Source organism: Lynx rufus, unplaced genomic scaffold (genome assembly GCF_022079265.1).
Source record: "Lynx rufus isolate CCGP_SWC_20201006 ecotype Redwood Valley unplaced genomic scaffold, mLynRuf1.p SCAF_10, whole genome shotgun sequence".
NCBI lineage: Eukaryota > Metazoa > Chordata > Mammalia > Carnivora > Felidae > Lynx > Lynx rufus.
In genome coordinates, this window is record NW_025814824.1 from 55,999,939 (window position 1) to 56,070,065 (window position 70,127).

The 70,127-nt window shown below is 42.2% G+C and overlaps 1 protein-coding gene and 1 non-coding gene across 2 annotated transcripts; one reads left to right on the forward strand and one right to left on the reverse strand.

Annotated features, from left to right (window-relative positions):
- Positions 1-7,162: 7,162 nt before the first annotated feature.
- DCAF12 (DDB1 and CUL4 associated factor 12) lies at positions 7,163-45,640 on the reverse strand. Its single transcript, XM_047065583.1, has 9 exons — positions 45,093-45,640; positions 43,751-44,005; positions 21,002-21,208; positions 19,852-19,912; positions 14,710-14,903; positions 13,673-13,738; positions 12,371-12,533; positions 9,879-10,057; positions 7,163-9,335 (listed from the first exon to the last, which is right to left on the reverse strand). Exons 1-9 carry the CDS (start codon positions 45,168-45,170, stop codon positions 9,177-9,179), a joined length of 1,362 nt encoding a protein of 453 aa, XP_046921539.1. The 5' UTR covers positions 45,171-45,640; the 3' UTR covers positions 7,163-9,176.
- Positions 45,641-63,924: 18,284 nt separating this feature from the next.
- Positions 63,925-64,029, forward strand: LOC124505618 (U6 spliceosomal RNA). Its single transcript, XR_006960694.1, has one exon. It is a non-coding gene; the product is annotated as a U6 spliceosomal RNA (small nuclear RNA).
- The last annotated feature ends 6,098 nt before the right edge of the window (positions 64,030-70,127 follow it).

The following is a 70,127-nucleotide window of genomic DNA, read 5'->3' on the forward strand; positions in this document are numbered from 1 at the left end:
ATTAAAAAAAAAAGGAACATATAGATTTACTTGCATATATCATTAAAATTTTTTTATGATGGAAAATTTCTAACATTACAAAATTAGAGACACTAGTATAAGGAGCCCCCATATACTCATCTACCAGCTTCAACAATTATAAACATATTGCTGTAAAAAAATGTAACCTTCTGAATTATTATTTTTTTAAATGCCATTCACTCCCATAAGCTTTATACTGTAGTTTCTCACACACAGCAAATGGGAACAGATGTGAGAATGTACAAGATAAACAGTCAGACCTACTGATAGTAGGGAAGAGTGACAGATAATAGCCAGCCACCCAATAACCTGACATGCTTACATGTTTATTTATTTTTGAGATAGAGGGTGCACTAGAGCACAAACAGGGGAAGGACAGAGAAATAGGGGGACAGAGGATCTGAAGCAGGCTCTGCACTGACAGCAGAGAGCCCAACATGGGGCTCAAACCCATGAACTGTGAGATCATGAACTGAGCCGAAGTCTGACGCTTAACTGACTGACCCACCCAGGCACCCTTAACCTTCTGAATTATTTAAAACAAATTCTTCTTTTTTTGAATAGATTTATTTTATTTTTTTACAGAGGTAGAGAGCACAAATGGGGGAGAGGCAGAGAGAGATAATCCCAAGTAGATTCCAAACTGTCAGTGTGGAACCTGATGCAGGGCTCGAACCCACAAACTGTGAGATCATGACCGGATCCAAAACCAAGACTCAGAAGCTTAACCAACTGAGCCACCCAGGCACCCGAGAGAGAGAGAGAGAGAGAGAGAGAGAGAGAGAGAGAGAGAGAGAGAGAGAGAGAGAGAGAGAGAGAGAGGGAGAGGGAGAGGGAGAGGGAGAGGGAGAGGGAGAGGGAGAGGGAGAGGGAGAATCTTAAGAAGGCTCCACTCTCAGCAGAGACCAATGCAGATCATGACCTGATCATGAGTGGAATACTTAACCAACTGAATCACCCCAGGCACCCCTGAAACAAATTCTTGACCTCATGTTATTTCATCCATAAATATCTCTAAGTGCTAAGGATTTTTAAAAAACATAACCATGGGGCAACCTGGCTGGCTTAGTAGGAGGAGCATTCAACTCTTGATCCTGATGTCATGAGTTTAAGCACCACGTTAGGTGTAGAGATTACTTTAAAAAAATAAAATATTTACAAAATAAATTAAAACATAACCACAATATCATTATTATACCTAGAAAAATTAACAATCATTATTTAAAAAAATTTTTTAAAGTAATATCTATACCCAACATGGGGCTCGAACTCACAAACCTGAGATCAAGAGTCACATGCTCTACCTATGAGCCAGCCAGATTGCCAACAACCATTATTATTACCTAATATCTAGTCAGTGTTAATTTTCTTTTTACCGTAGCATTGTTTTGCATTGTTTTGAATCAGGATGTAAACACCATGTATGCATTACATTTGCTTGATATATATGACTCAAGTCTCCCTTAATCTGTTACAGTTGTCCTTCTTGCTACTTGTTTCTTGGGAAAAAAACAGGTCATTTCCTCTACATCCTGAATTTGATTGTTTGCATCCCCATTATACCATTAATATATTCCTCCAGTCACTGTATTTTCTGAGAGCTGATAGATAGATCTGTGCTTGTTCAGATCAAGTTTGATTTTCTGGCAAGAACACTTCTTAGGTAATGCTGTTAACTTCCTATTGCAGGAGCACCTGGCTGGCTCAGTTGGTGGAGCAGGTGCCTTTTTTTTTTTTTTAATGTTTGTCTATTTTTTGAGAGAGAGAGAGAGAGAGTGTGTGAGCCCATGCGCAAGTGGGGGAGGGGCAGGAGAGAGGGAGACAGAGGATCCTAAGTCAGTTCTGTGCTGACAGCAGATGGCCTGACAAAGGGCTCGAACTCCAGAAATGCGAGATCATGACCTGAGCTGAAATGAGACACTCAATTGACTGAGCCACCCAGGCACCCTGAGCATGTGACTCTTGATCTCAGGGTTGTAGGTTGAAGCCTGATATTGGGTGTAGAGACTACTTAAAAAATAAAATCTTAAAAACAAAAACAAAACAGGGGCACCTCCGTGGCCCAATCAGTTAAGCATCCATCTTTGGCTCAGGTCATGATCTTGTGGTTCATGAGTTCGATCCCTGCATCAGGTTCTGTGCTGACAGCTCAGAGCCTGGAGCCTGCTTCAGATTCTGTGTCTCCCTCTCTCTCTGACCCTCCCTCACTCATACTCTGTTTCTCTCTCTCTCAAAAATAAATTAAAAAGAAAAAACATTAAAAAACCTACAAAAAGCGAAACTTCCTATTGCAACCCATCAGGAGGCACATAATATCTGGTGGTCTCTCTTTTTGTGATGAGACTGACCTGCAAATATTTTAAGTTCATTTATTTATTTTGAGAGAGAGAAAGCACAAGTAGGGGAGGGGCAGAGAAAGAGGGAGAGAGAGAGAATCCCAAGCAGAGTCCACACTGTTAGTGCAGAGCCTGACATGGGGTTTGAACCCATGAACCACAAAATCATGACCTGAGCCGAAGTCAGATGCTACCAGCTGAGCCACCCAGGTACCCCGACTTGGAAATATTTTAAATTTTCATTTAGCATTTCCTTACTAATACTTAGGATACTTCCAAGTTTTTTTTTTTTTTTTTTAAATAATCAATGCTATGACAAACCATCCTTATACATCTATCTTTGCATGTTTGCCTAGAACATTTCCTAAAATTCTCAAAAGTGAAACTGCTGGGTCAATGGATATAATCAATTTTTCAACACAATAAATTCATTTGGATAGGTTAAGGTTTCCTAATAAAGTCCACAGCCACCAGATAGATTAACTAGTAGCCTAAAAACAATATAGTCAATGGTAACTTTACCTAATGACTCATGCATTCTCTATCCTTGACTCATGCATCCTTGATCTTTCCTCACACCCTGGCTAGTAACTCAGGTCTGCACAGGCAGGCACAAGGCAGATTCTATAGTAGAGCAAGTTTATCACAGGCTTTAGCTAGATCTCCTATTATCTCCTGCTGTCAAGGAGGACTGCAGATAGCTGTACGTGTTATTGGCCAATACATTCAGGATAGGAAGGCATCCTAAGACAATCTGCACTGTGAAAAGATGACCTTGAATAAAAGTTAAAATGTTCAGGGGCATCTGGGTGGCTCAGTCGGTTAAGCATCTGACTTTAGCTGAGGTCATGATCCCAGTTTGTGGGTTTGAGCCCCACGTTGGGCTCTGTGCTGACAGCTCAGAGCCTGGAGCCTGCTTCAGATTCTTTGTCTCCCACTCTCTCTGCTCCTCCCCTGCTTACACTCTATTTCTCTCTCTCTCTCTCTCTCAAAAATAAAAATAAACATTAAAAAATTTTTTAAAAAATATTCATTTTGAGATAGGTAGGAAAAAGCAACCAGAGGTGAGCAGTTTGGGGATTACTGCCTTGGTCCTGGAATGGACAGAGTCAGGCAGAATCAACTCAAGTGTGGTTCTGGGTTTTAATTTTTGCTTTTGCACGTCTCAGCACTATTATGTGAATACCATTCATCTTTGTATTATCACAAAAAATTTTTTTTCTTACGTATCATGTGATTTTATAAAAATTGGTATCTGAAAATTCCTCAGAATATTCCTGTATTAGTTTGCTAGGGCTGCCAAAACAAATTCCCACAAATTTGGTGGTGTTAAAACAACAGAAATCCATTCCCTTACAGTTTTGGAGGCCAGAAGTCCAAAATCAGGGTGTCAGCATGGCCATGCTCCTTCCCAAGGCTCTAGGAGAGAATCTTTCCTTGCCTCTTCCAGCTTCTGGTGGCTCCTGGAATTCCGTTGCTTAAAGATACATCACTCCAATCTGTCTCTCTTCATGTTGTCTTGTGTGTCCCTGTATGTCCTTTTCTCTCTTACATAGGAAACTCCTCACTGCAGGGCCTACCCTAACCTGGTATGATCTCATCTTGATCCTTACCTTATTTTTATCTGAAAAGACCCTATTTCCAAATAAGGTCACATTCTGAAGCTCCGGATAGATTTCAATTTTGGGGAGACACTATCCAACCCACAATTCTCAATGTTTTATCAGAAGCCATTAGGAAAATAAGACACGTAATGAAATTTTACAAGCCCTGCTATAATATTTACCTGTTTTGGGTGGCGCAGTCGGTTAAGCGTCCGACTTCAGCCAGGTCACGATCTCGCGGTCCGTGAGTTCGAGCCCCGCGTCGGGCTCTGGGCTGATGGCTCAGAGCCTGGAGCCTGTTTCCGATTCTGTGTCTCCCTCTCTCTCTGCCCCTCCCCCGTTCATGCTCTGTCTCTCTCTGTCCCAAAAATAAATAAACATTGAAAAAAAAAATTAAAAAAAAAAATATTTACCTGTTTTGAAGACAAACTGCTTGAGGGGAGGGATTGCTTCCTATTTTTTACACTTCCTGCACTAGAGTAGTTGTGGATGTTAAGGACCCAGGAAATCATCTAATGTCTAATCTGAACTCATTGTAGAAGGTGAAAAAACTAAAGAGGGGAAAAGACTTGTTCAAAGTCACGGTCACAAGCAGCTGCAGTAGAACTAAAACAGAACCCATACCCTCCCCTTTTGGTCCACTTACACTGAGTGGTTGGTCAGAACTTGGGAGTAGCATATCCCCCTTCAAGGAATAGCAACAGTATCTCTAATCAGTGATAGAAAACTCCTCTTTCCCAGGGGGGAAGAAAGATTGTTTGGTAGAAATTGAAGCATGGAGGTTGGGACAATAATTTTGTGTTTTTAGCAAAAGAGCCTAGAGGAGCAGAGAGGGTGGTGGTGGTAAAAATGAAGGATGTTTCTCACATAAGCAATACATTACAGGGCCCAAACCGCCACACCTCAGGCCATGGTACCCAGCACAGTGTTCTCTGCAATGGGCAATGGCCTTGACCCCGGAGTCTTATTATTTCCAGTCCTCTGTTCAAGCTGCCACCAGTTAAGAAAAGAGTAGCTACAAGTGAGGGAAGCTGTTCATTTGTTTTCTTCTTGTCCATAGCAGTAGGGATGTTAATTATAGCTCTGAATGGTGCTTAACAAGAAATGCAGTAAACATGTGACACTGAGCTCAGTTAATGAGTATTATTATCCTTTTAAAATTCTGACTTCAGCAATTACACACTAATCAAGAGGAGTGTTTAGATGTGAGGCTCAACCCAATAGGAATTTGAGAGGACAGCTCAGAGCCCTGTCTTGGAGCGCTGAAACAGAAGAGCTTACAACCCCATCTTGAGCAGTTCAGTTCACACCTCTCTCTGGTGGTAGTATAGAAACAAATTTCTCACATTTGTTTCTCTGGATTATTTTTTGGAGGAGCTGAAGGAAGGGCAGAAAAAACAAGTTAAGAAACTCAAACTTTGTTTTGTCTTTATCGGTGGTTCCAGACTTAGCCCATATTTCTACCCTTTCAAAGCATCCACTCATCTCAGCACACTAGCATGAATGAGATGTGGCTAAAACCAAGTAACGTTGAATGACAGCCACCCCCAACCTCACCCATTGTTGGCTCCCAGACATCGGCCAATTGAAAAGGAAAGAAAAAAACACTTGGGTCATTGGCTGACTTTTACAATTGACCCCAATGCTAAGCTAAGGGTCTTGACATCCTGACTTGCTATTTCTGGGTACCTGCTCTAGGAACTGTCTGGATGGCAGTTGGATCAGAGAGGCTAGACTGGGAGTCTTCAGCTTAATTAGAAACACAGAAGGCCAGGGATGCCTGGCTGCCTCAGTTGGAAGACCTGATATTAATCTTGGGGTCGTGAGTTTGAGCCCCATGTGGGGTGATTACTTTTTTTAAAAAAGCAGAACAAAAAGAGCACCTGGGTGGTTCAGGCAGTTGGGCCTGACCTTTGGTTTCAGATCAGGTCATGACCTCATGGTTCCTGGGTTCAAGCCCCATGTTGGACCTGTGCTGGTGGCATGGAGCCAGCTTGGGATTCTCTCTCTGTCCCTCTCTGTCTGCCCCTCTCCTGCTCTCACAGGGGCTCTCAAAATAAATGGGCGAACTTTAAAAAATAAAAATAAAACACTACTAAAGGCCTGATTAATACTAGTCAACTCTTGGAGTTGCGGGGTAGGGAACTCAACATAAATTAGGTTCCAAAGCCTTCTGTAAAAGGACCCAAGGATGATGGGAGCAGCAAGTAGACCAGGGGAACGAGGCATGTGGCCTGAGGGAGAACAAAGAAGTTCTTTCATGGCAAGGGAATCGGGACTGGCAGGAAAGGGAGGGACCCTATAAAGTCCACAAAGCTTTTCTGTGAGATACATACTTTGCTGGAAAGTCTAGCTGGAAAACAGGAGCAGGGCCAAGATTCCATGGAGGCCTGAAGCCTAGGCCAGGTCCCCCCTCAGATCCCATCACCTTTCTCTGAGCATGTTCCATGCACCCAAGTTCCACAGTAACCAAAACCTGAGGTTGGGAAAAAGCATGTCTTTGTTTACATTTGCATTTCCCAGAAATAATTTGACCAAGGAACATTTTGCAAACACCCATCACTGTCTCATGGATTGGAAATTCTAAAAACTTCATTTTGGAAAAGGTTTTTCTCCTTTAGGAAGCCCTCTTAATTGCCTCAACTAATTCACCTCTCCCTTCCTGTTTTGTGGCCTTTGATCACATAGGTAGATGCCTGTATGAATTTTATTCTGTAGTCAGTCTCCAAGGTAGGTGCAAAGGGCAGCTGTATCTAGCTTGTCTAGAGAGGAACAAGTGCCTTGAGACAGAGGAATATACTGCTTTGCCTGCCTCTGTGGCCCAGCCCCAATGAATCTTCCAGGATTGGTGATGAGGAGGGTGGTACAATTCAGCAGTCTGCCTTTCTCTCAGGTACACCCCCAAACCAGATCTGGGAAGAGCATCACTCACCTTGGTCACTGTGTCCTCTTGCCTGGGCATATTCATCCTCAACTGGACCCGGACCCCAGAATAAATGATCTTTGGCCAGGGCTGGGGACCAGGAGCAAGTAGGTCTAAGTGTTCGTGTGATTGTACTTGACTTGCCCTTAACTTTGAGGGAACTCTTGTGTTCCCCTTCTGTTCCAAGCAATCCTAGCCCCCCAAGGTAAACTTTCAACCAGTCATTTGGGGCTTTTACCCCGCTGCTTCTTGGCTATACATATTTACTCAAACCACTCTGCAACTGGAATAATATTTATTTTTTTACTTGGCAAAAAGTCAAGTGCTACATTTTTAAAAACAAAATCTCAAACAATCAAACGTATTACCCATCACAGAAGAGGGTCTGGCAACAGTACAAAACATCCTACTTAAGATCTTTTTTTTTTTTTTTAATATACAAGTTGGTTTAAAATGATAGAAGTTCTGTGAGAACTAAGAAATCTACAGCCTGTAGTTTAAGAATAGAAAAAAAATTAAGACAATTAAAAGATCTATAGTATCCAGCATTTTACTTAATTCCCTGTTTATAGCACCTATTTCTCTAGGTTAGAAGATGAGAATTCTAGAACCTGTGGTATGTGCCTTGTATAACCAAGATAGGGTGGACTTGCTGTCTCCTCCCCCACCAGCCCCCATTACCAAGGAGAAGGCACTCTTTTTTTCCATCTCCCCACTTACACCCAGAGCAGAGGGGGATAACTGGGAGAGCAATTTAGAAATGAGAGTGCAGGAATAAATAAGACTTTTCCTTTCCCCCAGGATGGGCTGTTGACAGAAGCAGAGTATGTGCTTAGAATGGAGGAGGAATTTGTGGGTGGGAACAGCTGCTATCTGCAACATGATGCGTAAAAAGCAAGGAATAACTGGACATCACGGTCAGTCAGTTGCCTGCAAGTTTCAAAACCTCAGACTAAACACAGTTCAAGGGAGGAACAAATTACTAATCACATCAATGCTTTTACATGCACAATGTTGCTGGCTCTAGGCCACCACCACCACTGTGGGGCTAAGCCAACAGAGTGGGAGAGGTGGCTTCAACCCCAGCCCCACTGTAATAAGAAAATGAACATTCCACACATGAAGCACTCGCTACACACAGATAAACCCCCTGCTTACCCCCACCCTCCTGGACTGAACCCAATTTAGAAAAGCAAAGCAAAACCCACAAGATTAGAAGAAAGGCAAAGGAGAAGTTTCTCCACAAAGCCAAGGGGACTGAGTATGTGAATCTTAGCAAATGTAAGGCCCCCTGCTCCAGGCCCCTGAGATACCATATCAGGTCTTGTTTGAGGGAAGGAAAAGGAAGACTGGGATAGGGATTCTCTTTACCAAGTTCTACCAATGCTTCTGCAGCCTCGAGAACTGCATCTGGAAACCCTGATGTTTTAGGGGAGTGGCCACTGGCTCAGTAGATGGGACGATGACATGGAAATGACACAGAGAAGTGTTCTCACCTGGGGAACACAAGGTTGGGAAGACAGGTAGGGGACGGATCACCCTGGAGTCCTGGCATGAAAGTCACCAGGAAGCCTGCCATCTAACTCAAAGGGTTTTCCTGGTGGTGACTGTTTTTCTTTCTGTTTTTACTTCCTATAATCAGTGCTGTTAGACTTTAAAAAAACAAGATAAAGACTAGTCCCAAAGCTGACTCTGTGAATAAAGTTGTTTCTTTTATAAATATTTTAATTACAAGTAATTCTTACTCCAGGTAATTTCAGTGACACACGGTATTTGCAGGCACACAAGTTCTCTTTCTCTCTCTCTCTCTCGCTCTCTCACACACACACACACACACACACACACACACACACACACACACACACAAAGACAGCCCCCAAACTTTCACAGAAAGTCTGACAGCAACCACATAATTATAAAGGAACCCTACCTCTCAAGAGTGAAGTAAGGGTGAGAATGACTATGCCAGCCTCTGCCAGAAGCCAGAGAGGGGAAAGTGTGTGTCACTTAAAGAAAAAATACAAATAAGAATTAACAACGTTTGGTTGAGAAGCCAGAAAGAAAAAAGACAGAAGAAACTCTGATTACCAAAAGCGAAAAAAGGAAAAAACAACAAAAAACACTTCAGATTTCTGTACAGAGCTTCCTGTCAAGTGCCTAAACCATAGGCAAACTCTTGTGTTCCCACTAAAATGAGGGCCTCAAACAATTGGAAGAAAATCAAAAGAAACAAGGAAACTAAGGATGGAAGTTAGTGTAAATCTCTACATTTTGGGAAAGAGTTAGTTGTCATTAACTCCAGAGCCCAGCATAGTTTCCATGGAGCCCTGAAGGGAGGGGACCTCCTGCCACAAAGAGTTTCGTTCCAGACGAGTCGTAGCAGTGGGTGTAAACAGCATTGGGGAAGAAATCAATGTCCGAAAAGTAATTCCTCCACGTTTCATCATGATTCTATGGGAAGAAAAAGAGATTGTTAGCACCTCTAGGCCATAGGGCAGAAAAGGGGATAGGAAGGGACAGGAATTCCTTCTGGTCTCCTTAAGAGGAGAGGGTCTTGCATCTAACCTGATGTCAGGAGACTGGTGCTCATGGGAACTGGAGCCTCATTTTTCCAAATGAACATTAGGGAAAAGTGAACAGGCTGAAGAACTGCTATACAAACCTAAGGTCTTCTCAGGACAGTTGGGACCAAACTCTTCAATAATAATTCAGTAGCGGCTACGGTGGGGGGGTTCCTTCCTTCTGCTCTATTATCACCTGGGGGTAATCCTAAATCAATTAGTGTGTCTTACTGGGCCTCAGTTTTCCCATTAACATGTAGACGCAGAAGCAAAATCAAGGGAAAGTGCCTTTCTCTGCTCTAAGGAGTACCTCTTACCAGTGAAAAAGTATGTGACTAGCTGGTGTTATCAGTGGGGGTGGGAGCAGATGGGTAGACTGAAGACAATTTTTCTGTCACTGTTCAGTAACCATGTCAGGCACGGTCTTACTCACCAGCCAGCCCTTGCCAGTGGTTAGTTTCAAATTCTCCCCTGCTAGTCTGGGCTTAGACCCATAACAAGCTGACAGCCTCTCTTCCAGGAATCTCTGAGCTCGGATGTCATAGAACAGCAGGGAACCCTGCCCTGTGCCCACAGTGATGATATGTTCATAAAAGCTCACTGACCGGATCCCTGAGAGAGAAAAAAGGAAAGGGCAATGAGTAGGGAGAATATGCACTTGATGGTCTGACTACCTGAATTTCTCCAGCACTGAGTTCACACGGCACCCACATACCAGACAGTGCCTTTCCCATGGCAGGTATATCTCATGCAAAAGCCTTAGAATGCTGATGCCACACTGCCAATCCATGCACTAACAGGGGCCTTCCCATAAACCTTAGGGAAGTGCCAGAGACCAAATGATGCCTAAGATCTTTTAGCCTAAGACCTTAACTGTGCCCTGAACCTTCCTGCCTCCCCTAGACTTACTGTGGAGTCATCTTTCATAACTCTAAACGGTTATATGTAAACTCATAACTTCTTCACTGTGTTTCAAACCTGTACTGAAACAGGGTAACCTGCATATTTATATATCATTATATTAATAAGGACTTCTTCCTATCTGACCTAAAACCCCTATCTGACACTGCAAGAGGTCTTTATCTGGTACTGTGTCTGTGGATCAAAGAAGTGCATGGGGTACGAAGATGTCTCTTGGCACATAGGAAGTGCTTGATAATATTTGTGGAATCAGTATTTTCTTATTAGTTATGAAAGCTACTCCTGTAACAGTAACCAAAATATCTTATTAAAGCTTTATTTTTTTAAGACTCATTTTTTAAAATTTTTTCAACATTTTTTTTTTAACATTTATTTATTTATGAGACAGAGAGACAGAGCATGAACGGGGGAGGGTCAGAGAGAGAGGGAGACACAGAATCCGAAACAGGCTCCAGGCTCTGAGCTGTCAGCACAGAGCCCGATGCGGGGCTCAAACCCATGGACCGCGAGATCATGACCTGAGCCAAAGTCGGATGCTTAACCGACAGGCGCCCCTCATTTTTTTTAATTTTTAAAAAATGTTTGTTTATTTATTTATTTTGAGAGAGAGAGAAAGAGCAGAGAAGGGGCAGAGAGAGAGAGAGAGAGAGAGATGGACAGAGAGAATCCCAAGCAGGCTCCACATTCAGAGTGAAGCCCGACATGAGTCTCATGACCTAAGCCAAAATCAAGAGTCGGTCACTTAACCAACTGAGCCACCCAGGTACCCCTAAAACTTTAAACACAATTTTTAACTAATCTCTACACCCAACATGGGGCTTGAACCCACAACACCAAGATCAAGAGTCACATGCTCCACCCACCAAGCCAGGCACCCCTCTTAAAGCTTTTCATTGCAGACATCATTCCAGCCAACCCTAATCACTCTTCCCCTTAAAACTCTCATTACACACATTATTCTCTCTGCACTGAAACATGAGCATCTTAACTAAAATTGAAAACAAACCCCAAACAAAAGCCACTTTTGCAATATCTGAATGAAAATAAACACTTCTTGAAAGAAAGAGGCTAAACTGTAATTCTTATTGTGCCTTTTAGGACTCCCAGGATAATGTAGCTACATTTTTGCATGAGAAGGGGAACAAAGTGAGATGAAGAAAATACACTCTGTTAACTTGAATAATCTGTATTCTAGTCCCTGGCTGTTCTTCCACCAATCCAGAAGATACTGAGCATGGAATTTAAATGCTCTGAGTCTCAGTCACCTCATCTATAAAACAGAGTTTATTAACACTAACCTTACCTTTTCCTACCTGCTTTTTACAGGGTTCTAGGTAAGATGAAATAACATGTCAGATAAAGATATACTGAAATCTTAAAGTACAGCACAAACATAATCTTTTTATTCCTTGATAAAGAAAGAGTGCTCTCAGAGAAAATATGCTATAAAAGATGGGAGGCTGAAGCTACAACTCACCCAGTGATCAGAACTAAACTATTTTCTTCAGCTTTACTGAGGTATAACTGACAAACAATACACTGTACATATTTAAAATCACAATCTGAAGTTTTAACATATGTATATACCCATGACACTATCACCACAATCAAAATAACTAATATATACATCACCCTCAAATGTTTCCTCATGCCCTCTGTAAACTCCTCACTGTACATCATCCCTTGGCATAAAATGATTTTTACAGTTCAGATGGGGCACCAGCAAAAAACTACCACAGGGCAGAAAGTCAAGATCTATGAAGAAATAAGAAAACCACCAATATCCTGACTGTTGGTTTCTACTGAGGCTTCTGTGGCCACAAATTTGTCTGTGGTGTTTGAAGCTCTGTTGCCATCTGTGAGTATTTAAGCTCCCTCCATGTGTTACCAAACACCAGGTTCCATAAAGATCACGACTGTTATTTGGAAATCAACACAGAAACTGAAAGTCAAAACCCATCTGCAATGCAGCTATAAGCCTCAGGGGCATACCAGGACTCTTACCACTGCCTCGCTCCCTGGAGCAAACAGACTTGACGTTGTATGATGGCTGCCGTGGATCCAAGAAGGAGACATGAGCTTGGGAGCCCACTGCATACACCGACCATTCACTACCATAGGCCAGGCACACATTCTCACGGCAATATGGCAGTTTGGTGGAGAGGAGCTGAAACAGAGAGAGGAAATAATGCACCCATGGCAATACCAGAGAGTGTACTATAGGGCACTGTTTTTAGATGCCCACCTGTGTGGGTTTCCTTCATACACAAGCCACACAAAGTCAGAGACAAAAAGACAAGCCCTGATTAAGGAAATAATGCCCTGTTCCACCCCTAAGTAAATAAGAGAAAGAGAGAGTGACTGTTAATAAGAAATAAGATCTAATACTGAAGAGGACTGATTAGGGGAAAAAAGGTTAAGCTGGAATTAAATAATCAGAAGCAGAAAAGCCTAGACCTACAGGTTATTTCCAGGGGTAACCCCAGGGCACTAAAGCCAAGGTCACATTGTGTTCTCTGCCAGCACCCTCTCTGCCACCACCCTCCTCACTACTCTTCAGATAAAGGGGCTAATTTCTGGCTATCCTCAGCCTAGGTTCCCAATTGTATGAGAGTTGTACACTACAGAAAGCACACTCATGGTTGAGCATGGCTCAACCCTAGGGAACACCAGTCAGCCTTAACCCTTAAGTCAGTCCTCAGCAGGTGCCAACTGCATGTAAGGCACCAAGCAAGGTCAGCGGAGCTCAAAGTCTGCTTCACATGAAGGAGTCAGTAATTCCTGAAGCTCTGCTTCTTCTTGAGGACGAGTCTATCACAGAAGTAATAGGCAGCAAAGGCCTCTGGGACAAGAAGAGGGCAAATAACCCACAGACAGATTTGACTTTATGCAAAAGTTGCTTGTAAAGATTGTAAATCTTCTCATTACCTATTATTTCAAAGATGGTTTATATTAGTTTAATTAATTTTCAGTTGCCAGTGATTCCTAACTTTTAGGTTCTCCTGCCCTTATGACATGCCAAATGGCCAATAATCCATAACTAAATACTTAAATGCCTTGTGGATTGGAGGACTGCTAGTTAAAGGAGTCTTTCAGTAAGTTCTTGCAATGTGAAAGAATCACCACCTCTGATCTCTTTAAAAGACTTAAAAGAGGCACATCAGACTCAGAATTCCATGCACTGTGCAATAACATGGCCAGACCCTTGGAAAACTGATGCTTTAGACAGAATGAAAAGGCTTAGGGAGAGTATTTTAACCAAAAGGTAAATTTTTAGGTAAAACCACTAAGTCATGTTCATCACACCTTAGACAGTGTATTTTCAGCCTTCCAGAGATGAAAGTAACCATCCAGAGACACTGCTCCCAATTCCTACAAGAGCAATGAAAAAAATAGGTTATATTTCAATCTGTAGCAACTAATATACAATAGTAAGCAGGGGAAGACCCTGAAGGTTGGGGTCCTCCCATTGTTCATTCTTATCCCATGAGGATTCCAGCAGGGGGGGCCAGGGATTGTTAATTGTTAGTCCATCATCTCACTCTATGGCATGCAGCTGGATAGAATATTAAATCAAGGCTGCTTCTTGGGAGAACTCAAGAAGCCAGCCAGGTTCTAGCAGTAATATAAATACCTATGGTTCAGAAAGTTCCTACTATGTAATCATTCCCATGACATCTCGTTGGATAGTTCTAGCAGAGCACACACATGAAGGACAGTTTCATAAATCTCAGTGTGAAAGCTTCTATGATTGGAGGATCTAAATCTACCTCTAAGCCATAACTATGGACAGGAGATAGGAGGCCAAGGGAACTATCTTTCAAATGTGGCCTGATTCAGATTTGGGGAGCTTTTCTCCTCTTCTGGCTCTGAGTCTCCACCTTAACATTCAATACTGCCAGTTTCAGATCTGACTCAATGATTAGGTAAGACCTGCTGGGAGTGTTGATAAGAGGCAGTGAAGAATGAAAAGAACCTGAATACCAAAGACAAAAAAGTGATCATTTTCAGAGGCACATATGAAAATCACACCCAAAATAGAGCACTTGCAAAGGCATGTGCAAATGAGAGACAGTCAAATCAGAGTGGCCCTGGGGAAACTCTGAGAGGCTGACCTACAAATATGGACCATCCAGAGAAATACTGCAAAGCTCAGTGCAAGGGATGGGTTTTATAATCTCAGAATTTCTCACCAGCATCCCTCAGCCTTTAATTCTCCATAGGCTCAGAACTAAGCTATGTTACAAGGACTGACTTGGAAAGAGAAGGGAAGTGAATCTTACAAGATTTAAGCCAAGAAGCTGAAGCAAGAGGAATAGGCTTCCTCTTTGGCAAGGTCATACCTTATTCTTGTTGTTGAAGGCCAGAGCCCGGACCTTGCAGTTGTCAGGATTTGTGTCCTCCTTGGGAATGTCCTTTAAGGCCTTGTGAGTGATGTGAGCATACACAGGGACCCGTGACACATTGTGTCTTGCATCACTTTTGGTCAACACATCATCTGTCACCTCCCAGAGTCCCATAGAGCCATCACGTGAGCCTACAGAGCAAGGAAACCACAGATGTCAGACATACTCAAATCTCTATGGGACAGTCCTACAGAAACCAAGATGGGCTTTCTTAGTCTAGCTCTCTGGGCATCATCCTCATATGTGCTGAAGCTTGGTCAGGTGGCCCAGCACAAAACAGAACAGCATACATTTTAATAGTTACATCAAAAGGATGATTCAACTAAGGTATAGGAGTTATAATATAACCTTTAACCATTGGTGAGATTTTTCAAGAGAATTATAGTTGGAGAAAGCTCAGTAATTTTCCAAGCCAAATGCTTAGGTCACTTGGGCATGCACAGGTGATGTCTGCTGGGCAGTAGAGTTTGGGAACCTCCACCTTAGAGCAATAGTACTTAATGTCTTCTGAGTCTTGTATGCCTCTGAGAGACTTAGGAATGTTAAAAACCCCTTTCTCTAGAAAACTACACAAAATACCACATTGTACATTCAATTTTAGGGAGGTTCATGAACCTCTTGAAGGCTTTCCATGGACCTATAGGGACCATAATTCCCATATTAAGAATGTTTGGGGGCACCTGGGCAGCTCAATGGGTTAAGCATCCCACTTTGGCTCCGGTCATGATCTCACAGTTTGTGGGCTTGAGCCCCACATTGAGCCCTGTGCTTGACAGCTCAGAACCTGGAACCTGCTTCAGATTCTGTGTCTCCCTCTCACTCTGCCCCTCCCCACCCTCTCAAAAATAAACTTAAAAACAAAACACAAAAAACAAAAACCTTTAAAAAAAGAATGCAAGTTCGAGGCACCTGGCTGTCTCAGTCAGTAGAGCATGCTACTAACTCTTGACTCATGTTGGGTGTGGAGATGACTTAAAAAAAAAAAAAAAAAAAAAAAAAAGATGAGCATTCTGCAGAAAATGAATACTTAAAAACATAGTTTTCCTTAGCAAACAATAATGAAGCACTTAAAAAACTAAAAACACTTTTCTTTGAACTGAGCCCTGAGTACATTGCTGGTGGCAAGCTTAAATGGGACCATCTTTCTGGAGGACAACTGAGCATCTGCAGCAAAAACCAGGAAGTGTGTGTTCCCATCTAGGAATAATGCACTATCATAAGACACATACAAAAAGATGTTTATTCAGAACAATCTGTATGTCCTATAAGAATAAGGCTGTGTTATAGTCATAAAATAGAAAATAAAAAACCATTAAAAAAAATCCTGTTTTGGGGTGCCTGGGTGGCTCAGTCGGTTAAGCGTTCGACTTCGGCTCAGGTCATGTGATCTCGAGGTCTAGGAGTTCGAGCCCCGCGTCAGGCTCTGTGCTGACAGCTCAGAGCCTGGAGCCTGCTTCAGATTCTGTGTCTCCCTCTCCCTCTGCCCCTCCCCTGCTCTCTCTCTCTCTCTCTCAAAGAAATATTAAAAAAAAAAATCCCGTCTTAGGGGTGCCTGGGTGGTTCAGTTGTTGAGCGTCCACTCTTGATTTTGGCTCAGTTCATGATTTACAGTTTATGAGCTCAAGCCCCAAACTGAGTTCTACACTTATAGTGCAGAGCCTGCTTGGGATTCTCTCTCTGCTTCTCTGCTGCCTGCATGCACACGAGCACATTCACTCTTTCTCAAAATAAATAAATTTCAAAAAAAAATCATGTTTTAAAATTCCTTTCCAGTAAAATTATTTGCCAACTCTCCTTTAGACTAGAAGATATCCTTCCCATACTGCAAATCTCACGAATGTTTCACAGTAAAAATTATCCAACATGAGAGAAATACCATCCAATTTGTGTGCATCTTTTCTTTTAAAGATTTTATTTTCAAGAAATCTCTACACCCAACACAGGGCTCAAAGCTACAACCCCGACATCAAGAGTCACATGCTTTACAGACTGAGCCAGCCAGGTGCCACCAATTTGTTTGCATCATAACGCTTATGGACAGGGATTCAAAGCAGAGGTTTTATTACATATGAAATGTAGAAAAGGCCAGAGAGAGAAGGACACATCTGAAGAACTATGCATGGTTTATAATGCAAATTAAAAAATAAATCTGTACAAGTTTTGGGGTGCCTGAGTGGCTCAGTCGGTTAAGTGTCTGACTTCAGCTCAGGTCATCATCTCTCAGTTTGTGAGTTCGAGCCCTGTGTCAGGCTCTGTGCTAACAGCTCAGAGCCTGGGGCCTGCTTCAGATTCTGTGTCTCCCTCTCTCTCTGCCCTTCCCATGCTCATGCTCTGTCTCTTAATAATAAATAAACATTAAAAAAAAAAACTATACAAGTTTTATTATGAAAAATTTAAGCATACTGAAATGTTGACAGAATTTTACAATGAACTGTATTCTATCAACATTTTATTATACTTGGCAGGTACATCTATCCATATATTCATCATTCATCCATTTTAACCAACTAAAAATATGTACTGAAAAATGACTATTATTTTAATATTATATTTCAAAATATTAATAGTAGTTATCTCTGGGTAGAAATATTGAGGGTAGTTCTTATTTCCTTTTTTGTTTATCTATATTTTAAAAATTTCTTATGATTAACACCTATTACTTTTAAAATAAAGAAAAATTATTTAAAGAACTAGTTGGGCAGCATCATGAAGATTGGATTAGAGAAGACAAGTACAGAAGCAGAGAGAAAATATGAAAGGATATTAGGGGTAATTCAAGATATAGATGATGAGCACTCTAGCATAGAAAACAAATTGTAGGGGCGCCTGGGTGGCTCAGTCAGTTAAGCGGCCGACTTCGGCTCAGGTCATGATCTCACGGTCCGTGAGTTCGAGGCCCACATCGGGCTCTGTGCTGACAGCTCAGAGCCTGGAGCCTATTTCAGATTCTGTGTCTCCCTCTCTCTGACCCTCCCCTGTTCATGCTCTGTCTCTCCCTGTCTCAAAAATAAATAAAACGTTAAAAAAAAAAAAAAAGAAATTGTATATAAGAGGGTTTTTTTTTTAATTATTTAAGTATAGGTGACATACAATGTTTATAAGACATACTTTAAAAAGCAGTATAAACATGGCTTGGTAATCTAAGGAGACTGAAGACCCTAAGAGGAGTTTTAGTTTTCTGGCTGTGCACCTTTGTGTGGAAGGTGGGAGCATTCACAAATATATGTCCTTGGAGAGGAGGGGATCTTGGAAGAAAGATGATGAGTATGAATGTGATGAGTCTGAGGTGGAATGTTCAGGGGTTGATATTCATCATCAAGCTGAACGTTAACAAGTATTGGGCATTTTTAATACAGCATCAACTATGTATTACTTCATTTAATCCTACCAATGACCTTTTTATAAAAATGTTTATTTTAGAGAGAGAGAGACAAAGAGAGTGTCAGTGGGGGAAGTGCAGAGAGAGACAGGGAGACAGAATCCCAAGCAGGGTTCAAGTTGCCCATGTAGAGCCTGACACAGGGCTTGAACCCACAACCATGAGATCACAACCTGAGCCAAAATCAAGAGTCAGGTGCTTAACCAACTGAGCTACCGAGGTGCCCTCAGAGCCCATGTTCTTAAAACCTGCTATACTGTTCAGAAAATGTAGACTTGGGAGTTAGCAGCTTGAAAACATAGGATGTTGGCAGGGTATCTCAAGGAGAGATGAGAGGCTCCCAAAGCAAAGCCAAGTCCTGGCTCCCAACAACATTTAGTGCAGGTTACTGTCATACAGGCAATCCCTGTTATAAAGATGACAGGACTCGGCCTCTGCCTTCAAACAGCTCTCATTCCCCAGGGAGGCAAATGACAGGGAATTCAAAAGCTTCTGAACCACTCCTGGGTAATTCTGACCTGTAACTATGTTTCTTCATTAGATTTATCTTCCTTCTTGGCTGCTTTCTATTGCCTTGCGAAGAATTGAAAGAGGAAATATTTATGTTCCCTGAGCTTTGTTAGTAGCAGTTCTAAGCATGGGCTTTGAAATCAGACCTGGATTCAGATCCTGAGTCCATCTGTCACTATTCATGTGGCCTTTGGCAAGTTATAATAAACTCTCAGAATATAAAGTTTCTCATTTGTGAAATGAGGCTAATAATGCAAACCTTTTAGTATTATTCTGAGAATTATAAGAAATAACAGATATGAGGTACTTAATTTAGCAACCATTATGATTATTTTTATTTGGGAACTAGAACTGGGGATTGGATTTTTACACATGGGTACCCAGCAAAACTGTAGCACTCTCAGCCTACTTTGTAGGCTGCTGTGGGTATCCAGAAAGCATTTGTGTATCTCTTTATTATCTTCTCTACACTAATTTCCCTGTGTTTTTTTCTGACTTCTACCCCTGGGAAAGAAATTCCCCCAAATCTTTTTTTTTTTTAATTTTTTTTTTTAATGTTTATTTATTTTTGAGACAGAGAAAGACACAGCGTGAACGGGGGAGGGTCAGAGAGAGGTAGACATAGAATCTGAAGCAGGCTCCAGGCTCCGAGCTGTCAGCACAGAGCCCAAAGCGGGGCTCAAACTCACAGAGTGTGAGATCATGACCTGAGCCGAAGTCGGATGCCTAACCGACTGAGCCACCCAGGCGCCCCAAGAAATTCCCCCAATTCTATACAACTTTTATCAATAAGAAGCACTTTATGTAATTGTACAGAAAATAACTGCTCCTAATACTTCACATCAACTTTTCCAAAAACTTTCACAACCATTGTCACAATGAAGTACCCCAGAAATGTTGAGGCTAACATGCCATCACACATACTTTTGGGGAACAAAGCAGAATATGAATAATAAATGAAGAATGCCAGCAAAACTCCACTTTCCAGATCAGGAATACACAGGGGAAATGACTTATTCAAGGACACATGATAAGTAAGAGAAAGAGCCAATATTGGAAATAAGATCTCCTGGCCCCTGGCTGATGGTCTGTTTACTGGGCTATTTCCAATCGCACTACTACCCCTTTTCAATTTCTAGCCTCCCTCCCTCCCTGCCACACAAAAACTCCATACAAAAGGGTAATTTTACCAGATACTGCCATAGTATCACTGATCCATGCAATGGAAAAGATCCAATCCTTGTGTCCATCCTTGGAGAGGAAGAAGTGACAGACAGGTACAGAGAGAGAGGGGAAAAAAATAAATTAGTAAAATAAGGATTACAATGTATACTCTTGAAAAGCATACAGTCTGACTGAAAATATCTTTGTAAAACTGATAAAGTGATCTCTGATGATCTTAACCCATAGGGCAGGATCCCACAATTTTTAACTTCTGTCTTGAGGAGCTCAAAGCTGGAATAAAACCGTCATTCCCATAAGCAATGAACATGTCTGGTGGACACACCGCTCTGGCCTGCCACCTCTGGATGTCTTATTTGGGGCTCCTACACATAATCACCTACCTTTTCTCTCCCTAATTTCATCCTACCACTCTCCTCTTGTACCTTCCTGGTACAAGAGCTATAACTGACCTCTTTGCTGTTCCTTCTGTCTGGAACTCTCTTCCTCCAGACATCAACATGACTTGTACTCTCATTTCCTTTATGTCTCCCTGCTAAATGTCATTCTTATCAATGAGGACTTCTCTGACCATCCTCTGAAATAGCATTCTCCAACTCTCTCTATCCCCTTAATCTGCCTTTACACTTCTCCATGGCACTTATCACACTCCGACATACTGCTGGTAAATATTTATTGGTTTATATATTGGTTTATATGTCTCCCTCCACTAGAAGACAGGCTTCACGAGGTGTGGGGCTTTATCTGTTTTGTTCATTGCATGTTCCCAGTGTCCAAAACAATGGTTGGACATAGAAAGCTCAATAAACAGTTGTTGCTGAATGAATGACTTAATAAACTTTGTTCTCTGACTATGGGCAGTGGGAGATATGTAGACATTGTGGATTCAGACACAAATCCACTGGTGCTGGACCCTGAGGTGTGTTGCTCACTGCTTTATTGAACAACACTCTCAATATACCAGATACTCTCTATGGGGAATTCAGTCCCCATTCAGATATTTCTACCCTCTCACCCCACCCCCATGCCCCTGGAGTTAGCAGAAATCTAGGGGAAACTATTCCTTCCCAGGGGGCATGGGGGAGGAGGGTCCATGTTACCTAGCTGGCTCTGTTTAAAAACAGGCTACCTCTAACTACAATTACTGGGGAAACTTACATCACCCACACACACAGGATCTAGCGTAGGCAGCCGGTAAATGGCAAGACTGTTGGGGTTGTCTCCTCCAGTGGCTAACAGAGTTCTGGAGGGATTCAGCTCAATGGCATGGATACCACAGCCCTGCTGGGTCACACCTCCAGGGTCCCGGTCCTTCAGAATGGGAATCTTGGTGATCTGGCTTGTCTGCACATCCACTACAAATAGCTACAAGAAAAGGGATAAAGAAGGTGACACAGTTTCTCTTTAATATGGATAACCCTGGGTACAAACATCCATTCATTCAATTATCCATCAAACTTTAATTAATCTCTACTACATGTTAGACCCTAGAAATTGTTAAAGGCATAGTCAGGGTTATTAGTCAAATGAAATATGAAAATAAGGAAATATAACAGAGAAAGGTATAATATACTGCATGAACACAGATTAACAAGCAGTAAACTCTGTCTGGGATTCAAAGACAGCTTCAGGGGTGCCTGGATTGGCTCAGTCAGTTAAGCATCTGGCTCTTGATTTCACCGTTCCTGAGATCAAGCCCCAGTCCCAAGCTTGCGATTCTTTTCTCTTTTCCTCCTCTTTCCCTCTCTCTTTGCTCCGCTCCCGCTCCCCCACTCTCAAAATAAATAAATAAATAAATAAATAAATAAATAAATAAATAAATAAACTTAAAAAAAAAAAAAAAGGGCAGCTTCAAAGAGGACATTCATTAAACTATGGACCTAAAGAACCCAACTAAAGGTTTTCTACCATTCTGGACTTATTTTATATATCTAATTCTTATCTACCCATGCAGAGAAACTTGTAAACAATTCCCAGAACCCATCATCATAACCACTATTAACTGTGTTATAAATGTTAGGTTTGCTGGAGTGACCTGAGACATATGACAAGGTAAGAGTTATTAATTATCTCACTGCTTTTCTCTAAGCACGTACACCATTCACATGCCCCATGCCTTTGTTCATGCTGCGGCTTCTGCCTGAAATGCTCTTCTCCACCTCTTTTCCAAACTAACCTCTTGCCACTCTGCAAGATTTAACTCAGAGAAATGTTTTACAGAAAAGATCAGTCTCAGAGAAAGAACAATCCCAAGTCTTTTAATAAACTCTTTATAGAATTAAATGATTCACTCTTTCACTCAGTTGTTCAGGACCACCTAAAATACCAAGTACTGTTCTAGGAGCTAGCAATGTGTCTATGCACGAGAGAGAAATAATCTCTAATGTCATACACCTTAGTGTAGGAAGTCAGCTTAAAATCCTCTCAGCAGCTCTTGTGATGAAGCCAAATCATGTCAAATCTTTGTATAAAGTAACCTACTGCTTGTGCCAGAAGAAGGTCTAGGAAAGGAGAAACTAGATAGGCCTTAAATTTAAATATAAGGGAAGGAGTACCTGGAATAAGAGTGCCAGGGAGAGAGGTGCCTGGATGGCTTGGTACTTAAGCGTCCAACTTTTTTTTTTTTTTTTTAATTTAAAACCCAGGTGAGCAAACACCACGATAATGCCCTCAGCAGTAGAGAAAAAGGGAAATCCTGGCTGGTGAGTATGCCAGATGTTGTGCTGGGGGCTTCCAGTTACTTAAAAGTCCCCCTGGGGGACATCTGGCCATGTCCAGGGACATCTGTGGTTGCCACACCTGGGGTCGGTGGGGCTGGGGAGGCTGCTGAGGCCCCACAGTGCTCGGGACACACCGATGTGGGCAGTGCTGAGGGGCAGAGACTGCTGTAAAGATGAGCAGACCAGAACTCTCTGATGGTCCCATTTTACAGATGAGGAATCTGAGTGTTAGCTCCCAGCTACTGAGAGGCAGGTGGCGCCTCTTTGCAAGAATCAACAGTAGCAGAGCAAATAAGGCAGCCTTTAACCTTCTGGTACTCCACCTTCTGACCTCACCTCACAAATAAGAAGTGAATGTGAAATCTGACAGAATCAGGACTGCATGTACTACACGATGTCCCCACTTGCTTCCTTCCAACAATTCATAGGGATGTCTTTCCAAGTCAGTGAAGGGGAATGCAGTCAGGTGAGGTCATGTTCTAATCAACACCCATATCTAAGGGACCTGGACCTACTGCCCACGTCACTCTTCGCTTGCTCACTCAAGTGTTTACTAACCACTACTGCCCACTGCATGGACAGCACTGTGAGGCACACACATGTGCTAACATCTTTCATGTCTGCTCTTGGTCCAGGATGCATTTATGCTGGTGTAAGGCAGGGATGCAGGAAGTCTGATTAAGAGCTCTCTCCACTGGAGTGCCTGGGTGGCTCAGTCAGTTAAGCTAAGCGTCCAACTCTTGATTTTGACTAAGGTCATGATCTTACAGTTCGTGGGATCAAGCCCGGGGTCAGGCTTTGTGCTGACAGTGCAGAGCCTGCTTGGGATTTTCTCTCTCTCTCCCTCTGCCCTTCTCCCATGCACATGCTCTTTCTCAAAATAAACAAACATTAAAAAAAAAAAAAAAGAGTGCCAGAGACTGAGGAAAAATTTTAAAAAGAAAGTGGGGTGGGGAGGCACAACCTCCCCTGAATCTGTAATATAAGCCCTGAGAACTACTTAAGGCAGATTCCCGGCCTAACAGGCACCATTGCTGATGTACTCCATAGGCATTTTATTTTTTTTAAAATTTTTTTTTTCAACGTTTATTTATTTTTGGGACAGAGAGAGACAGAGCATGAACGGGGGAGGGGCAGAGAGAGAGGGAGACACAGAATCGGAAACAGGCTCCAGGCTCTGAGCCATCAGCCCAGAGCCCGACGCGGGGCTCGAACTCACGGACCGCGAGATCGTGACCTGGCTGAAGTCGGACGCTTAACCGACTGCGCCACCCAGGCGCCCCACCATAGGCATTTTAAACTCAATAATGTCCAGGGGTGCCTGGGTGGTTCAGTTTCTTAAGTGCTGGGTGTGGAGCCTGCTTAAGATTCTCTCTCTTCCTCTCCCTCTGCCAGTCCCCTGCCTGCCTGTGCATGCTCGCTCTCTCTCTCTCTCTCAAAATAAATAAATAAACAAATAAATAAAAATATGTGCAAAACAAATTACCTTCCTTCTCAACTCCTCCCACATTCCCATCATCCAATCTAGACCTGCCAAATCTACATCTTAAATATTCTCACAGTTGGCTCCTACCTTTCCATCCTTTTTCTCATCACCTGTCTGGACATTGGCAACTGGTCTTTGTACCTTCAGGCAAGGCCAAAATCAAAACTATTCTCCACACTTAATTTTTTTTTTAATATTTATTCATTTATGAAAGACAGAAAGCACAAGCAGGGTGGGGGCAGAGAGAGAGGGAGACACAGAATCTGAAGCAGGCTCCAGGCTCTGATCTGTCAGCACAGAGCCCGACGCGGGGCTCAAACTCACAAGCTGTGAGATCATAACCTGAGCCGAAGTCAGACGCTTAACTGACTGAGCCACCCAGGCGCCCCTATTCTCCACACTTTAATACGTCATCTTGACAAAAATGGCAATCCTCCCGTATCAGTTAAAAATTTCCATTGGTGGGCGCCTGGGTGGCTCAGTCGGTTAAGCGTCCGACTTCGGTTCAGGTCATGATCTCAAAGTTCGTGAGTTCGAGACCCACATCAGGCTCTATGCTGACAGCTTAGAGCCTGGAGCCCGCTTTGAATTCTGCGTTTCCCTCTCTCTCTGTCTGTCCTCCACTCACGCTCTGTCTCTCTCTCAAAAATAAACATTAAAAAAAAAAAGAAAAGAAAAAAATATCTATTCATTCCTCTTTATCTAAATCTAAACTCCTTATCACAGCATCAAGACTCCTCAATCTGGCCCCAACCTCTCTCTCTAGCTTTACAACCTGCCATGGACCTCATGCTCTAGAAATAATGGCTTATTACTTATTATTCACCCAAAAATCTTCAATGAAATATAATTATTTTGTTTCATGCTCGTGCTGTTCACAAAGCCACAACTACTTCCCCCTCTTTTCTATATGTGGCCAGCACGTACTTATCTTTCACGATTCAGTTCAGTATGTCCTCTCTGAATATTCCCTAAATATCCAGGCTGGATAAGTTTTTCTCTTGCAGGTTTCCCAGATACCCCTCTACCCACAACACTAATTTAAAATCTTTGTCTCTCTCCCCCAATTACAACGCCCTCCCAATTCAAAGAGTAGGAGATTTATCTTATTTAGTTCTGTAATCCTACCCCAACAGTGCAAAGCTATATAGTAAGCACTTGTAGAAGACACCTTTCAGGAAGTGTGACCAACAATGTTAAGGGGACCACATATCCCTGCATTCAGAGTGGGGCCCTATTAAGGTGCGTTTGATGTAAGTCCAGATCTCCAGATCAGAGAATTGTCCAGAGGTGGCCTCCTGGCTCAGGGAGAACCAATCCAGAGGCTAGATTGGACTGATCAGATTCTCTCAGGAATGTGAAACTGGTTTGGAGGCATTAGACCAGACTGTCTGGGTGACCAATTTCTACCAAAGCCAGTCCCAGAGAGAAAGGAACAGAAGAGAGACAGCACGGACATCCTTAATTCCTAACAGCTTTCCAATTTTTAGTTCTGTTTCCTTCTGAGATCTAGAGATACTTCCTACTCTTGGGGTTTGCATATTAGCCCTTCCAATAAACATCAGCGGGGGAGCGCCTGGGTGGCTCAGTTGGCTAAGTGTCTGACTTCGACTCAGGTTATGATTTCACAGTCTGTGAGTTCGAGCCCGACGTCGGGCTCTCTGCTGTCAGTGTGCAGAGCCAGAGAGCCTGCTTCGGATCTTCTGTCCCCGTCTCTCTGCCCTTCCCCTGTTCTCTCTCAAAAATAAATAAAACATTTAAGAAAAATTAAAACAACAACAACCATGAGTGGGTTTCTTACTCTTTTAGAGCAAACGATCTCTAACCAACACAGTCCCTCTCAAATGTTTAATGAAGCAAAATTAACTGCCCACTTATACCTCTGTGTTTTTGTTTTGTGGGACAATGCATCCATAACATGCTACCTTTGAGACCAATGATTCCCTAATTGATTATCACAATAACCTGGGGAGTTTTCTTTTTTAGAAACACTATAAAAGAAAAACAATTCCCAGGCCCTACCCTAAAATGCCTCCAATTTCCAACTCTGGGGCCTGTAAAACTGACTTCTTTTCAAGGATCTCCAGGTGAATCTAATGATTGCCCAGGTTTAATAATCACTGATCTAGATGCTTGCTATTCAAAGGAGCTTGTTGGAACCCAAGAATCTCAAGCCCTGCCCTAGACATATTTAATAAGAATCTGGAATTTCCCAAGATCTCTAGGTATACTGATGCTTGAGAAGCACTGATGTAGAGAATCTGTTCTGTATACTAAGAGTAATGAATTTGATAAGATACAAGAGTAAACTGACCTGCAATCTGGAAAGATCCAAGTTTCTCTTATGGAATCTGAGGGCAGGCTAAAGATTATTTTAGTCACTGTGTCAGCCCATTCTTTTATCCGTGTGTGTGTGTGGCCATTCCTGTCTTAATACAGAGGTCCATTTCTGCCATCCAGAAAAGATGTGGAGAAAAGGTTTCAACTATTCATGTCCAAGAAAGTCTTAAGTCCAATGACTCCAGTTTTGAGAAATCTAGATTTGAATTTCAAATTTGTTACCTATTAGCTGTGTGATCTTAGGCAAGTCATTTAACCTTTCTATATTTTGTTTCTCATCTATAAAAATAGAGTAAGATCTACCTCTAGGGTTGCTAAAAGATCTAATAAAACATAAAGCATCTAGCACAGGGCTTGGCACATAATTGGTGCTTAACAAGTAACAATTAATAGTGATATACTTTTCTAAAAAATATACACTATTTTTTTTAATGTTTATTTATTTTTGAGAGAGAGAATATGAGCCGGGGAGGAGCAGAGAAGATCTGAAACAGGCTCCGTGCTGACAGCAGAGAGCCCAATGTGGGGCTTGAACTCGTGAACTGTGAGATCACGGCCTGAGCTGAAGTCAGACACTTAACCAACTGAGTCACCCAGGTGCCCCAGCAATACACTATTCTAATGTTTGTTTAGTTCTGTACGGTGTAGTTTCATCTACACTTGATGAAAAACATCTGATACAGGGGAAATGAAAAAGTTAATAGCTAAGTCTCTACAGGACCCAGGAAACCAGGAGTTTACCCCCAACCTCACTCTTGCAGAGGAATGACAAAGCACCATGTGAAGGACAGAAACTTTTTGCTTTTTCAAAGGAAGGGAAAGGGATGTGAGTGAGCTGCCACAGAGTATTTCCCCAAGCTCTCTGACAAGGGGCCAAGGCTTCATGCAGTTCCTGTAACAAATCCCAGAATGGGGCTGCTCCACATTAACCTACTGGGATCCCTGCCAGGAACTAGCAGCATGGCAAGGTAAGTTTGAATCTAAATGGCTCCCTGCAGCTTACATTCTAGAACAGAGGGGAAAAAAATGAAAGCAAAGGACTTACAATCAGGAAGCTTATAAAATTAGAGAGTATATCTCTGAATGCATGTATAATACACATAGATACACACAAATGTGCATACACAGAAAGATGAAGGTAGCTTAATAAAATGAAGGGGCTCACAAAATTTCTAAAATTCCGAAGTGTTTTAGCTGGAGCCTAATGGATAAAGGAAAACAAATCCACATAGATTACACAGATATCAAGATAAATTATACTGAGTCAGACAGAAAAAGCCAACTGGGCAGCCTAAGTCTGCTGAAAGTTGGGTAAATGGAAGACAACCAAAATCAAAGAATCCATTCCTATTCCAAACCAAGAAAATGAGTAGGAGCAAAGGAGAGAGCCAAGACCAAGAAGATCAACAGAAAATGGTCAGACAATATGTATAAAAAATTTCAACACACGTAAAGCCTATAATTTCAATTTTAAGAACTTATGCTAAGGAAATAATGATTGGTGAATAGTTTTAACTAAAATGTATTAATTTTGGGACACCGGGCTGGCTCAGTTGGTGGAACATGTAACTCTTGATCTTGGGGTTGAGAGTTCAAGCCCTATACGGGGTATAGAAATTACTTAAAAAATAAAATCTTTTTTTTTTTTAAGTATTTTTTTTTTAATTCATTTATTTTGAGAGAGAAAGAAAGAGCATGTGTGCAAATGCAAGCAGGGGCGGGGCAGAAAGAGGAGAGAGAGAGAGAGAGAGAGAGAGAGAATATCCCAGTCAGGCTCTGCACTGTCAGTGCGGAGTCCAACACAGCGCTCAAACCCACAAACCACAAGATCGTGACCTGAACCGAAACTAAGAGTCGGACGATCAACAGAGCCACCCAGGTGCTCCTAAAATAAAATCTTTTAAAAATAAATAAATAAAATAAATTTTTAAATAGTGAGACACCACAGGGGATTGGGTATAGCCACACAGTGGACTATTATACAGCTTTTAAGAATGGGCCTGGCTCAGTCAGTAGAGTATGTGATTACTGACCTTGGGTTCATGAGTTCAAGCCCCTTGCTGGGGTTAGAGTTTACTTAAAAAAAAGAAAAAAAAAAAAGACAGAGTAGAGAATATTTATTAACATGGAAAGCTGTTCATGCTATGGTATAAAATAAATAAGCTTAAAAAAAATCTTATTTTTAAGTAATCTCTATACCCAACGTGGGGCTCAAACTTACAACCCTGAGATGAAGGTGCATGCTCTACTGAGTGGCCCAGCCAGGCACCTAAATGAATAAGCTTTTAAAAACATAATTCCATGGGGCGCCTGGGTGGCGCAGTCGGTTAAGCGTCCGACTTCAGCCAGGTCACGATCTTGCGGTGCGTGAGTTCGAGCCCCGCATCAGGCTCTGGGCTGATGGCTCAGAGCCTGGAGCCTGTTTCCGATTCTGTGTCTCCCTCTCTCTCTGCCCCTCCCCCGTTCATGCTCTGTCTCTCTCTGTCCCAAAAATAAATAAACGTTGAAAAAAAAAATTTAAAAACATAATTCCTGGGGCACCTGAGTGGCTCAGTTGGCTCAGACTTTTTTTTTTTAATTTTTTTTTTTAACCTTTATTGATTTTTGAGACAGAAAGAGAGAGAGCATGAATGGGGGAGGTTCAGAGAGAGATGGAGACACAGAATCTGAAACAGGCTCCAGGCTCTGAGCTGTCAGCACAGAGCTCAACGTGGGGCTCGAATTCACGGACTGCGAGATCATGACCTGAGCCGAAGTCAGACGCTCAAACGACTGAGCCACCCAGGTGCCCCTAAGCTCAGACTCTTGATATAGGCTCAGATGATGATCTCGTGGACCTGGGATTGAGCCCCATGATCCTTGGGATTTGTTCTCTTCTTTTCTCTCAAAATAAATAAAAACATGGGGCACCTGGGTGGCTCGTTGATTAAACGTCAGAATTCGGCTCAGGTCATGATCTCACAGTTTGTGGTTTTGAGCCCCACGTCGGGCTCTGTGCTGACAGCTCAGAGCCTGGAGCCTGCTTTAGATTCTGGGTCTCCCTCTCTCTGCCCCTCCTCACTCACACTCTGTCTGTCTCTGGCTCTCAAAAATAAATAAAACATTAACATAAATAAACAAACAAACAAATAAATAAAAACATAGTCCCAGTTAACTTAATTTTTTTCTCAACGAACACATATGACTTGCACAATATAAGAAAAGGATCAAGATAATGAGTTGTATTCAAGACTCCAACGATGACCAGGAAAATCAGGCATTCTGTCTAGCCCACCTGTAAAAGCCAGTTCCCTGCCCACCTGCATACTGCTGCACAGGAGGTTGGGGATACAGCTGAGCTCAATATGCTGCTTGAACAATATCAAGACTCCATAGCTACAAATATTTCAGACTGTTCAGGACCTAGAAGAGTTGTGACACCAGAAAGGCCAGGTCATTGTTTTAATTCCAAATATATTAAAGGAGAGATCGTGTGGTTATTTAAAGTAAAAGGACTGGGGAGGCTGGGTGGCTCAGTCGGTTAAGCTTTTGATCCTTGGTTTCAGCTCAGGTCATGATCTCATGGTATGTGAGTACGAGCCCCACACTGGGCTTGACACTAACAGTGTGGGCCTGCTTGGAATTCTCTCTCTCTGCTCTTCTCCTACTCGTGCTCTCTCCCAAAATAAGTAAAAGTTATAAATAAATAAATAAATAAATAAATAAATAAATAAATAAATAAATAAATACAAAAATAATGCATCCTAAATTTATAAAACATAGAAAAGCAGGTATTAGGAAATAAAAACCACCACAATCCTATCACTCACTCTCTGTATCTTCTTTCAGGCCCTTTACTACACACTCAGTCACATGCCTACGTATATTTCTTCATTTGTAAAATGTGATGTCACATATTATTTTATATAGTTTTATTTAATACAGCAGTAACAGCTTTCCAAATTAGTTGATATAGTTCTACATATTTCTTAATGCCTATAAGGTAGTTCACCGTATGTGTATACTAGCATTTACTGAATGTATTTCCTATTATTATTTTTTAAAGATTTCTTTTAAGTAATCATGCTCTTCCAACTGAGCTAGCAGGCACCCTGCATCTCCTATTATTAAACATTTATGCTGTGTTCAAATTTTCAGTAGTATAAAACACTGCAATGAACATCCTTGTATCTAAATCCAGGCTCCTATGCTATGCCAAGACCTCTTACTCTCTGAATTGTGACTATAAACTGTTCCTTCAAAAGGTGGCTATGGGCTGACTTGCTAAAATTAGCAATGATACTTCCTATGGGATCCTGAATTCTGGTATTTTCCCACTAGAATCATGATTTTTGTGGAAGGAGGACATACTAGGATTTATAATTATCCTAGAATTAAGTGACATAATTCTTTGCAAATTTTATATCTAACAAGTTCAATAAACTGATTTTTTTAAAGAGTCATTTATTGGAAGTGTATTTATTTTTAAGTAATCTCTACACCTAATGCGGGGCTCAAACTCACAACCCTGAAATCAACTCTATTCTCAGCTTCTTCTTCCCCTACAGCATTTCTAATTAGTTATAAAGCCATCTATTCAGAATTAACAGGGAGCCTTATCTCTAAACCACTGGAAAGTAGAGAGATTATAGTTACATATTAATTACTTATCTGGTATATTAAAAAATTATAAGCTTTCAATAATAACAGTGTTAAAACAATGATATGACTGCAAAATCCTATTTCTCTCACTTTTACTTTCTGAGCATTATAGTACCAAGTCTTAAGGACAATATGGTTGTGTATTTGCCCACTCAGAAGGAAGATTTCTCTCTAGATGTTATTTTGAGTTTGAAAAAAAATCCTTATGTGACTCAGAAAGGAAACTCCTTTTGCTATATATCCTACCACTGTATTTTACTTCCTCTCCCCAGAAAAGATATATAATACATAACTATGCTGAATTTTTGTCAGTAAACAAGACAAGCAATGAACAAGGCCACTTCCACCATTGTTTTAGACTAAGAAAAAAGAAGATTCATCTAGCTGAAGTAACATTTAAAAAAATAAGTTTATTAACAATATTTTATCAACAATAACGAAGTAAAAAAATGCAAGAAAGATCACTCAGAATCCTCTCTTTTTATTTTTATCAAGTAATCTCTATGCCAACATGGGGCTCAAGCTCATGACACTGAGATCAAGAATTGCACACTCCACCAACTGAGCCAGCCAGGTGCCCCCTCTCTTTTCAAATCTGTTTTTTCATTTGTCAATGCATAATTGTGTACAGCTATAATAAGCACAGATAGAATTCTGTATCTCATTACATTTAACATATCAAATGCTTTGCATGTTATTAGTCTTCATAATTATGTTAATTTCTGCATAATATCATGCAGATGTGATTTACCATAAATTATTCAAGTATTCTCTTTTTGTTAATATTTAGATAAAATAGCTTGCAATGATTATATCATTAAAAAAGACTTCTCTTCCTATGGATAAATTCCCTAGTCTGAAAATATTAGGTCAAAGGGTATGATATTTTTAGGCTCTTCATTCAATAATTAATATGTACCAGACTTTTGAAATATAATGCCAAATTGCTGTCAAAAAAGGGTTTCAGTGGCAATGTATATATGTACCTGTTTCACCACATCCTTATCAGAACTAGGTATTAATTTGTACACAGAAAAATATTTTGCTTTTATCTGTATTCCTTCTATAATGAAATTAAATATAATTTCCTAATTGTACTTCCTTACATAAATTATTATATAAATATAATAAATACAATAGGGATTATTTATTTATCTATTTATTTTTAGATGATACTTTCTTTCAAGATTTTATTTTCAAGTAATCTCTACACCCAACATGGGCTCGAACCCACAACCCTGAGATCAAGAGTGGCATGCTCCACTGACTGAGCCAGCCAGGTGGCCCTAGATGAATTATTGTAAAATGTCTAAGCTACTTGGGATGTAACTACCATACAGAAAGAAACCATTTACAGGGTACAGAAATGCTATTTACTTTAAGCACACCCAAACCTGGCCAAAAATAAACCTAAAGTCTAGGACCAACAAATCACTACTGCCACTTCTTCTTCACTGCCACCATTAATTACATCAACAATTTACTAAACACATGTTTTAGGCACTGTGCTGAATAACATTTTATTTAATTCTGTTCCTGACCCTGCTAGGCAGGTACTACTTTCTCCATTTATTTTAAAGGTGAGAGAAGAAAGGCTTAAGAGAAGGTATTTGAGCTTGTCCATAGGCACAAAGTTAATAAGAAACAGAGCCCACACTCAACCCACAAATCTTTGAATCTAAATATGCAATACAAAATGACATCATCAAATTTGTTGGTATAAATGTGGATATTCTGGCTCAGTCAAAAGAGCTGGAGACTCTTGATCTTGGGGTTGAGTTTGAGCCCCAAGTTGGGTATAGAGATTACTTAAAAATAAAATCTTAAAAAAAAAAACAAAAAACAAACAAATGTGGATATTCTGACATATGTTTACATATTAATCTGCTAGAAAAGAGACCAAAAACTTGGAAACTAATGTCCTAAGCTAAGATCTGACTTGAAAAAATAATGGGCAAATATCTTGCTTTATCTGTAATTGAGATTAGGAACAGGCAAATCAGAAAAATAATAATTGAAAAAGAAAAGAAAAATAACCATTTGTCAAGGGCTTCCTCAAAGTGCAGAAATAACATCTAATTATACCCTACTGGTGCTGAACAGATACTAACCAAAATGCCTACAAGGACATTCTTCCAGATCCATCAACTATAATGTCCCACTTACGCCCTGAACATAGTTTAGAATATACAGGGAGGATTCAAACAACTGATCTAGATTTAATAAGGTAGCAAAAAAATTATTGCTACATAGCATAAAGTCTAATCCAGTGATTCATGTAACAATTGCCTGAGAGCTTGTCTAAAATGCCAATTCCTCAGGTACCTGGCTGGCTCAGTTGGTAGAGCATATGACTCTTGATCTCGGGGTTATGAGTTCAAGCCCCATGCTGGGTATAGAGATTACTTAAAAAAAAAAATAGGGGCACCTGGTTGGCTCAGTCAGAAGAGTATGCAACTCTTGAATTCGGGGTCATGAGTTTGAGCCTCACACTGAGTGTGGAGAGTACTGAGAAAAAATAAATGAACTTGAAAATAAATAAATAGATGTAAATAAATTTAAAAAAAATACTAATAAAATGTCAATTCCTAGGTTTCATTGAGGGAAATCCTGAATCCATACTGGAGCAGGGACAAGGAAACTGCATTTTTAGCACACACCTCAAGTGACTGTGATGCAGCTGGTTTCTGGGTCATGCCTGAGAAACAAAGGCCTAAGTATCAGAAATCAAATATGCATCAATTTAAAACAAGTAAACTGGGGGCGCCTGGGTGGCTCAGTTAAGGGTCTGACTTCAGCTCAGGTCATGATCTCACAGTCCGTGAGTTCGAGCCCTGCCTCAAGCTCTGTGCTGCAGCTCAGAGCCTGGAGCCTGCTTTGGATTCTGTGTCTCCCTCTCTCTCTGCCCCGCCCACTCATGCTCTGTCTCTCTCTGTCTCAAAAATAAATAAAAACATTAAAAAAAAATTTTTAAACAAGTAAACTGACAAAGGAAGTCATGCTTAGCTCATGGAACTTTTTTATTCCTTTGGTGATATGACAGCCGTTCAAGTGATTGGCCTTGGGGGTGGGGAGGACAAGCTTTGGAAGGGTTCAAGGAAAGTAGGAACCAACTGAAATAACTAGACTGTCCTATTATTATTATTTTAGTTTATTTATTTTGCGAGAGGAGAGAGAGAGAATCTCAAGCAGGCTCTGCCCTACCAGCGCAGAGTCCGATATGGGTCTTAAACTCACAAACCGTGAAATCATGACCCAAGCCAAAGTTGGACACTTAACCAACTAAGCCACCTGGGCACCTCTAGACTGTTTTATTATTAACTTTCCTCTGGTAGTTGGCCTATCAGGCACCTCCCAGCATACCTCTGCTCTCAGCAATTCAAGTTTCCTCATCCTCCAAGGCTATAGAGCTATAGGAACCGGCTCTAAATATATCAGGGATCATACTGCATGTGACTCACTGTCTAGATGAGAAAGGTGATTAACAAGATTATTCATTATTAAAGGCTAGCATGAGGGGCGTTGGGGTGGCTCAGTCAGTTGAACAACTGACTTTGGCTCAGGTCATGATCTCACAGTTGAGTTCAAGCCCCGTGTCTGGCTCTGTGCCAAAAGCTCAGAGCCTGGATCTTGGTTCAGATTCTGTGTCTCCCTCTCTCTCTGACCCTCCTCCACTGGCACTCTGTTTCTCTCCCTCAAAAATAAATAAATGTTTAGAAAAAGAAAAAAAAAAGGCTAGCATGAACCAAAGGAAAAAAAAATCATTCAAGGGAGATTCAGTTAGCCAACCCTCCAGCGAATGTGTCACAGTCTCTTTCCCCACAGTTTCTGCCCTGCATCAGCCAAATGGGTTTATTAGGGACCCTCAACATTTCTTGTACTTTCTTGATTTGGCTACAGAACACACACCTCTGCTTCCTCCCCATTAGTTGAAGCCCCTTCCTCCTTTGGGAAATCCTCCCTGAACACCCTGTAAATTACTTCCTCTTTGGAGCACTGGGGGTGCAGGGTAGAGAGGGTTGGGAGCACTGCTGGAATATACAGAGTAGAAACCAGGAATGTGAAATATTCTGTAAAAATGAGATAAAGTCTCAGACAACAAAGAAACCACCAAAAACACCATCAACATTCTTGTTGAGAAAAACTGCCCTAAAATTCTTGAACCCCTCCACAGGACTGCTGGTCGGGCCCTAACATTCTTGACCATTAATTTTCTCACAAACAGAAGGTGATCCACAGTCTGCAATGCACTACACAAAACAGGATTCCTGAGTCCCACACCTATGTTAATCCAAGAAAGGCCTTCCCAGACATGAAGACAAGTCAGAAAAGGGCAGGAAAAAAACAACTCTAGCACCTTCACATGTAAGGGGCATAAACATATTTCTACTGTTCCTCTTCCTAAAGCCTCCTAACATCAATTAACTCTATATGAAACCTTAGAATTTGAGGCATTTCCACAAGGATTTCCCATGTAGAAACACTTCCACACATGTGCCCCAGCAGATGAACTTGCCAACATAACAATTCTATCATTTCCACATCTAAAGTCTTCCTCTAGGGGCGCCTGGGTGGCTCAGTGGGTTAAGCGTCTGACTTCAGCTCAGGTCATGATCTTGGGGTTCATGAGTTCGAGCCCCATGTCAGGCTCTGTGCTGACAGCTCAGAGGCTGGAGCTGCCTCAGATTCTCTGTCTCTGTCTCTCTCTCTCTGCCCCTCCCTGTTCATGTTCTGCCTCTCTCTGTCAAAAAACAAATAATAAAACATAAATAATAAAATCTTCCTCTAAGAGTCAAATATTCTGAAAATAACATAAAGACTAATTCTGGAATAAATCTGAACATTTCTTAGTAGGCAGAGAATAACCATGTCATTTTAAAAATGGCTAATTTACAGATTACTATCCTATGAAACAAAACTGGAGGATACAGATAAGAATGCTGTACACCTGGTTGGGCCCAAGAAATTCTGCAAGTGTTTATAAGTACCTTCTAGGGGTAACTGGCTGGCTCATTCAGTTGTAGGTTTGAGCCCCATGTTGGGTGTAAAAATTACTTTAAAATAAAATCTTTAAAAAAGTAAAAAATTAAGATAAAAGTATCTTCTAAAAGGGTATAATCCTTTTGGGGAAATACAATAGTAAAATGAAGGAGCATGAATTAAAGATCTGGTCAAAGCAAAACTCCCACACTTCACCATATTTTGTTTTCCTGTGTCTCAAATTGGATCTCATATTCTGCTTTTATTTCAGGAATCTGCATATGTAAACTCAGTGAAAACATTACAGCTATTTTCTCAACCCTGGTGCTTACCAGTCCTCCCCATCCCCAAAATTAGGCTCCTCAAAGTTCTTCTTCCTCCCATCTGACAGCAAATCGCAGCCTAAACTCATTTTGTCTGCTTCATTATGATCCACCAAGTCGATCTGGGAAGTCAGCAGTATACCCTTGACCATTACTTTGGGAAATGGTGAGAAAAAGAAAGCAGCCCTGATATGTAGGGAGTGAGCCTGGTACTATCAGCTAGGCCTTGGTGTCTGGGTGAAAATAATTTCACAGGAAATTTTCCTGTGAAAGTCCCATTTCCTTAAGCCTTCCCACAAATCAGTCTTCTAAGTCCCTTCTAACACCCTCTTACTGAGAGGCTCCTTGGTTCCCTTTGGTGTAGGTTCTCTGTAACTGCAATAAGCAATTTTATCTACTATGCTAAGTCCCTGATAGTCTTAAATACCTCAAACTCTGCATACATTCTCACTCTATTACTATCCTCCTCTTCAAACCATCCCCTCTCAAAATACCCCCTTTTTTTCTTTTAAAAAAAATTTTATTTAAGTAATGTCTGCACCCAATGTGGGGCTTGAACTCACGACCCCAAGATCAAGATTTGCGTGCTCTTCTGACTGAGCCAACCAGGTGCTCCAAAATATCCCCCTTCTTGAATTTTTTTGGTACTCTCCTAGTTCTCCTCTGACCTCCCTGGTCTCCTTGTAGCAGTTCCTGCTCCATAAATGTAGACATTCTCCAAGGTTCTATCTTTAGCCACCCTTTCAATATCAGTGGCTCTTACCCATTTTTGGCTCATAGTACTCCCTTTGAAAATCTCATGAAAACTATGGCCTTGTCTTCACACCACCTTCCCCACATCATGCCCAGAAAATACACATATAATGAAATTTTCGCAATTTTCGGCAAGGTTTATGGAAGTTGAGAGTGCCGTTTTGGGGCACCTGGGTGGCTCAGTCGGTTAAGCATCCGACTCTTGATTTTTGGCTCAGGTCATGATTTCCCAGTGGTGAGATCAAGGCCCCCTCATTCAGCAGCCCCAACTCCTGAGCATGGGGCCTACTTGGGATTCTCTCTCCTTCTCTGCCCCTCCCCTGTTTGCATGCACTCTCTTTCTCAAAATAAACAGACATTAAAAAAAAAAAGTGTCTTCTTTACCCTCTCTCCCATGGTAGTATGCAAATTTTTTTTAAGTTTATTTATTTTGAGAGACAGAGTGGGCGAGTGTAGAAGGGGGAGAGGCAGGGAGGGAGGGAGGAGGGGAAGGAGAGAGAATCCCAAATAGGTTCTGCGCCATCAGCACGGAGCCTGATGTGGGGCTTGAACCCACAAACTGTGAGATGATGACCTGAAGTCAGACACTTAACCAACTGAGCCACCCAGGCGCCCCAGTAGTGCACGAATTTCAATAATCCCTTATATATAGATGACTATTCCCCAAATCACTAACTTCAATCTTTACCCCTCTATTATTACTTTTTTAAGGTTTTGTTTTTTTTTTTAAATGTTTATTTATTTTTGAGAGAGAGAGTACGGGAAGGGGCAGAGAAAGGCAGACAAAGAATCCGAAGCAGGCTCTGCACTGACAGAAGTGCCTGATATGGGACTCGAACTCACGAACCATGAAATCATGACCTGAGCCAAAGTCAGTCATATAACCAAATGAGCCACCCAGGTACTCCCCTTTACCCCTCTTTTAAATTTCAGCTAAGTGAAAATATAAAACTAAACTCATTTTTTCTTCAAATCTGTTCAGTACTTCTCCTGCCATCCTTCTAGTTACCCAGGTTCAAGACATCAGTATCAATTTTGACTTAATCCTCTGGATTATATCTGAGCATGTCACCATCTACAGATGGTACCATTAAGATCTTTTATTTTTTAAAGTAGGTTCTATGCCCAAACGTGGGGCTCAAATTCACAACCCCAGGATCAAGATTGGCAGCTCAGAGCCTGGAGCCTATTTCAGATTCTGCTTTTCTCTCTGTCTTTCCCCAGCTCACGCTCTCTCTCTCTCTCAAAAATAAACAAACATAGGGGCGCCTGGGTGGCTCAGTCAGTTAAGCGGCCGACTTCGGCTCAGGTCATGATCTCGCGGTCCGTGAGTTCGAGCCCCGAGTCAGGCTCTGTGCTGACAGCTCAGAGCCTGGAGCCTGTTTCGGATTCTGTGTCTCCTTCTCTCTCTGACCCTCCCACATTCATGCTCTGTCTCTCTCTGTCTCAGAAATAAACATTAAAAAAAAAAATTTTTTTTTTAAATAAACATTAAAAAACAATTAATAAATCCTGGCTCCGCTGATCAAGCCACCCATTCGCCCTCTTTTAAAAAAAAAAAAATTTTTTTTAACGTTTATTCATTTTTGAGAGACAGAGAGAGACAGAGCATGAGCGGGGAAGGGGCAGAGAGAGAGGGAGACACAGAATCTGAAGCAGGCTCCAGGCTCTGAGCTGTCAGCACAGAGCCCGACGCGAGGCTCAAACTCATGAACTGCGAGATCATGACCCGAGCTGAAGTCGGACGCTCAACCGACTGAGCCACCCAGGCGCCCCTCACCCTCTTAGGATGTATTCTATCTGTCTCCTCCTCACTCTCTCCCTGCCACTGTCCTGCTTTTGGCCCTCATTACCTCTCATTTATAGTATAGCACTAGCATCCTGTAACTACTTTCCCTTAAAGTAGTACTCCAACCATGTCACTCCCTGTTTCAAATCCTTGGGTCTTGTCTCTCCACTCCCCAACAAATAAAATCTTAACTTGACACTTCATGGCTTCCATAATTTGATCCTAATGAACCTTTCCAACCTTAATCTCATAATTCTCTTTCAGACACCTAAAGCTCTTGTCACACCAGACTCTGGATAATCTTCACAAATGGTTAACACTCTTCCCCATAAAAATCCAGATTTCCAGTTTCTCCTTAAAAGGAAAAATTAACAATAGGTTCAAATTCCCGCACGGCAGGGGGCCTGGGTGGCTCAGGTCATGCTCTCACAGTTCGGTTCGGGAGTTTGAGCCATTCGGGAGTTTGAGCTGTGCATCAGGTTCTCTGCTATCAACACAGAGCCCACTTTGGATCCTGGGTCTCCCTCTCCCTCTGCCCCTCCCCTGCTTGCACTGTCTCTCTCAAAAATAATAAACATCAAAAAAAAAAAAATTCTTGGGGCACCTGAGTGGCTCAGTTAGTTAAGCTTCTGACTTTGGCTCAGGTCATGACCTCACGGTTCATGGGTTCGAGCCCCACGTCAGGCTCTGTGTTGGCAGCTCAGAGCCTGGAGCCTGCTTCAGATTCTGCCTCTCTCTCTGTCCTTCCCCAGCTCATGCTCTCTCTCTCTCAAAAATAAACAAACATTAAAAAACAATTAAAAAATCCTGGGTGGCTGAGTTGGTTGGGAGTCTCTTAGTTTGGCTTAGTCATGATCTCACAGTTCCTGGGTTTGAGCCCCATGTTGGGCTCTGTGCTGGCAGCACGGAGCCTGCTTGGGATTCTCTCTTTCCCTCTCTATTTGCTCCTCCCCCACTTGTGTTGTTTCTGTCTCTCTCAAAATAAATAAACTTAAAGAAAAAAAAAATTCCTGCATGGCAAAAACTGGCTAGAGCCAAGAATGCCTTCTCTGGCTCTCTGCAGTCCCTGCTACTTCTTACTGTCTTGTGCCTCATAAGCTTCTCTAAATTAGCTTTTGTGTCTGGCTCTGTACACAATTTGACTTTGTAATCCTAAACCAGGAAAATATACCTACCCATCCTGATTTCCAGACCCATGTTCCAATTAAGGTTATACTACCCCTTTTTCTCTAAGTAAAGAAAAAACAAGACCAGGGGTGCCTGGGTGGCTGAGCCGGTTAAACTTCTGGCTCTTGCTTTCAGCTCAGGTCATGATCTCGAGGTTTCGAGATTAGAGCTCCACATTGGGTTCTGCGCTGACAGCATGGAGCCTGCTTGGGATTCTCTCTCCCCCTCCCCCCACCCCCCCCCCAACTTGCTCTGTCTCTGTCTCTCTCAAAATAAATAAATAAATAAATAAAAGAAAGAAAGAAAAGAAAAAATATGACCATACTGGGGCACCTGGGTGGCTCAGTTGGTCGAACACCTGAGTCTTGATTTCTTCTCAGGTCATGATCTTGCAGTTTGTGAATCTGAGCTCCACATTGGGCTCTGAGCTGACCGCATGGGCCCTGCTTGGGATTCTCTCTCTTTCTGCCCCTCCCACAAGTATGTGCACTCTCTCTCTCTCTCCCTCGAGATAAATAAGTAAACTTAAAAATATATGACCATACTAATGTTATTAATGATTAAGACATACGTTGACCATTCTTGTAGTTATGTTTAATAGGCCCAGAGAATTCTGAGGGTTAAATGATTGCCCCTAGTTTGAGTGTTAGCCCATAGCATAGCAGAATTCCCACCTCAGGAATCAAGCTACAGAAAGACATAGAATATATCTGATTTTTTTTTCCATAATGGATGACCTAATGCCTCAGCAGAAGTTTCAACACTATTGCCCGAAGCTAGTTAACTGGGAAATGATAGGGCTTTTTAGCATTTGTGTATATTCAGTTAAATGCTAATGATACCAACAGTACCCAAGACAAAAACAGCTTCTAACCAGCAGACACATTAATTAATAGGTTATTTTAGGATATGAATGGTTGTGGTATACTTTTCCTACTTGATACATTTAAATTGCTTCACTGATACCAAAATTTCAATACACCAAAACTTACTATTGAGAATCCAACACAAACTCTTCTTCCCCCGAATCTTGGCATATTTTCCAAAGATTGTTTAATTTTCCTTTCTTTCAAACTGAGTGGAGTCCCAAGGAATGCAAACAGCATTGGAAAAAGCTTTGCATTCATTATCACCACAAATATATACACATATTTTTTAGAGATAGGTGTACTCACAAGTGGGGTGGGGGAGGGGGGTAGGGAAAAACAGAGAGAGAGAGAGAGAGAGAGAGAGAGAGAGAGAGAGAGAATCCCAAGCAGGTTCCATGTCCATCATGGAGCCTGATGCACGGCTGGATCCCACAACCCCAGGATCACAACCTAAGAAGAAACCAAGAGTTGGGTGCTCACCCACTGAGCCACACAGCTGCCCGGACCAGTACTATTTTTGCATAAGGAAGATATTGCTAACAAGTGTTTCCCAAGATGTGCACAGCCACATTCTCAGCACTGTATATTACCACTCCCATTTTATAGATGGGAAAACAAAGGCACACAAGAGAATCATTTGCCAAATGTCACAAAGTTAAGAGCAGTGTTTCTGGTTCCCTGCTTCGGTTCTAGAAGCTAAACAAATAACAACATAAACTATATAAAGAAAATAGGCCCTCATTTAAATACCTTAGGTTATGAGGACACAGGAAGTCAGAAAGAGGTAGGTATTAAGAGTAGATTAGGGGCTCCTGGGTGGCTCAGTTAAACTTGTGACTTCAGCTCAGGTCGTGATCTCATGGTTTGTGACTTTGAGCCCCGCATCAGGCTCTCTGCTGACAGCTCAGAGCCTGGAGCTTGCTTCAGATTCTGTGTCTCCCTCTCACGGCTCTCTTCCCCTCCCCCGCTCGCACTATTGTGTGTGTCTCTCTCAAAAATAAAAATTAAAAAAAAAAAGTAAATCATTACTTTACATTATTCAAACCTTCAAAATAGAGGCAATAAATTCAAGAAAAAGACTATTATTAACTTAGTTCAGAATTCAGCAACATTTGCCAGGCAAAACAGTATGATGATGTACATGGAGAGCAGAATGAATTCCTCCAAATGGGGAAACTCTTTTTCTACTCCAAGTCACAATGACAGTGCTCTTAAACCATGAGTGGTGGCATGAGAAACTAGGAAAAGGAAGTTTTGTCTTTCCACAACTACTTAGGTTTTTTTTTTTTTAAGTTTATTTAGTTTGAGAGAGAGAGCACGTGCCTGTGTGCACAAGTTGGGGGGGGGGAGGGGTGGAGAGAGAGACTCCCAAGCAGGCTTCATGATGTCAACCCAGAACCTAACCTGGGGCTCGATCCCATGAATCCTGAGATCATGACCTGAGCTGAGATCAACAGTATGATGCTTATGTGACTGAGCCACCCAGGTGCCCCACCACTACTTAGTTTTGAAAGGCTTCTGTATGACAAGCAGCAACCCTCAACAGAAGAGGAAATGTCAGTTTGGCCCCAACCTCCAAGATATTATTTCCTTCCTTAAAACTCTTGTTTAAATCTTTGCCTATGTCCTTTATAAACAAACACTTCTAGTACTTAACACTTTTTTGATCTAGAAGGATATTCTCTCTTTCAATCAATCTGTGCTTCTGCCTAAGGAAAATTTACCCAGCCATTATGACATTACTTGTCTAATCACTCAGGGTGAGGTGAAAACAGAGAGAGCAGCTGGGCCTACATCCCATCTTTTCTCACGCTTCCTTTGGAATCATTTCCCACCTCCAGGCCCTGCCTCTTACCGTTCCTCTGAAATCATGCTATTTGTGTCCTTCTGTTCCAATCATATTGTAATATCCAATCATGGATTGACCTATTTTACCTATGCCTGTAATTGTGCTTATTATATAGATTACTGACATATTTTTCCTTTCATTCACTTATAACTATTTTCTAAGTCATTCTGTGTAAGAACACTTTCCTACTTATATAATAATTTTTCTCTCTTTTGAATCCTTTTCAGGAGGCTACTTTACAAAGAGCAAACATTTATATCCTGAAATATACCACCAAACACACATTCTCTGCCCTTTCTTAAAAGAAATACATCTTTAGATTCTACTCCCTAAAAAGTAATGCTCGCTTTATCTTGAGCCAAGTGCTAGTTAATTTTTTTTTTAATATTATTTATTTTTGAGAGAGAGAGAGAACGTGTGTTGAGTGAGTGCATGAGCAGGGTAGAGGCAGAGAAAGGGGAACAGAGAATCCAAAGCAGGCTTCTCGCTGACACCAGAGAGCTCGATGTGGGGCTCGAACCCACAAACCATGAGATCATGACTTGAGCCCAAGTTGGACACTTAACCGACTGAGCCACCCACACATCCTTAAATATTTTTATATATGCCTTTAGTCTAGCAGGTAAGACCTAAGTTTCCACTATTATGTATCCCAAATGATGCCCTCCCTGAGCATCATTCTTTCCTAAATCTTTCCTCTGCATTCTCTGACTTAAAAAGCAACACAAAAACATGAGGCCAAAAAAAGCAGTGGAACAACTGTACATATGGCAAGAGGCCTAAAGAAACAGGCTCCTCTGAAGATTTATCAGGAAAGAAATGAGGAAGTGGCAAAAGGGACAGAAAGAGAGGCGGAAGTTATCAACAGATAGGAGAGAATGGAAAGCAGAGTAAGGCAATATCCTCCCAAAAGAAACTGATGAGGAAAGTGAGCAGTGAGAGGTTCTAGAGCAGGACATAGGGTAAGGTTCACTTACCCCAGACACTTACCGTGTTGCATTTGGTGCCACACACCACTTGCCTATGATTCAGCCACTGAGATGCAAACACTTTATTAAGGGTTCCAAGATGAAACTCTCTCTCCCTCAGGAGACTGGGAAGTTGCTGTGCTGCATAGCCATGCAACACTCGAGAATAGTTGGTTTCATTCTGAAGCCTGACTTCTCGGTTCTTCAGGTAGTACACTAAGGATCTCTTCACCGGGGGGAGTCTTTTCCTTTTGTGAAGTGAGTGATCCCAGCCAAACTGTGTAAAGCAACATTAGAAATTAGGGCTTTGGCAACCTTGGTTCAGAAGGAGGGATCCTCCTGTATCAGAGAAATCACCAAGAACTCATCCTGCAGGATTCACATATAATAGAATAGGTAACTCAATACAGAAAAGTCCAATTTAATTCTTCCAACATTGAAAAGATACTGCTCATAGTCAAACCTATGAGAAACAAGGGCTGAAAGACAAGGGAATGGAAGCAGAAAAGAGGTCAAAAGGTTTACTAGGCCTTTTAGGAGTGAAGGATTCAAATCCCCTAAAGCTATACTTGACAGGGAAGGGAATGAGGGGCCACATAATTACTATACCAACCTGGGCTGCATCTCTACCCAGTCCCCTTCTCTCTCTCAGTCTGTACTCCCCGCGGAGCATGGAGAGTGCAACTAGGGCCAGACTGGGGTCCTACACCTTCCAGGGATGCACTATCAAAGACTGCCTCCCTGTCCCGCGCTCCAGGCGGTTGAAGAATTCGAAAAATCAAATACTAACGGGGTAGGAGGCACGGGAAATCAGAGTCCGAATACGCGTCCAACAAGGTCTTCTCCTTCAAAGAGGGAGGTATAGGAATGATACCTGAGAAGTGCTGTTTTTTACAACGGTCCAGGAGCCAAAAACCCCATGTTGGGGCTTGAGGTAGCCGGAGGGAGAATCTTTCCCATATAAAGGTCGCAATCATCTCTGCCCACCCCACCGCCCCCGGAGGTGGACTTCACTCTCCCTCCGCGCACCTTCTGGGAGGTTTTGTTCCTGATTCCACTCGACGTCGGTTTCCCTTCCTCCAAAGCCAAGATTCTAGTTTCCCCTCAAGCCCCACTCCCGACTGTAGGCCTTCTGAGGAGTATTTCCTGTTTCCAAGTTTCCCTTCAGTGTCTCATCTCTCTGTCCTTTCTGCTCTCCTATGAATTCCTGGGGACCCAGCCCTTACCGTACTGGCTGGGCCACGCTCTTGCCCCACCTCTGATTACAAACCTTGGTCCCGGGTTCCGGTTCCCTTATCTCAGGACTCTATCCCCCTCTGGGTGCTTCGGCGATATAACCCGACCCCTGGCCTCTCAGCCCTCACCTGCGGGCACTGAGCGTCGCTCCCAGCTCCTGGCGAGGCAGGCGCTTTCCGCTTCCTGCTAACTGCTTTCCGGGCCATAGTGGGCAGCGCCGCAGCGGCCCCGCAGCCACATGGGGCGGGGGTAGCGAGGGTTAGCAAGACGGCGGGTCATATACTGGGCCCCGGGGCCACGCACTTTAAAGCGCCTGGCCCGGAAAATGGCCCGGACCCAGGGAGGCAGGCAGAAGGGAAAGGAGGGAGGGAAGACCGGGGCCGGGAAAGGGAAAGGGAAAGGGAAGGGGTTAGGGAAGGAAGGAACGAGAAGCTTTCAGACGAACAAGTCTGAAAGGACGGCGAGCGGCTGGAACCAAAACACCCCCTCCCCTTCGCCCTCTCTCCGTCACCCTTGCGCAGCCGCACTTCGCTGCACGTCGCCACGGAGACGCCGCCTGGCCTTCAGGGGTGGGGTTTAGGGTCTGCAAGTGGTAAATTCGCGGCTGTCGTTTTGCTGCCGCCCGCGCATTTCCAACGGTCGTCAGAGTGCCGCTGGAAGTGGAAGCCCAGGGGTCAAAGCAATCTGCGTTCTGGCCGCTGACCTTGGACCCCCGCCTACTCATCCGCAGGCACCCGGAAGTGAAGACAACTAACCCGGCTCGGAGAAGGAATCCCTCCCAGCACACGCCTTTCCTGGGCAGCCACCACTGGTTATCTCCTTTTGAGCGCCGCACTTTCCCCGAACCTATCACAAACGGAGCTCCAGCACCAAGGGCTGGACTCTGTGCGAGGAGGCAGGACCTCCTTCCCCCACCGTCGTAAGGTGGAGTCCGGCCGGCGTGCCCAGACTTTCCTTCTTTAGAGTACCTGCCCTGCCCGGCGCAGCCACCCCAAGCCGCTCCCTGGTCCTCTGCCCGCCTTCCCACCCCTGGGGAGTCCTAAGGCTCCGTTCTCCTCTCAGTCTCCTGATTCCCTGCTGTCCACGTCTCCCGACTCTCCTGCCCAAGCTGCAACAGCTCCTCAGTCACCTTTCCCTCAGCTACGACCTCGCCTCCCTTTCGACTCCCACGATCTGCGGGCCACAGGGTCTTTGTGCTTTATGAAATAGGCCTCACGCCTTAATTTATGTTTCTTATGTCTCCTAAATTGAGGACAGGAACAGGGGACTGCCATTGCCTGCCTCTCCCTCTGGGCCCTGGTTGCATCTCAATGAGGGTATATTGGGTGAAATTCTGAACTACAGAGTATAGTGGCTGTTTTGCTTGTCAGTTAGAGAAGGGGGCTTCTTCAGGATCACCCTTGCCTCCATTTTCAGAAGATGCTGTAGGAATTTGAGTGCTGGTTCCGCTTTTCCTCAGGTAAAGAAACCCTTTGAGGAAGCAGGATACTCTTGCTTGGGGTTGACTGGCTTCGGGCTGTAGTGCCCAGTTACCTGCTGGTCGCTTCAGGCTTCATACCTCCAGGGAGCTCTGTTGACCCATCTAAGGTTCTGCCTACAAGATTTAGATTTGTTTTCCAATCCGAAATAGACCAGATTGAGACAGAGTCTTCTGCCATCCCAAGTGGGCACTGCCACTAATCTCTAGTGCCACCTTGGGAAAGGCAGCCCCATCTTACTTGGTCAGGCCTATCCCTTCAGAGACATGAACAGGGTGAATGGGTCAGAAGTGGTTCAGCTTTCTTTTTGAGCCTCTTGCTGCAGTTCTGTCTTGCCTCACAATGCCCTTGGTGACCCAGGAGCCCACTGGGCAAGAGTCTGGAATTCCTTTGAGAATCTAGGCTCATGCTGGGCTGCACTTGGTTCCTGGTATCCTCTGCCCATGTCAAAGGCTGTAGGCTCATCCTCAGAGTTGGTGCACTTCATTTTGACATCCCAGGAACTATCGCCAAATGTACCTCCCAGCAGAGCTCACAATTTCTGTGGAATAAAGATTCACCTTGAAGTTTAAAAGTCCACAGTTGCTTTTAAAAGACTGACGACAACGGGGCATGTGGGTGGCTTGCTGCTGTCACCACAGAGCCTGTTTCAGATCCTCTGTCCCCCTCTCCCTCTGCCCCTCCCCTGCTTGTGCTGTCTCTCCCAAAATAAATAAATTTAAAAAATAAATAAAGACTGATGATACCAATGATTGGTGAGGTAGAATAACTGGAACTCTCATACATCGCTAGTGGGCACATAAATTGGTACAATTTGGAAAAAATCTATGGTAGTACCTACTATGGCTAAGTATGTGTACCTTATGATCCAGAACTACTTCTGGTTGTATCAACAGAAATGAGTGTTTACGTCCACCAAAAGGCATGAGAGTACTCAGTTTTATTCATAACAGCCATAAATGGAAAACAGTTCAAATGTCAATCGATGAAAATAGTTCAAATGCCAATTGATAGATAAATTGGGGGTTCCTGTGACCTCCTAATCAGGGTTCATAATTTGTTATAATACCTCATGGAACTCAGGAAAATAAATATATTGCCAGCTTATTATAAAGCGTATTATAAAAGAAACAAATGAAGGGCTAAATGAAGATGGACAGGGAGTGAGGTCTGCAAGAGTCCTGAACACAGGAGCTTCTGTCCCTGTGGAGCTTGGGGTACACTACACTCATGGTATGTGGATATATTCACCAACTTGGAGGCTAATCCAAACCCCAGAGTTAGGGTTTATATGGAGGTTCCATTATGAAGGGATGATTGATTAAATCATTAACCTTGATTCAATCCACATTTCTCCTCCCCTTCTCAGAGGTTAGGGGATGAGGCTGAAAGTTCCATACTCATAATTACATGCTTGGTTCCTCTGGCAACCAACCCCCATCCTGAAGCTATCTAAGGAATCATCTTGAGTCACCCCATTAATATGAACTCAGGTATGGTTGAGAGGGACTTATTAAAAATGACAAATGATGTGCTTCTACCATTATGACTTAGAAAATTACAAGAGTTTTAGGAGCTCTTGTGCCAGGAATCAGGACAAAGACCAAATACATATTATATTACAATCTCATATAATAGGAGTCAGAGTAGTCATTACTCTTGGTGGTTACTAACTGTGAAGAGAACCCAGGGAGGTTTCTGGTGTGCAAGAAATTTGTATAAGTATATAAACATATATGTCTTTTTAAGATTTTATTTTTGAGTAATCTCTACACCCAATGTGGGGCTCAAACCTATAACCCCAAGATTAAGAGTCGCATGCTCCACCCACTGAGCCAGCCAGGTGCTCTGGAAACTTCTATTTCTTGATCTTGGTGATGATTATAACAGTGTACACATATGTAAAATTTCAACAAGGTGTACATTCAAGATTTATGCAGTTTAGGGGTGCCTGGGTGGCTCAGTTGGTTAAGTGACCAACTTCGGCTCAGGTCATGATCTCACAGTCTGTGGGTTCAAGCCCTGTGTCAACCTCCGGGCTGACAGCTCAGAGCCTGGAGCTGCTTTGGATTTGGTACCTCCCCCTCTCTTTGCCCCTTCCCCACTCATGCTTGCTCTCTCTTGCTCACTCTCTCTCAAAAATGAGTAAACATTAAAAAAAAATTATGCAGTTTATATTAAGTATACCTCAATATAAAGATATATGTGCTCAAAATTTTTTCACCTGGTTTCTTCCCTTGTACTTTTTAAGACAATCAGGCTAGGAAGAAGGAAAATTTAAAAACTACAATCTGGGGGGCGCCTGATTTTGGCTCAGGTCATGAGGTTGCAGTTTCGTGGGTTCAAGCCTGCTGTCAGGCTCTTCGCTGACAGCACAGAGCCTGATTGGAATTCTCCCTCTCTCTGCTCCTGCCCCACTCATGCTCTGTCTCTCTCAAAATAAATAAACTCACACACACACACACACACACACACACACACACACACACACTATCTGGGGCTCCTGGATGACTCAGTTGGTTAAGTGTCCAACTTTTGGGGCACCTGGCTGGCTCAGCTGGTGGAGTGTTTGACTCTTGTTTTGGCTTGGGTCATGATCTCACGGTTCGTGGGTTCGAGCCCTGTGTCGGGCTTTGTGCTGACAGTGTGGAGCCTGCTTAGGATATTCTCTCTCTCTCTCTCTCTCTCTCTCTGCCCCTTCCCCACTCGTATGTACACGCACATTCTCTCTCAAATAAGTAAAAATTTAAGAAATAAAATAAAAAAAAATAAAAGCCACAACCCTAGACTGAAATTAATCTGAGAGGATATTGAATTCATCTCTCCGCTCTACAAACAAAACAAAAAAATGTTCTCCAGACATATGAAAGCCTGGGAATCACCTTTGTCTCTCCCAATTCTTGTAACCTCTCCTCAAACACCCTCACACATTTATTCCATCACCAAGTCCTATTTATTTTGCCTTCTAAATATTTTGAGTCAATTCACATCTCCCACTACCCTAGTCCAAGTCTGTCATGTATTTTTTTAAATCACATTTATTGGGACATCTGGGTGGCTCAGTCAGTTAAACATCTGACTCTTGATTTCTGCTCAGGTCATGATCTCATGGTCATGAGATTGAGACCAGAGTGTGAGATCAAGCCCAGGGCTGGGCTCCATGCTGAGTGCGGTGCCTGCTTAAGATTCTCTCTTTCCCGGGGCACCTGGGTGGCTCAGTTGGTTAAGCATCCAACTTTGGCCCAGGTCATGATCTCCCAGTTTGTGAGTTCAGGCCCCTTGTTGGGCTCTGTGCTGACAATTCAGAGCCTGGAGCCTGCTTCAGATTCTGTGTCTCCCTCTCTCTCTCTCTGCCCCTTCTCTGCTCATGCTCTCTTTCTCTCTCTCAAAAATAGAAACATTAAAAAAAAAAAGATTCTCTCTCCCTCTCTCCTTCTGGCCCTCCCCTGCTGCGCTGTCTCTCTCTCTCAAAAAAAAAAAATTAAATCACATTTATTAACATCACCACCAATGTACTCATTAATTTTTAAAATAATTTAACTTTTTAATTTTTAAAAAAATATTTTGAGAGAGAGAGACTGCACATGCATGAGTTGGGGAGGGGAGGGGGATGGGAAGGGCAGAGGGAGCATGAGATTATAAACTGTGAGATCATGATCTGAGCTGAAATCAATTGTCTGATGCTTAACCAACTGAGCCACCCAGGCATCCCTATTTATTTTTTTAAAGTAAGCTCTATGCCCATTGCAGGGCTTGAACTCACAACCCCAAGATCAAGAGTCACATGCACATTGGGGTGCCCGGCTGGCTCAATCTGTGGAGCATATGATTATTGATCTCAGGGTTCAAGCCCCAGGTTGGATGTAGAGATTATTTAAAAACAAAATCTTGGGGCGCCTGGGTGGCACAGTCGGTTAAGCGTCCAACTTCAGCCAGGTCATGATCTCGCGGTCCGTGAGTTCGAGCCCCGCGTCAGGCTCTGGGCTGATGGCTCAGAGCCTGGAGCCTGTTTCTGATTCTGTGTCTCCCTCTCTCTCTGCCCCTCCCCCGTTCATGCTCTGTCTCTCTCTGTCCCCAAAAAAATAAATAAACGTTGAAAAAAAAAATTTTAAAAACAAAATCTTTGGGGCGCCTGGGTGGCGCAGTAGGTTAAGCATCCGACTTCAGCCAGGTCACGATCTCGCGGTCCGTGAGTTCGAGCCCCGCGTCAGGCTCTGGGCTGATGGCTCAGAGCCTGGAGCCTGTTTCTGATTCTGTGTCTCCTTCTCTCTCTGCCCCTCCCCCGTTCATGCTCTGTCTCTCTCTGTCCCAAAAATAAATAAAAACGTTGGAAAAAAAATTAAAAAAAAAAAACAACAAAATCTTTTTTGGGGTGCCTTGGTGGCTCAGTCAGTTGAGTGTCCAACTTCAGCTCAGGGCATGATCTCGCAGTTCATGAATTTGAGCCGTATCAGGCTCTGTGCTGACAGCTCAGAGCCTGTAGCCTGCTTCAGAGTCTGTCTCCCTCTCTCTCTGCCCCTCCCCCAGTCATGCTCTCTTTAAAATATAAACATTAAACATTTTTTAAATAAAATTTTTTAAAAATAAATTTTATTTCACTTTTAAAGTTTATTTATTTTGGAAGAGACAGAGACAGTATAAACAGGGGAGAGGCAGAGAGGGCAAATCCCAAGCAGACTCCACAGTGTCAGCACAGAGCCTGATGTGGGGCTCGAACTCACAAACTGTGAGATCATGACCTGAGTTGAAACCAAGAGTCAAACACTTAACCGACTGAGCCACCAAGGCACCCCCTCAAAAAAATCATAAAACAAAAAACAAGTCACGTGCACAACTGACTGAGCCAGCCAGCTGCCCCATCACCTACTGATTGCACCATTTGTGAAGATCTCAGAGATAGACCACATGCATCTACTCTGACCTCTTGTGTTTTGCACTCAGCAGATAGCTCTTTTTTTAATGCAAATTTGATCAAACTATCCCCATGGTCATCTCTACTTCCTCACTGTCTTCCTCCTGGTCTTTTGATAAAAATAAAATGCTTAATCTGACCCTTGAGACCCTGCATGATCTGGCTCCTAACTTGACTCCAGCCACATCTCTTACTATATTTCTCCTCCTTTCTCAGTTCCAACCATACTGACCCTCTTTCAATCCTTCCAAATCCAACCAACATGTTCCCTCTTGCCACGGGCCGGGTACAGCTTTATCTCCATTTGATTTACTCCTTCTAGGGGCGCCTGGGTGGCTCAGTCGGTTAAGTGTCCAACTTCGGCTCGGGTCATGAACTTGCAGTCCATGAGTTCGAGCCCCGTGTTGGGCCCTGTGCTGACAGCTCAGAGCCTGGAGTCTGCCTTGGATTCTGTGTCTCCCTCTCTCTCTTTCTCTCTGTCCCTACCCTGCTCATGCTCTGTCTCTCTCTGTCTCAACGATAAATAGACATTAAAAATATTTTTAAAAATACTCTTTCTATTCCTCTTTGCTGTTGTAGTACTTAGTCATTTTTCAGATGTCAGTTGAAACATTACTTCCTTAGGAAAGCGTTTCCTGGGCTCCTTGATTAGTTGTGATCCCCCACCTCCATTATTTAATTTCAAAGCATTGTATGTTTCTCCTTTGAGAACTTACCACAGTTAGAATTTTACATGCATTTGTAGGATTATTTGATTAATGTCTGTCACCCCCACTAGAGTGTAAGGTGCTTGAGAGTAGGGACTATGGATGTCTTTGCTATCATTGTTACCTCTAGTGCCTGAGTGCAATGTGGTGTATATATGGGGTATCTCTTGATCTGATGGGGGACTCCAAATGTGGGGTAAGATCAGGTAAAAGCTGGTGGTGTGAGAGGTGAAAGAATTCACCCACAGCAGAACAAATTGAATACACCTCAAGAGAGAAGTAGGCAGGCAGCGGAGAAGATGCTGTCTGCAAAGAGGCAATTCATGGGGACTGTTCCTAAAGGGGGAAGATGAGGAGGTATGGTGAGGTATGCAATCTTCCCTTTTTTGGTAACTGTGCCTATCTGTAAGTAGCCCATTGGTTAGTTAGCATCTATGGATGTTTTGAGGTGGGTTACTTGATGGTCCTGCCCTTTCTACATTCCATCACTTCAGCTGCTTTGCCTAAAAATGGCCTCTACGTGCACATGCTAACACTCAACAAATATTTGTTGAATAAATGGATAAATTAATGAATGAATGCATTTTGAAACTTCCAAGATTAAAAAAAGTCCCTTGTTTGTACATTCATTCCATCATGTAATAAGAATCATTCATTCTTAGTTAATAATTTCTTGGACTCAAGCATGAACTTTTCTGTGACTGGTCTCTTCCTACCATCGCTCATCTTTCAACTTTTCTCAGATGTTCTTCCTCTGTGCCCCCACAGGACATTTTATGGATAATTTATCACACTGTATTGTAATGATCTGTTTTCTTTTTTTTTAATACTTTTTTTTTTAAACTAATCTCTATAGCCAACGTAGGGCTCGAACTCATGCCCCTGAGATCAAGAGTCACAGGCTCTCCCAACTGAGCCAGCCAGGCTGATAATGATCTGTTTTCATATCTATTCTATTAGCTTGAGAGCTACTTGATGGCAGAGGATACCCTTAATTATCTCCAAATCCCTAGTGTTAGGGAAGGCACCTAGAATATTTTATACATTCCCTACATGTTGAATGACTGACAAAAGGTAAGTCAAATATATGTTTTACAAGTTCTCTAAGTATGTTCACAGTAGGTTTAACAATAGGTGTAGGGAAGAGACTGTGTGATGAGACTAATGTAGCAACAATTTGCATCCAGAACCTTGAGAAATCCATTTACTTATTAAAATAACTTTTTTCTTTTTTTTAAGTTTTTTATTTATTTTTGAGAGAAATGGGAGAGGGGCAGGGAGAGAGGGAGGGAGAGAATCCCAAGCAGGCTCCATGCTGTCAGAGCTGAGCCTGACGAAGAGTTCCATCCCCCAAACCGTGAGATCATGACCTCAGCCAAAACCAAGAGTTGGACACTTAACCACCCAGTTGCCCCTAAAATAACTTTTTTTTTCAAATTAAAAAGTAATATGTGCTCAAAGTAGAAAGTTGGAAAGCAAGGAAAGAAAAGAAAGACACGAAACCCAAAAGTTACATCTTTTTTTTTTTAATTTTTTTTTTCAACGTTTTTTATTTATTTTTGGGACAGAGAGAGACAGAGCATGAACGGGGGAGGGGCAGAGAGAGAGGGAGACACAGAATCGGAAACAGGCTCCAGGCTCTGAGCCATCAGCCCAGAGCCCGTCGCGGGGCTCAAACCCACGGACCGTGAGATCGTGACCTGGCTGAAGTCGGACGCTTAACCGACTGCGCCACCCAGGCGCCCCCCCAAAAGTTACATCTTGATGTATGATCTAGCTTTTTCTCAGTATGTTTTGCACCTGTATCTATATATCCTTACATATTGCTCTTTTTTAAAGTTTTTAAAAAAAATTTTTAATACATTTATTTATTTTTGAGAGACAGAGAGAGACAGAGCATGAGCGGGGGAGGGGCAGAGAGAGAGAGGGAGACACAGAATCCGAAGCAGGCTCCAGGCTCTGAGCTGTCAGCACAGAGCCCGACACGGGGCTTGAACTCACGAACCATGAGATCATGACCTGAGCCGAAGTCAGACGCTTAACCTACTGAACCACCCAGGTGCCCCGAGTTTATTTTTGAGAGAGACAGAGACAGAATGAGCAGAAGGGTGGAGGGCAGAGAGAGAGGGAGAGAGAGAATCCCAAGTAGGCTCTGTGCTGTCAGCACATAGCCTGACATAAGGCTTGAACACACGAAACCATGAGATCATGAGCTGAGCTGAAACCAGGAGTGGACACTTAACCAACTGAGCCACCCAGGTGCCCCACATACTGCTCTTTTTAAAGATAATTTCAAACTGACTATTTTATAGCTTTAAATAAAACCCCCAACAGTTCCAGTCTTCTTCACTCCCACCCCTCCAAGTCAGTCCTTGTAACCATTCCTTCACAGTGTGACATGCAGAAGGAGGCCCTTCAATAGGCAGAGGACCCAGGACCTGATCACCTTATACCTGGCTTGGTGTTTCCAGGAAGAATAAATAACAACAAAGTAGCATAAAATACTTTGGACAAGTTGAGTTATGTTATACATGCTTAGTAACAGGAAATCCTCCTGTTTATTTGCATAGATTTCTTGGAACAAACAAAGCAGATGTTGCCACAATTCCCTGTATGACTCTACCCTTAATGTGTTGGAGCTAATTAAGTATCCTTGCTAGCAAAGGGCTTGGGAGGAAAACATTTCTGTTAGGAGAAAGGATTTGGTATTTTAATTCACACAAACCATAATTTAAAAAAACAGCAAGGAGGGGCGCCTGGGTGGCTCAGTCGGTTAAGCGTCCGACTTCGCTCAGGTCATGATCTCGCGGTCCGTGAGTTCGAGCCCCGCATTGGGCTCTATGCCGACAGCTCAGAGCCTGGAGCCTGTTTCAGATTCTGTGTCTCCCTCTCTCTCTGCCCCTCCCCTGTTCATGCTCTGTCTCTCTCTGTCCCAAAAATAAATAAACGTTAAAAAAATTAAAAAAAAATAAAAAAATAAAAAAACAGCAAGGAGAGACCTGGAGGACATAAGAACATGAATGGAGACAGATGGTAAGCACTCAATAACTGCTCTCTGATGATTCAAAGATGTTAGAGGTCTCTAAGGCATGTGAATGATAATTATTTCACCCACTGTGGAAGTACTTTTCAGATCCTGAGGCATAGATTACTAAAGGTAGAAGATGCTATAGAGAAAGTTCATCTCATTAAACTCATACCTTTACAGAAAACTAAAGCCAAAAAAGTCAAGTCAGAGTCAGAGGGGATGAGTGAGGACTGGAACCCAGGACCTTTGCTCCAGATTATTTTCAATTCTGCTGCATTAAATATCTGGGTCCAGTTGAAGTTGCAAGTGGTATTTATTTTAGCATTTCCTAGTGTTCTCTTATTTTTTTCTTTTTTAAGAACCTGGATTATTTTATCCAGAGCATCAACTACTTTGAGAGCAGAAATTCTATTTCTACATTTTATGTATAATTTGGTGCACACTGATAGATTTTGTGTTAAGAACATACAATTTCCGCGTCAGGCTCTGGGCTGATGGCTCAGAGCCTGGAGCCTGTTTCTGATTCTGTGTCTCCCTCTCTCTCTGCCCCTCCCCCGTTCATGCTCTGTCTCTCTCTGTCCCAAAAATAAATAAACGTTGAAAAAAAAATTTTTTTAAAAAAAAGAACATACAATTTCTAGTCATTCAGAAACTGATTATATAGTTTATAAATTACCCAGTTTCCTTGGCTTTTGACTCCTGCCTCCTGTTTCTTAAACAATCTTACTTTTATTTGTAACTTCAATAAGATGAAAAATGAAAGGAAGAGATGAAACTTTTCTGCTTAGAAGATCAAGTAATTTTTAAAAAATTAGGCTCCATACCCAACTTGAACTCACGACCCTGAGATCAAGAGCCGCAAGGCGCCCCTCTAAGCTCAAGTAATTTATTTGGAAAAAGATGGGAAAAAATAGCTAATTAAAATATATATCTTATGGTGTCATTCTATTTCCTTCATGCGTTTTGTAAATGCCTAATTGCGAAATATAAGAATTGTAGAAGTATATCATGTACAAATTTTGTTGAAGAACTTTCTACCAGTTATATCTATTGACTCAAATGCAAGGCAATCTTAGCATAAAAACAAACATATGGGTATCAACTAATGATAGAAAAATAACACGGCTTACAAAGTGGAACAAAGATTTTCTTATCATTAGGCAATTACAGAATAACATTTTTGTTCTGATAACATCAATAACAGATGCCCAGAAAATATTTTTAAAACCATTATCAAGAGGAGCACCTGGGGAGGCTCACTCAGTTGAGTATCTGACTTCAGCTCAGTTCATGATCTTGTGGTTCATGAGTTTGAGTCCGCATGGGGGTCTCTGCTGTCAGCACAGAGCCCGCTTCAGATCCTCTGTCTCCCTCTCTGTTCCCCTCCCCTGCTTGCACTGTCTCTCTCAAAAATAAATAAACATTGAAAAAAAGAAATACAAAAAGAAATAAATGCAATAAATGTTTTTGTGATTTTCCTTGATTATGTATGTATATCTATATTCCTTCCATCTATGGGTGTGCTTATTTTTTTTAAATAAAATTGCAGATTTAATTTCTTCTATTGCTTTAACTTAACATAATATTTTGAAAATGTCCCCATGTTATTTATATATCTTTTGAAAACATGATTTTTAAATGCTGAAAAATAATTCAATCAAAGAATATACCATAATTTATTAATTATTTCATTATTGTTAGATTTTAGTCTGTTATCAGGTAGTGTTCTCTAGAGAAAAAGACCAGAAGGAGGATATATATAAATCCTTCTGATATATACATATCAGAGAAATGATACATATACATATGTATCAGAGAGACAGAGATAGAGACAGAGAAAGAAAAAGAGGGAGAAATTTATTCCAAAGAATTGACTTACATGATTGTGGAGGCTGGCAAATGTAAAATCGGTAGGGCAGGCTGGAAATTCTCAGGCAAGAGCTGGTGTTGTGGTCTTGAGGCAGGATTTCTTCTTCCTCAGGAATACCTGATTTGCTCCTAAAGTCTTTTAACTGGTTGCATGAGGCCTACCCACATTATGAAGGATCATCTCCTTTACTTAAAGTCAACTGATTGTAGAAACAAAATTTTTTTCTACCTTAATTGAGATATAATTGACATTAAACGCTGTGTAAGTTTAGGGTGTACACCATGATGATTTGATATACATATATATTGCAAAATAATTGTATGACATAATAGAAAATATATTTATTTGGTCTCTGTCCCTACTTCCTAGCACATACCGCCTGAAACCTTTGTAATTTCCTAGTGATAGGAGCACAAGGAATATCTTTTCTTCTAATATTTGGTCTTTGACTCTAGTTCTTAACAGAGTTTGTGAATCCTTTGGAATTTCCTAGATGATAGCATTGTCTTTTTTCTAAGTAATCTCTACACCTAACTGTGGAACTTGAACTCATAACCCTGAGATTGAGAATCATATCCTCTCCTGACTGAGCCAGCCAAGTGCCCCACAGTGTGTGTTTTTTTTTAATTTTTTTAATGTTTATTTATTTTTTGAGAGAGAGAGAGAGAGAGAGAGCACAAGCAGGGAACAAGCAGAGAGAGAGAGGGAGATACCGAATCTGAAGCAGGCTCCAGGCTCTGAGCCGGCAGCACAGAGCCAGATGCAGGGCTTGAACCCATGAACCATGAGATCATGACCTGAGCTGAAGTCGGACACTTAACCGACTGAGCCACTCAGGCGCCCCTGTGTGTTTGGTTTTAATGAGGTGATTCTTGGTGGGCTCCTGGATGGTGACTGGTCACCAGAAAGACCAAACCTTGATTAGAAGTGCTCCAAAGCAGTGAACAGGAGCCAGTCTCAGTGCTAGAAACTAGGGACTAAGGTGAGGAAGCTAAGGTGAGGAGCTGAAACAAGCTGCTGCCCTCTCCTGCTTGGGACTAGAGTTCTGTAACTCTACATAAGGAAGAGTGGGAGCAATGAGAACAAAAACAAAACAAAATGAAACAAAAGAGCAAAACTTCCCACTCCAAAATGAGTTTACAAGTAGATTTCCTAAACTCTTTAGTAGAACTCATTGTAGAAAAGTCAGATGCGGGGCGCCTGGGTGGCTCAGTCAGTTAAGCGGCCGACTTCGGCTCAGGTCACGATCTCGCGGTCCGTGAGTTCGAGCCCCGCGTCGGGCTCTGTGCTGACAGCTCAGAGCCTGGAGCCTGTTTCAGATTCTGTGTCTCCCTCTCTCTCTGACCCTCCCCCATTCATACTCTGTCAATCCCTGTCTCAAAAATAAATAAACGTTAAAAAAAAAATTAAAAAAAAAAGTCAGATGCTCAGACGCCCCCTCACCCAAAAGTCCATAATCAGAAGAATAATTCATTCCATATAAAGGAAAGTAAAACAACAAATTTTTAATGGGGTGGGGGGAAGGGACAGAGGGAAAGAGAGAAAATCCCAAGCAGGCTCCACACCATCAGGGCAGAGCCAGATGTGGGGCTTGAACTCAGAAACTGTGAGATCATGACCTGAACAAGATTAAGAGTCTGACGCTTAACTGATTGAGCCACCCAGGTGTCCTAGTTACTGTGGTAGTTTTAACATATGTCCTCACATTGACTGATTTTTATGTATACCTGTTCTTATTTTATTTTTGCCTGTTTTCATTTCATAATGTTTTATTCTTTTTATACTTTATACAATTTCTTATTCTTCCTTTATTCCTTTGAGGATCTAATGCATGCTTATGTTAAAGAAATCTTTTAAAGATTGTTCTTTTAGGGCACCTGAGTGGCTCAATCAGTTGAGCATCTGATTCTTGGTTTCTGCTTAGGTCATGATCCCAGCATCTCAGGATCAAGTCCAGTATCAGGCTCAGCGCTCAATGTGGAGCCTGCTTAAGATTCTCTCTCTCTCCCTCTGCCCCTGTCCCCACTCCTGCTCTCTCTCTCTCTCTCTCTCTCTCAAATTAAAAAAAAAAAAAAAAAAAGAACACACATTCTTTGATACTCCTCCTTCCAGGAGGTAGAGATTAATTTTCCTTTCCTTGAGTATAGGCTGGACTTAGTGACTCACTTCTGATGCATAGAATATGGAAAAGGAAAAATACAACTTTACAGTAGAGAAACCTGGCAGTAACCACCTAAATTAAATGATCAAGGTTAACTTTAATAATATTAAGTCAGATTGACATTATATACTCCTCCATGTGATGTAATACAAAGGGCACTTCACCTCTGTGGCATTCTTCCCTAAAATCTCTAACTCTAGTTTAATAATGAGAAAACATCAGAAAAAATCTAAATTGAGGGACATTCTAGACATTCTACAACATATCTGCCCGATACTCTTCAAAAGTGCCAAGGTTGGTCACCTGGGTGTCTCAGTCGGTTGAACATCTGACTTTGGCTCACGTTATGATCTCACGGTTCATGAGTTTGAGTCCCACATCAGGCGAACTCTAGCTCCAGTGGGATGAGCCCGGCTTCTCTTTCTCTCTCCCTCTTGCTCACTTGCGCCCTCTCTCTCTCGCTCAAAAAACAAAACAAAACAAAAATACACACACACAAAAACAAACAAAAAACCAAAAGTGCCAAGGTCATGAAAGACCAAGAAAGACTGAGAAACATAACATTAACAACTCAGGCAACAACTGATGTTGGTGAGGATGCGGAGAAAGAGGATCTTTTTTGCATTGTTGGTGGGAATGCACGCTGGTGCAGCCACTCTGGAAAACAGTATGGAGGTTTCTCAAAAAGCTAAAAATAGAACTACCCTACGGCCCAGCAACTGCACTACTAGGCATTAATCCAAGGGATACAGGTGTGCTGTTTCGAAGGGACACATGCACCCCCATGTTTAAAGCAGCACTAACAGCAATAGCCAAAGTAGGGAAAGAGCCCAAATATCCATTGATGGATGAATGGATAAAGAAAATGTGGTATATATGTACAATGGAGTATTACTCAGCAATCAAAAAGAATGAAACCTTGCCATTTGCAACTATGTGAATGGAACTGGAGGGTATTATGCTAAGTGAAATTAGTCAGAGAAAGACAAAAATCATATGACTTCACTCATATGAGGACTTTAAGAGACAAAACAGGTGAACATAAGGGAAGGGAAACAAAAATAATATAAAAACAAGGAGGGGGACAAAACAGAAGAGACTCATAAATAGGGAGAACAAACTGAGGGTTGCTGGAGGAGTTGTGGGAGGGGGGTGGGCTAAATGGGTAAGGGGCATTAGGGAATCTACTGAAATCATTGCTTCACTATATACTAACTAATTTGGATGTAAATTTTAAAAAATAAAAAATAAAGTTAAATTAAAAAAAAAGACTGAGAAACAGTCACAGATTGGAGGAGACTAAAGAGACTTGACAATTAGATGTCATGTGGTATTTTGGATTGGATTCTGAATATGAAAAGGACATTAGTGAAGAAAATGAGGCAACCTGAATAAAATTATTAGTATTGTATCAATGTTAGTTTCTGAGTTTTGATAAACATACTATAGTTATGTGAGATGTTAACCTTAAGGGAAACTAGGTGAAGAATACAGAAGAATTCTCTATATTATCTTTTTTCTTTTTAAGTTTATTTATTTATTTTGAGAGAGAAAGAGAAAGAGAGAGAGTGTGTGTCAGGGGGAGAGAGAGAGAGAATCCCAAACAGGCTCTGCACTGTCAGCATGGAACCCAATGCAGGGCTTGAACTCATGAACTATGAGATCATGACCTGAGCCAAAATCAAGAGTTGGAAGCTTAACTGACTGAGCCACCCAGGCACCCCTCTGTATTACCTCCTAACTTATATAAATCTAAGATTATTGAAAAATGGAAAATTTGGGGTGCCTGGCTGGCTCAGTTGGTGGAGTGTGTGACTCTTGATCTTGGGGTTGTAAATTTAAGCCCCATGCTGGGTGTAGAAATTACTTAAAAATTAAAAAAAATCTTTAAAAAATGAAAAATGGAAAGTTTAGGGACACCTGGATGACTCAGTCAGAAGAACATGTGACTCTTGATCTCAGAATCATGAGTTTGATTGGGAGGAGTCCACATGGGGAGGAGAGATTACTAAAAAAATAAACTTAAAAAATTTTTTTAAATGGAAAGTTTAAAAAATAAATAAATGAGTCAATTAGAAATTTGGAGAAAGATTTCCTAAAATGGAAAAGTATAGCTGTTGTAACTGGGTCCAAGTTCATTTTGCTTGCTGCATGACAGGCCTGTAAGTTGAAAAGCAAGATGTTAGGGTAAGGAAAACAACTTTACTTGGAAAACCAGCAAACTGAGAAGATGATGACTATTGTCCCAAAGGACCATCTCCCCTCAGCATGAAATTCAAGCCTCTTTTATGTTAGCAAAAGGGAGAAGTGGGGAGGGGAGTGTTGAAGTCAAAAGTTGTGATTGATGTCTGTAGACCTCTGAGAAAAGTCATGTAACTTCTTTTTTTTTTTTTTTGAGAGAGAGAGTACTCATGAGCAAGGGAGGGGCAGAGAGAGGGTGACAGAGGATCTGGAGTGGGCTCTGCACTGACAGCAGCAAGCCCAATGTGGGGCTTGAACCCATTAACCATGAAATCATGACTGGAGCCAATCATGGTACTCTGAGCCACTCAGGTACTCTGTGAAAAGTCAGGTAAACTTCTTTGTCCTTGGTCAGTTGATCTTTGTATACAGGAATCTGGACACGTTATTCCTATAAGTTTTAAATATAGCATGATCATTTCTGTATGTACTTCCTTATCTCCTTGGGTGAGGTAGGTTTTGGGTAAAAAACAGTTTTGGGAAATTTTAGCTGTAACACGTCTATGTGCAGGGCTAAGCAGAAGTTTCTAAACTATAGATCACAACAGCAAAGGAAATAGAAGCAATATGGAATTAGACATGCTAAGTTTCTATCTGTTATACTACCGGGGTGGAAAAATCTCAGTAAACAACATACACCATCTTTTTTTTCTTTAATTTTTTTTAAATGTTTTTATTTATCTTTGAGACAGAGAGAGACAGAGCATGAGCAGGGTAGGGACAGAGAGAGAGGGAGACACAGAATCCAAAGCAGGCTCCAGGCTCTGAGTTGTCAGCACAGAGCCCGATGCGGGGCTCAAACTCACAGAGTGTGAGATCATGACCTGAGCCAAAGTCGGACACCCAACCAACTGAGCCGCCCAGGCGCCCCAAGATACACTATCTTTAAAAACATTTTTTAAAGTTTATTTATTTTTGAGAGAGGAAGAGATGAGTGTGCACTGGGAAGGGGCAGGGATAGAGGGAGACACAGAATCTGAGGCAGGCTCCAGGCTTTGAACTGTCAGCACAGAGCCCAACACAGGGCTTGAACCCACGAACTGCAGATCATGACCTGAGCCAAAGTCAGAGGCTTAACCAACTGAGACACCCAGGTGCCCTTATCTACAAGATACACTATTATAAATGGACACAGTCAAAGAGAGAATTAATGAATTAGAAGATGGTTCTAAGGAATTTACCTAAAGAATAGCACAAAAATGTAAAGATTAAGTACAAGAAAAAGGCATAGAAGATAAGAGTGGCATCAGGGAAAACAGCAGAGAAGGGGATCCATCCCTCCTCAGAAACACTGAAAAAACTTGACCACAACTGTTTCAGCCTTACCAGAACTTTGGGAGATAGTCAAAAGTTTGCAGCAACTGAGTTAATGTTTAGCCAAGAGAAAGTCCACTGAAACTTAGTAGGAGATCTTTGTGGTATTTTAACTTACCCTAGCTCCACCCTACTCACTGATGTAGTGGCAGTCTTTTTTTTTTTTTAAGTTTATTTATTTATTTTGAGAGAGAGGGAAAGAAAGAGAATCACAAGCAGGCTCCGAGCTGTCAGCTCAGAGCCTGATGCAGGCTCGAACTCACAAACCGTGAGATCATGACCTGAGCCGAAATCAGGAGATTGATGCTTAACTGAGTGAGCCACCCAGGTGCCCCTAGGTGTAGCAGCAGTCTTAAAGATGGCAGCCCATGGGGCTCCTGGGTGGCTCAGTCAGTTGAGTGTCCAACTTCAGCTCAGGTCATGATCTCATGGTTTCTGAGTTTGAGTCCTGCATCAGGCTCTGTGCTGACAGCTCATATCCTGGAGCCTGCTTTGGATTCTGTGTGTCTCCTTCTCTCTCTGCTCTTCCCCTGCTCTCTCTCTCTCTCCTTCAAAAATAAATAAACATTAAAAAAAATTATTTTTCAAAAAGATGGCAGCCCATGTTCCTGCCATCTTTGTGTGGGTAGCTGCTTCTTTCAGAAGCAGAGTGGACCTTGTTCCAAAGGGATAGAATTTGTCTTTTTGAGCTCTCTGGGGTTTTCCTGAAGGACTGATGTAATGGGCTTCCCTTTGTTTTACCTAATTTGGAATTCTATGATGGCACAACAGAGGACTTTTCCTAAAAGCATTGAAAGGCAAGTGAACAAGCTGTTGCTGCCTGGGCAGAAAATAACAGCTGGGTGAACAATAGACGCACCAAAAGCCTGGGAACAAAGTCCAGGGAGTGAGAGTTTAGTGGGAGATAAGACAAGGGCTTTGAAAGGTTCCTGGGTATACTGGGGAATCTAGAAAGCCACACGCATGGGGAAAGAAGAACACATGCTAAGAGAACTGAGATGACCATAAGCTTTCACGTTTGGCTGATCTTTAGGCTCAGGGCAAGCAGGAAGTGGAAGTTAAGGCAGAGTTGTAAACAACCTGGCTAAGCCTGAAGGAAGGAGTGATCCAAACACAGATTACTCCAAAGACCCGGAGATTCTTTTTCTAATCTACTCCTTTTTTTGTTTTTCCTCCCTCACTTCTTTCCTTTCCTCTAGGCATTTAAGGAGATCTCTGTCAAATTATAATTTAAAAATGTGGTTATGTAGTGCTCGCTTCTGCAGCACCTATACTAAAAGGGGAAGGATACAGAGAAGATTAACACAGCTCCTGCGCAAGGATGACACACAAACTTGTGGTGTTCCATATTTAAAACAATAAAGAAGAAAAAAAAATGTGGTTATGTGGAAGAAAATCCTTGCTTTTAGGAAGTAGACACTGAAGAATTTAGGGGTTTCTAATTTTTCAACATGCTAAGATTTCCAGCTTACTCGCAAAAGGTCCATAAAAGAGAAGAAGTTTCAGTAATTTAGTAATCATTTTTTAGGCCCTATTGTGTGGTAGGTGTGGTGGTTGGCAGAGATCTGACTTGGACCTCATCCTTGCCCTCAAGGAACTCATAGACTAGTAGGAGAACCCATCTAACTAAAATACCATAGAGTTGGGGCGCCTGGGTGGCGCTGTCGGTTAAGCGTCCGACTTCAGCCAGGTCACGATCTCGCGGTCCGTGAGTTCGAGCCCTGCGTCGGGCTCTGGGCTGATGGCTCAGAGCCTGGAGCCAGTTTCCGATTCTGTGTCTCCCTCTCTCTGCCCCTCCCCCGTTCATGCTCTGTCTCTCTCTGTCCCAAAAATAAAAATAAAACGTTGAAAAATAAAATAAAATAAAATACCATAGAGTCTAAGGAATTATGGGAACTCAGTGGAACAAGAGGATCTGGAATGGCATATTTTTTATTTTATTAAGTAGGCTCCCCATTCAGCTCAGAGCCCAACATGGGGCTTGAACTCATGACCCTGAGATCAAGACCTGAGCTGAGGGGCGCCTGGGTGGCTCAGTCAGTTAAGCGTCTGACTTCAGTTCGGGTCATGATCTCACGGTCTGTGAGGTCGAGCCCCACGTTGGGCTCTGTGCTGACAGCTCAGAGCCTGGAGCCTGCTTCGGATTCTGTGTCTCCCTCTCTCTATGCTTCTCCCGTGCTCATGCTCTGTCTTTCTCTGTCTCAAAAATAAATAAAAACATTAAAAAAAAAAAAAGACCTGAGCTGAGATCCAGAGTTGGACACTTAACTAACTGAGCCACCCAGGTGCCCCTGGAAAGGCTTCTTAAAAGAGGTCACATAAGCTAATTCTTGAAGGATGTGAAGAGTTTCAAGGGGGAACAATGGGTAGAAACTGGCTTTGATTGGAAGGGTAAAGGACAGTGATTGTTCCCCAGTATGCCCATCTTTCAGTTGGTAATGGATTCCCCTAAGCTTAGTTGGGTGCTTGGCTGTCAGCTATACCATATTTTTAAAAAAAATCTTATTTTTAAGTAATCTCTACACCCAACATGGTGCTTGAACTTACAACCTTGAGATCAAGAGTTGCATGCTCCATTGTCTGAGCCAGCCAAGTGCCCCAACTCTACTACGTTTTTAACTTCTTTTGTAGCTGGGTAGGACAACGTGACTACCTTCTAGCCAAAAGGGAAGCCAGCTGAAATGATCTTGGCAACTCTCAGGTCACACATTTAATAGGAAGCTGCTAACCCTTCTCTTCCTCTCTTTGAGATGTAGTAATGGTGAGTCAATTTTGACCTTGTGGATGAGAATGCTAATACCATGGGTAGGGTAAAAAGATGAACAGAACTGAGTCTGAGGAGGACCTTGGGGAGCAGAGCCTCTCACCTGACCAGTTTTCATGGTTTATCAACTCAGACTTCTACCTGTGAAAGAAAGAAATTTTCACCTTGATTGAGCCACTGATACTTCTGTCTCTGTCTAGTCAATATGCTAACTAAGAAAAGGAGGATGGGGCGCCTGGGTGGCTCAGTCGGTTAAGCGTCCGACTTCAGCCCGCGTCATGATCTCGCGGTCCGTGAGTTCGAGCCCCGCGTCGGGCTCTGGGCTGATGGCTCAGAGCCTGGAGCCTGCTTCTGATTCTGTCTCCCTCTCTCTCTGCCCCTCCCCCGTTCATGCTCTGTCTCTCTCTGTCTCAAAAATAAATAAACGTTAAAAAAAATTAAAAAAAAAAGAAAAGGAGGAAGAAGGGAAGAAAGACAATGAAAATACAAAACCTACTTAGAAAACCAAACTGTCTCTTGTTTCTTCTCTCTTTTGCCTTCACTTCCTTTCTTCTAATCCATTCTCCTTTTGTTATAGTTATACATAAATGTTTACATATACACACCTTTGCTCTTTCATATCCCACTGGTTCCAGATTTCTAGCTCTAGACATACTAATGAACTCATATCTTCTGTATTTTTCCTGCTAATTCCAGCTGCCAGTAAAATAGCCTTAAGGATGGAAACCATTTCCTCCCTCAGAAGCTCTCCTCAGAGTACAGTGAGGCAGTAGGCATCTGGCCAGGCAGTAGACAGGCACCTCTCCCTTGTCACGGTGAGCAGAGGGCATTGCCTTCCTAGTACAATCAGATTTGTGGGGAATAAAGGAGCTGTCTTGCTCCTGGGAAGCCTTCTCTCCTTCCATAAAAGAGAATTTGAAGAAGTCTTTAAAAATTTTTTTTAGGGGCGCCTGGGTGGCGCAGTCGGTTAAGCGTCCGACTTCAGCCAGGTCACGATCTCGCGGTCTGTGAGTTCGAGCCCCGCGTCAGGCTCTGGGCTGATGGCTCAGAGCCTGGAGCCTGTTTCCGATTCTGTGTCTCCTTCTCTCTCTGCCCCTCCCCCGTTCATGCTCTGTCTCTCTCTGTCCCAAAAATAAATAAACGTTAAAAAAAAAAATTTAAAAAATTTTTTTAAAAATATTTATTTATTTTTGAGATACAGAGAGAGAGACAGAGACAGAGCAGCAGTGGGGGAGGGGCAGAGAACAAGGGAGACACAGAATCCAAAGCAGGCTCCAGGCTCTGAGCTGTCAGCACAGAGACCAATGCAGGGCTCAAATTCACAAACTGTGAGATCATGACCTGAGCCGAAGTCAGACACTTAACCAAATGAGCCACCTAGGAGCCCCAGAATTTGAAGAAGTTTTCAATGTGGAAATCACAAATGCCTTATGTCCTTTTTCCATCAAAACTTTTTTTTTTTTCATCAAAACTTCTAACTTTTCCACATTACCTTACAGGGTATTGCAAGTATTATTTTGATCTTCACAGTAGCTGTGCTTTTGGTAACAGAATTCTGATTTTACTCTTAATTTTAGTTCACATAGTTTGGCCTGGAGCTGACCCAGCCATTTGACTCTAGGATTGGATACATAATCTAGTTTTGGCCAAAACTGGAGGTATTGGGGAAAAGGCTTTCAAATGCAGGGGTTATTATACTAGAACAATGTAAGGTTGGAGATGCTGGAATCAGTTTGCCGTCCCATGGGGGAAGCCTATCTAAGAATATAGTCAACACTGAGGAAAACAGAACCAAGAGATAGAAACCATCCCTGATGACTCTGTCTGGGACTCTCCTGCAGTTTGAGTAGAGTTTCTGTTACTTGCAACCAAACACATTTTTACAATCCACAGGGGACATCAAAACCATTTCTCAACTCCCTGAGTGATCGTTTGGCATACGGTATGCCTACCCAAATGTTTCTTTTTTAAAATATTTATTTATTCCAGAAACTATTGTTGGTCCATTGTAGCAAAGAGGTCCTTCCTTTGTATTCTGCCCATCTTGTTGTTTAGGAAAAGGGTACCACCTGGAGTTTAAGGGTCTTAATCCTGCCTCCACCACTTGTTCACAGTGAGACTCTGAACAAATCAGAGGGATAAATCTGAACCTTGGTTTCTTTATCTGTCAAATGGATATATGATTATATACATATTATTAAATTATATCGGATTGCATATAAAATTATAAAATGCTTTAAATATGTTAAGAACTATAATAAAATGGGCTTTCAGCATCAAGGGATATCCCTCTTCCCATCTATAGCCTGATTCTGTTGTGAAATTTGGGGTGGAGTGGAACGGTTATGGCTACATCATCGTACAAAGATTCTACTAATTTACACTTTGCTTGTGAGAGTGTCCATTTTCTCACATCCTAGCTAACACTGACTATTACTAATGTTTAAAATATTTGCTAGAGCCCCCTCTAGGGGCCCTCTAGGGGGCTCTAGGGGGGACTGAGCCTAGGTTGCTCAGTCAGTTAAGCATCCAAATCTTGATTTCAGCTCAGGTTATGATCTCACAGTTCTTGAGATCAAGCTTTGCGTTGGGTGTGTCAGGCTTTGCGTTGGGTGTGGGGCCTACTTGGGATTTTCTCTCTCCCTCTCTGTCTACCCCTCCCTTGCTTGCTCTCTCTCTCTCAACATAAATAAATAAACTTTTTTTCATCAAAAAAAAATTTTTGCTAGAAGTGCCTGGCTGGCTCAGTTGGCAGAGCATGTGACTCTTGATCTCAGGGTTGTGAGTTCAAGCCCCATGTTGGGTGTGGAGCCTAGTTAAAATTAAAATAATAATAATAAAATAAAATTTAATTAAACTAAATATTTACTACTGTGCAGTACATGACTGGCTAAGTTGGTGAATTGGTGAAGTGTGCTACTCTTGACCTTGGCATCGTGAGTCTGAGCCCCACATTGGGTGTAGAGATTACTTAAATAAATAAATCTTTGTGTATTTGTGTGTGTGTGTATATATATATATATATATATATATATATGTATATTTGCTAGTCTGAAAAACCCAACTACTTGCTATATTTTAACCTGTGAATGATGCTTCCAAGCAACTGGAGATGTTTTAAAAATGTTCCAAACCAGCATCCCTATGCCTGCACAAAAAGCAGAGTAACAACTACCTTTTCCCTACCCGGCACCAACCGATTGTTCAGCATGGTAGTTAGATAAAGCAGCTGGCCAGAGGCCTTTACAATCTGTTGTAGCAGCATAAAAGAACACCTCCACTTCTGCCTTATTTGTTGTGTGAATGAGTGAACACATGCCCCCCGTGAAACCTGTTAAATCATGGCCCTATTATCTATGTCTTTTCAGATCAATTTCAGTTCATGCTTGGTGCCTTCCGAAATCATTGCATGATCCAGTTCAACTTCCTTGTTGGGAGTAAGGATCTAGGGTGAGGGACTCATTTATACATTTAAAATATAAAAGAACAACGGGACGCCTGGGTGGCTCATTTGAGTGAGTGTCCAGCTTTTGGTTTCGGCTCAGGTCATGATCTCGTGGTTTACAGATTTGAGCCCTGTGTCGGGCTCCATACTGGCAGTAGAAGCCTGCTTGGGATTCTCTCTCTTCTCTCTCTGTCCCTCCCCCACTTGTGCTCACTCACTCTCTCAAAAATAAATAAATTAAAAAATAAAATAAAATAAAATAAAAAAGAATGATTAGAAGAGAAGATGAATAAAATCATATTTTATTCTATTTTGTAATACTTTATGCTTTTCGAAATATCACAGCACTTTTCTGTTTCAGCCTTTCAAACACTCTGAGAACCAAACAGTAGTACCCCCATTCATAAGAGGAGGAATTTGGGCCACCTGGGTGGCTCAGTCAGTTAAGCATCCAATTTTGGCTCAGGGCGTGATCTTGAGGTTCATGAGTTCGAGCCCCGCATTGGGCTCTGTGCTGACAGTTCAGAGCCTGGAGCCTGCTTTGGATTCTGCGTCTCCCTCTCTCTCTGCTCCTCCCCTGCTTGTGCTCTGTGTGTGTGTCTCTTTCTCAAAAATAAATAAATAAACAAACATTAAAAAGTTAAAAAAAATAAAGAGGAATGTAAGGTTTAATGAGGTAAGGCAAGTTGCAAAAGACACACAGCAAATTACAGGCAGAGGCAGGACTAAAACCTTACCAATTGCCACCCAACTTTTCCCCTCTATCACACTGTTAGGGCATCATTCACTCTCTGTAGTGGTGTGATCAATACTCACAAAGGCCCGGGGGGCACCTGGTGTGTTCAGTAGGAAGAGCATGTGACTCTTGATCATGGGGTGTGAGTTTGAGCCCTATGTTGGGCATAAAGATTACTTAAAAAACAAAACAGGGGCACCAGGTGGCTCAGTTGTTTGAGGTCTGACTCTTGATTTCAGCTTAGGTCATGATCCGAGGTTTGGGGATTGAACTCCACCTTGAGCTCCACAGCTGTCAGCACAGAACTTGGGATTCTCCCTCTTCCTCTCTCTGCCCCTCCCCTGTACTCTCTGTCTCTCAGAATGAATAAATAAACATTGAAAATAAACAAACAAACATGATTCAGGGTATTGTAAAAAAGGAAGATGAGAAATTCTACTGCTGGAAAGGAATATCAAGATGTAACACGTTGCCCAAACAAAGATTCAAAGGACTTTTCACATCTTC

Coding starts and splice junctions, on each gene's coding strand:
- DCAF12 (XM_047065583.1), bottom strand. CDS start 45,170: ATGGCCCGGAAAGCAGTTAGCAGGAAGCGGAAAGCGCCTGCCTCGCCA. Junction 13,739..14,709: donor CCTTCAACAACAAGAATAAG/GTATGACCTTGC, acceptor TTGCTCTTGTAG/GAATTGGGAGCAGTGTCTCT. Junction 9,336..9,878: donor CCACTGGCAAGGGCTGGCTG/GTGAGTAAGACC, acceptor TTCTTCCCATAG/AATCATGATGAAACGTGGAG.